At 43.3% G+C, this 72089-nt stretch overlaps 4 protein-coding genes across 4 annotated transcripts; all 4 read left to right on the plus strand.

Annotated features, from left to right (window-relative positions):
• The first annotated feature begins 22910 nt into the window (after positions 1 to 22910).
• Positions 22911 to 29592, plus strand: LOC135899994 (8.6 kDa transglutaminase substrate-like). Its single transcript, XM_065429424.2, has 4 exons — positions 22911 to 23010; positions 26428 to 26485; positions 28229 to 28355; positions 29285 to 29592. The coding sequence occupies exons 2-4, from the start codon at positions 26436 to 26438 to the stop codon at positions 29438 to 29440; spliced, it is 333 nt and encodes a 110-aa protein (XP_065285496.1). The 5' UTR covers positions 22911 to 23010; positions 26428 to 26435; the 3' UTR covers positions 29441 to 29592.
• A 5062-nt stretch (positions 29593 to 34654) lies between these two features.
• Positions 34655 to 39392, plus strand: LOC135899993 (uncharacterized). Its single transcript, XM_065429423.1, has 2 exons — positions 34655 to 34814; positions 37585 to 39392. The coding sequence occupies exons 1-2, from the start codon at positions 34691 to 34693 to the stop codon at positions 38823 to 38825; spliced, it is 1365 nt and encodes a 454-aa protein (XP_065285495.1). The 5' UTR covers positions 34655 to 34690; the 3' UTR covers positions 38826 to 39392.
• Positions 39393 to 43624: 4232 nt separating this feature from the next.
• On the plus strand, positions 43625 to 47356 carry LOC135900024 (PI-PLC X domain-containing protein 1-like). Its single transcript, XM_065429450.1, has 2 exons — positions 43625 to 43729; positions 45782 to 47356. The coding sequence occupies exons 1-2, from the start codon at positions 43630 to 43632 to the stop codon at positions 47173 to 47175; spliced, it is 1494 nt and encodes a 497-aa protein (XP_065285522.1). The 5' UTR covers positions 43625 to 43629; the 3' UTR covers positions 47176 to 47356.
• Positions 47357 to 48623: 1267 nt separating this feature from the next.
• On the plus strand, positions 48624 to 51563 carry LOC135900023 (uncharacterized). Its single transcript, XM_065429449.1, has 2 exons — positions 48624 to 48746; positions 50285 to 51563. Exons 1-2 carry the CDS (start codon positions 48683 to 48685, stop codon positions 51535 to 51537), a joined length of 1317 nt encoding a protein of 438 aa, XP_065285521.1. The 5' UTR covers positions 48624 to 48682; the 3' UTR covers positions 51538 to 51563.
• Positions 51564 to 72089: the final 20526 nt, after the last annotated feature.

The following is a 72089-nucleotide window of genomic DNA, read 5'->3' on the forward strand; positions in this document are numbered from 1 at the left end:
ATATATGGATTCATAAGGACAACGGCCGCAGGTCGGATACGAAATTGCGCCTTTTCATTACGCGTGCGATGCTCTTACTAATTGAGCTACCTCGGCGCCGCTTTCCCATCAACTTTCTGGGGTAATTTTGTTTTTATTACTAGAACTAACCCTGGAAGCGTTAGCGAGCGCCACCACTCTCACACACCTTGGCGGCTGATGCGGAACATGCCTTCCGCCGGAGGCACCACGAGTACGTGATATATCTGGGTGACGGCAACTTGTCAATAAACCCACACATGCTACTTGAAGGCATCAATGTTGCCGGATTAGGGACCCTCGTAATTTAATGAACGATAAGGAAGGGAACCGAGGGATACCATTTAAAAAAAATCATATCATAAGAAGCCAGTGAACGAAGACTCCAAGGACAACATAAGAGAAATGACTCGTGTTTACTAATTGACCTAAAGAAGTGACCAATTAATGAAAAAATTAATGACAAATAAGATATATATATATATATATATATATATATATATATATATATATATATATATATATATATATATATATATATATATATATATATATATATATATATATATAGGACAAAATAGGGGAAATTACGTGTGCTTAATGCATGAAGTAAAGTAACGATAAATGAATGGAAATTAAAGTGGATGAAAAAACAAATTGCCGCAGGTGGGAACCGAACCCCGATATATATATATTAGATATATAAACGAGAAGAACAGGGTTTAACTGAGGGGCCCGATTTTTATAAGTCATGTCATGAGAAGCCAACAAACATGCACTGACACCAAGAACAACATAGGGGAAATTACTTGCGCTTAATGAATGAAGTAAAGTAACGATAAATTAATGGAAATTAAAGTGGATGAAAAAACAGCTTGCCGCAGGTGGGAACCGAACCCGAATATATATATATATATATATATATATATATATATATTTATATATATATATATATATATATATATATATATATATATATATATATATATATATATATATATATATATATATATATATATATATATATATATATATATATATATATATATATATATATATATAGTCATTTAAAGACCAGATGAAACGGAGCAACCATCATTGGTTAACGGCGACAACTCCTCTGTCTATCTTCATATGAATAAAAAGAAAACAGACTCCTAAAACAAGAAACTGTAACAACGAAATAATTCACAGATATTAAGCGCATGCAGACAGCTGATGTGTCCTACACAGTGTGTCACAAGGTTTATGCTTCCGACTACAGTCCAGGAAAGGTTTGTCTACGACCACTTTTCAGGTCTATCTACGATGTTGAAGTCCAATCTCAGTTAACATAGAGACGTGCAAACGGGACCACTTGTAGGTTAAATGCAATAACGAATTGTAATTGCTACAAGAAGGCGAGAAAACCGCTATAGTTGAGTTAATGAGGCCTATAAGCCCCTGTCTGTGTAAAAAAGTGGGTGGTTTACATAAAAAGGACGTTTTAAATGGTGCTGAATGGGTCGTAGTTTGGCATACTCGATTCACCTTGTGCAAATGCGGTACTTCCTAGTGTCTGGCTGTATATTGCCTGGCTCAACAATACACTGACATTACTACATCGCCACTCCAAACTTCTCGATGTACTACTTACAGAATCATCTACAAGGTTTAGGCAAAATACATCTGAACCATTCAAAATGAACAGAAGCTGAGACACAAGAACATGCGGCCGAAACCAAGGCTATCACCTGCAAAGGCTCGATATCAGAACTCCAAGAACGCTTGGACGAAGCAGCAGCACTGAAAAATAGGGCTGTTACAAACTTCAAACAAAGGCACGCAGATTAAACGTAAGCCCTGATGTATCACAAACGCACTCATGCACGTCGAGTGGGGGACCTTTGTAGTAGGAATGGCTCTCCGTTCCAGCCCTTATTGCTGGTGAAACGACACGCTTTGCTTTGAGGTTGGGAAATTTTGCAGATGAGCTGGATGTTGTATAGGTCTGATTCCTCTGCGTGCAAGAAAGATTTCCATAAGTTCGCTGGCTGCACACACCTAAAAAAATGGAAGCAGAAATGAGAATGGATGTATGGAGACACGGGCCCACCGAAAGGAGAGAAAGCTGATTATCGGGCTCCAAATATATGTATGCCGTGGTAACAACTACACACATGGCACTGAGCGCGGAAGTTCTGGCTGTAGCGGCGAAAATCCTTTACTCACAATGTATCCAGTTCACGTCCTCAGAGCCGTCATCAATGGTTTTTCTGTGCCGCAGTGATTTTGCGGACGCGCTGGCCGTACTAATGGTCCTCGCTGTATTTGGCGTGTTCCGCAGGAACGAAGATGAGGACCTCGCTCCTTCCCACCCTGTTGGTCGTGCTGGCGCTGGCCGCGTGGTGAGTAGTAGCGACCAGCTGTTGTCACAATGGCAATCCAGCTCCACCCCTCGATGCACCGTCATAAGAGCGTAATGCAAGGAGTCTTCGTAGCTAGGGTATTATTTTTTGAGTTCCATTATTCTAATCATCCATACGTCTAGTACCCCACATAAGACCAGTGCAGGTCAAGGGGATCTCCAGTTATCACTGCAGGCTATTGCCGCATATTGCTTATCTCTTCCCGCTTTATCTATTCCTACGTTGCCGTCGACTGCGTTTGTCTTCCACTGATGTTTGAGGTGTTATTTTGATACAACCAATCAATTATCCGCTCTACAAGTTTCACGTGCTGCACAACTATTCGCCGCCATATTAATCCAAGGATTTACTACTGATATTTCTTAAGCGAAGAAAATCCGCTGCCTGTGGTTTCTCTGTAAAGGGTAATGTCGTTTTCCAAATTGTTAACAATACACCTATTATATTCTTTTTAACCGCTAGCGCTGTTTCTAGCTACATTTCAAGTTTCTTTGCATTATTCTAGTTTAGGCAATCTAGTGATTTCTCGCATTGTGTAAGGAAACAAGTTCAGTCCTAATCGAGCTTTTTCTTTGTTTGTTTACACTTCTTTGTTTTACAATACTGTGCGTCCCTCCTTGCTTAATGCTTCCTTCTGGAGCCTGTAAGGTATCGTAAGTAAACATTTACAAAAGAATTACTTTGCACAATGACGTATTGTAGCGGCCCACCATCCGTGTTATAAGGAAGATTGAAATTGCAGTGCTACAATTACTCAGAATGGAATGAAAAAGAAAATGCTTCTGCAGATTACCGGTGAGCCTATCAGCGTTGCCCAGGAGTTCCCAAGAATTCTTCCGGCGTCATCGAATCCCTCTAAGTTTTCCAAGGCTTCAAAAGAACCTGAGCCTCAGCTTGTCGGTACGGCTTCATGGGGAAAAGACAGGCCTAGAAAGACGGGACACTGTGCAAGGCTATTGTGCAGTTCTATTAAATATCATGTGTAAGCCTGTAAATGTATTGAGCACGAATGTACCGAGGCGTCCACATACACCTAGAACAAACTGCTATCATCTTAACACGTAATTTCACCTTCCAGCAGCACTTATTCTATATCAGTCCTGAAAGATAATTCTTTGTTATAACTTGTAATTATCCACGCATTCTTGATCAATCAGACATGATGGGTATTTGCCACGGGCTTCTTTGGCAACCACAACAATGAGTCCTCGAACTTTGTTCAAACTAAGTGGTGGTGCCGCATATTGGAGCGATTAAGCCCACAAAGCAACTCCTGCTGGGTAGGAGGAACAGCGCCTTGGCAGCTACGAAACGTCTCTTGCACGCCTGTGATTCTTAAGGCTGTTCTATTCTCCCTGCTAAGGCAAGTGGCATAGCACAAAAACTAACATAAACTAAAAGAAAGACGCTGGTAGTTTAATGGTTAGAATATTGGGCTTCTCTGCTAAACGCCCTTTGACCGTATACGACCATCGCACTATTTTATTCATGTTCATTCATGTACCGACAGCCCCACGACACAGGCCCAAAACAGTGATGATGAGTATGTACAGATGAGAAGCTGAAGCGCATGACTAATGCCTACGCTAACTGCCCCGCGCGCGAAAGCAGCCTGGCAGACCGCAACTTAGCCAGGAAGGAAACACGGAACGAAAAGTTTGAGACGTGGAACGTTAACGATTTCTGAACCCCGGTAAAGATCGTCCGAGGAAACCTCGACGGAAGTAACATGATAGTTAACTAGGAATGTTTGTTCACTAATAACGTAGGGTCCAAGGAAGCGTGATCCAAACTTCTCACACAATCCGGGTGTACGAATGGGCGTCCAAAGGAGCACTTCCTCTCGAGGACGAAAGGAGACGTCTCGACGAGAGATGTCGTAACATTGCTTGCAATCCAGCTGACTCAGTTCTGTGTGGAGGTGAGCACGTTGCCGAGATTCTTCAAGTCCCTAGACGAACTGTTCCAGTATACTGGGCGAGGTGTTAGCTGAAACATTTAAGAAAGCGCCGTTAATGTTGAATGTCGGCGAACGACCGTAAACATGTTCTTTCTTCTCGGCCTTCACACTATCTGGAGAAACCGCATGGCTGTAAGGAATTGTGATATAAATGTAAGAACAGTAAACTCCTATTTTGCTGAAGATATCAGTAAACTAGGGGAAGTGTTTCAGAAGTTAGCGTATGACGATGAACTGTTGTTATAGATGGATGCCCCTGCCAAAATGAAAGTTTTGTAATCTCAACCGCAAGCTCCAAGCACAGCGGTGGGAAAGCGAATATTGTCAGATGGTGGCAGCTGTGTGTATTGATGTATTTGTCGATTGTCTGGAAATAAAGAAAAAGGAATTGCCGCAAACGAGGTAGAAAGGTGAGTAGTTTATCACACACCCGTAGTTTATCACACACCGGTGTTGTGAGCAAATGTCACGAAAGGTAAAAGTTCGTCCAAGTTGTTGTGGTTCTGGCCGACATACATTGATATCACGTCTGTTAGTGCGCGGTGAAATTGCTCTGTTAAACCATTTGTTTCAGGGTGGTATGCGGATGTCCTCGTATGAACTGTGCCAAAAGCTCTGAGTACTGCTTCGATCGTTGTTGGCATGAAAGTTTTTCTTAGGTCACTCAACAGCACACGAGGTCCACCATGCCACAGCACGATGACATCCAAAAAGGAGGGGTCAACCTTTGAGATCGAAATAGAGCTAGAGGAGCGGTCTCTGCGTACCGTGTGAGATGGCCGACAGCTGTCAGGATCTATCGATGATCTGCTGGCATTATGGGCAGAGGTACGACCAGGTCTATCCCAACGATGGTAAACAGTGTCTCGGGAGAGGCAATGGGCTATAAAAGGCAGTAAGGCGGCGAAGTCTGTCATTTCCGCCGTTGAAAGTGGACGCAACAGGTGACTTGGTCACAAAGGTAGACATGCCTAACCAAAAGAAACGGCTCCTATGGCGGTCGGTATGTTTTGCACACACAACCCAAGTCACAACGCAAGTGGCCACCAGATGGGCTGTCGAGAAAGGCTTCAAGGACTTTTGTGCTCAGCGAACGTAGAAGAACAGGTACCCAACACCTCCATCACTTATGACACAACATTTAGGCCGTCAGACTCTTCTTTATTCTCCTGAGCGAGAGCCCCACGAAACAGGCCCAAAACGGTGATGATGAGTATGTACAGATGAGAAGATGAAGGGTGTGAATAATGCTCGCGCTAAATATATCCAGAACACCACAGTGACGGCAAACGCGGAAAATTCGCCTGGAGTGTCAATGTAGTTACTATCGCAATAGCATAAACAAAAACCACGCAGAATTTGTTAGAGGTCGTTGCAAAGTGCTTGGAGAAAGTTTGAAAAAGAGCGGGGACATCGAACAAGGTTTGTAGAACATTGCATAGCATTTGGCAAACTTTATTTGTACCTGTTGTAGCAGTATGTGAATCTTTAGGAACCAGAGGAAATAACTGAAATCTGGTTTTGTTGATCTTTCAGTATATCTGCCACTAGCCCTCCAAGATGCGAAAGTGTGAATTGCGCAGAAGCGAGATGCCCGCCCGCCGACTGCACATGCGGGTCTTACAAGGGCAGTTGCGGCTGCTGCGACATCTGCTATAAGGTATATCTACGACTATTCCTGTCACGCAGCTGTTAATTTATCAGCTACCACATGGTCCAGCAAGAAATGGAATCCTTTCAGACTGATTGACTAATAGGGGGCTTAACGCTTCGAGGCGCCACAAGATATATGAGTGAACGCAGTAGAATGGAGCTCCAGGTCAATTTCGACGGCCTTGTTGCTCTTTAACGTGCCGTCGAAGCAGAGTGCTCGAGCGAGTTTGCATTTCGCCCCAATCCTAGTGCGCAGTAGACCGTAACCACTAAGCCAGCGTGCTGAGTATGGAATGTTTGAGAAAAGCGAATTCCGTCTCTTTCTACCGCAAAGCTGCTAGCCTCTAGCTGGTCGAAATTTTTCGCGGCGCGTTCTCTCTCACACACACACACACAAGAATACCCTTCAGCGATTGAAGCAAAAGATACATACATTCTTTGGTATCTCGCATGCCCCGTATAACACAGCATTAGCTTCAACAAATAATAGCACAAAGCAAGCGTCCACACCATATAATTGATGATAAAACGCTGTTGGGCAAGCTGCCGTGGTGACGGCAACTTGTGACGTGGGGAGTGACGTCACTAGCCTTTCATATATAAAAAAACCAACCTGGTAACTGATTTAATTGTTGTTGCAGCACCACTATGGGTGGGCAACGCATGGTTAGGACTCCCAAGGAGTAGTATGAATACAAGGAGCGGCAAATGAAAAAAAAATACGGGAATACAACCAGCGGCGGCGTGCTGGCAAAATTAATTACAACTACACCCATTGCTAACGTTACTATAAATTACCGTTACTACCCTTACTCGAGAGCAATAACGCATTGCAGTCCCTCCTCAGCAGTTGTAGTGGTGCGTTTCAACAGCTTCGCTGGACAACCGCTCTCGCAGGGCCAGGGTGGCGAGTCAATTCTTTTTGTCTCCCTTTGTCACAACGTTTTATAAGAGAGTTGCAGGCCTTATTTTCACACGCAATTAATTTCATTATGTCATTCTGAAGTCACAAACACATCGCTATACTTGCAAAGCCTAGCCGATACTTTGACACTAGTGTTGGCAGTGGTCCGATTAATTTGGTACTCTAAACAAATATTTTTGGTTATGCTATGATAAAACCAGGCAGTGAAGAAAATTAGAGGTTGAACTCGATTAATAACTATGCCAGAATAAGATTTACAAATGAGTGTCAGGAAGCGTACTAAAAGAGACCAGAAGGGGAAATTAGAAGGTCACTCGAAGGCAGAATACCGAAGCCTAGCCAAATGAATACCCTCTTCATATACGTCTATTCGTCGGCATTGCGGAAAACTACAAAGTTTGGTCAGTCACGCATCCTGATTCTATTATTTGTGCCATGTTCCAGTGCCCCGGAGACGTATGCACTCCTCTGTTTCAAGAACGCTGCAGTGATGGTCACACTTGCGAGTTGGACGAGCCTGGCACCATCTCTTTTGGAGGAAAGGGCAAATGCAAGCCATCCTCGTCTTCCTAAGATGTAGCTGGGAAAATAAAGACAATCCCCGTTTCTTAAGGCGAAGCTTCCTTTGCCTCTTCCTTCACTTATTCGGGTGTTGGCTGCTGCTGTTTTGTCGCGTATACAACTACTTGGTCCACCGGGTATGCGCAACTGATCACGTGCCGTTGGGTATGTGAACATTCTTGGCCAATCGCCAAGATTGGATACGCGCCTGAATAGAGAAGCAGAATAAGAGGAAAGAAGTGAAGCCGCCGAAATAAAATGGAACAAGTCGGCAACAAAAACAGCCGAATGTGCAGTAAAATAATGTAAGTGAAGAAAACAGGCCCAGAGCATGTAATGAGCGAGGAGTGTTGACCCACATAGAAGTGAAAATTAAAAAATAATTAAATCGAAGCCATATCGGGAAACATCGAGGAAAGCATTGCTTGTAACCGATTGCAACATACGAGTGAGATGGACTGTATTTTTTAACGAAAGCAGCATGCGCTAAATTTGCATTGCCAAATCCCGTAATTTTAGCTCGCCCCTTTGTTCGGTGAGAACTTTGGTTTCTCCCTTGATTAGGCTTTTATAGAAAGTGCTTCAGGATAATAGCGAACATGTTAAAGTACCATAGAACTGTGTTAATTTGTGTTTAAAGGAGCAGATAACTGGGCAAGTTCGTTAGGAATTATGGGCGGGGGCAGCGCTAGAGACGAAGACGAAGAAAGCGAGACGATAAACACGCACCGTGTTTGTCATCTCGCTGTTTTTCGTCTTCACCCCTTGCTTTGCATTAATGAAAATAAAATGTGAATAATGATACTCCTAAAGAAACACATCCATAATACTAGAAAGTACACACAAATTAGACAGCAACACACTAAAACAATAAAAAAATGCTTGCACAAAAATTAAGCCATCGGAGAGGCACCGCATATACGGGTACGTAAGTTACCAGAGGTGATGCAGCGGATGCCATGAATATTGTGCCAGTTAGGTTCCATGTGGGAGAAATTTTTTGTCTATGCTATTTTTTACCCTTAAATAATAAGAACAAGCGTCCCGCTTAAAATGATTCTACATGTATTCGAAGCAAGCTGTGATGAACACCATAGAAAGGCATATTCCAGCGAGCCTAATGCTTAAGTGGAAATGCGTTTTTAACAAACTAGTTAATAATATGTGAAAAAGTATACAAGTGTCCCATTACCTAACTGCACCTGAAAGCATGCTGATGTGTGTCATAAATGTCCCCCGCCTTCAACATGCAACTGTGCACCTAGATATATTGAGAAATAGCTTAAATAAACGGTTAAACTACCATTTCACAGTACAGGACATACAGCCTGTGCTGCAAGCGAAAGTACATTTGTATTGAGCTAAGAGTTCTTCACATGCTTTGCTGTATTGTCACGGCTACAAATGTGTACCTTAGGCAGCTTAAGCAAATGTGCCGCTTACAAATGCGTTTTCAAGTAAAATAAAACAATTCAATCTGAAATGCTGCTCCAGATTTCATAAATTGTATTATTGCTTTTATGGAACGTACTACGCAACAGGTACTGCAGAAGAGACAAGTCGTTTAGGTGACACCCCTTTTGCTAACAGAACCCGAGTAAAAAAAGCAAGGAAGACTTCTCTAGCTTTATATACATAAGCTCCTTTTGCTAGCAGTGCGTCATGATGGTCATGCTACGAAAATTGTGAGACTGCATGGTTCTTCAAGAACTGTATAGACTGTCGGGCATAGACCCGGGGCTGAATTTAAAAAAAAATGTTTTATTAGTAAGTGACTTGTGTTTGATGTCTGGTTGCATTCGCTAATAATTCCAGTATCGGGATTGTCTGGGGTGTCCCGTTAAAAACAATTCCAGTGTAAGAGCTTTCTGTGATAACAGGGCCAGAATTTTCAAATGGAAGCAGTAGCGCTCAGCCTGATCTTACCAGTTGCTTTCAGGCAGTTTTTGTTTGCCATCAGCTGTCACGTCATTAAACGCGCCGACACAGCGTGGGCGGCGCCGACAGAAAGTGACTGGAGTATATAGAGGGGAAGCCCTGCAGAAGAAATGGGACGAGCAACCTAACACCCTCTTTGTGGACGCCGCAAGGCCAAAGAATGGAGTGATGACTATTGTGGTCTCAACGCCTTCAGGATCGATGGTGAATGGCGCCTCGATGAAAACTTCCAACTCCACTCACGCAGAGGAAGCAGCTATTGCATTAGCTATACCATCTAACCCCAACGCCGATGTGCTCACTGACTCCCAGAACGCCTGTAGCAACTTCAATAATGGATTAATTCACAGGTCAGGGTTGTCATTGCTGACTAAGCATCCACCCAGCCAAGCCTCAGTCATCTGGTTTCCCGGTCACCTGGAACTACCAGGAGGAAACGAAGCCGCTAACAGGCATGCCCAAGCTCTTCCATACCGGGCGTCTCCCCCTGATGATCGTGAAGAGTGCTGGGACCTAACTGCCTTAGCAGTATATGCTGACAATCTCGCACCATACAGAACAGCCAGGAAGGAGTACCCAACACCACATAAATCCCTCAATAAGTTGGAAGAAAACACTCTTAGGAGGCTATAAACTAATAAATACCCAACGCCAGCGAAGTTACACCAGTGGTACCCTACACTATACTCCCCGCAATGCCCACACTGTAGAGAGGTAGCTAACCTCTACCACATGGTGTGGGCCTGCCAATTTAATCCCATAGTTAACCCCATTCCAAATCCCTCAAAAGAGCAGTGGGAGGCTATTCTGCTCAGCGATGATCCTGACCGTCAGCACTGGCTGGTGGGGAGGGCCAGCGCAGCAGCAGTAACCAGTGGGCTACCGGAATAGGCGGCCCACCCATGAGTTCTACGAATGTTCTGCAAATAAAGATGTTTTCAGTCAATCAATCAATCTACGTACGCTAGCTCTAAAACAAGGTCCGATCTTTAAAAATTCTGGACCGGTATTCACAAAACGTTCTTTAAAAACTAAACTACAGGGTTCTACGAGCCTAAACCACGATATGATTATGACACATGGCGTAGTAGGGGACTCAATAAATTTGGACCAGCTGGTGTTCTTTAAAGTGCACCTAAATCTAAGTACATCGATGTTTTCGCATTGCGCCCTCATCGAAATGCGACCGTCGGGGCTGGGATTAGATTCCGCAATCTAGTGCTTTGCAACGCCACACAATAACCACTAAGCAACCAGTGCAAAACGTTCATAAAGTAGAATTGTTGTTATAATATTAGCGAAGGGGGCCTGTCAATGGCAAAGAGCATTAGTAACATCATTGATAGATAGATTATGGGGTTCTACGTGCCAAAACCACTTTCTAATTATGAGGCACGCCGTAGTGGAAAACTCCAGAAATTTCGACCCCCTGCGGTTCTTTAACGTGCACCTAAATCTAAGTACACGGGTGTTTTCGGATTTCGCCCCCATTGAAATGCGGCCGCCGTGGCCAGGATTCGATCCCGTGACCTTGTGCTCAGCAGCCTAACACCATAGCCACTGAGCAACTACGGCGGGTAGTAGCATCGTTGTGAGGGCTAACTAGTTCATCTTCAGAACTATACTAAAACACACGAAAACACTAATTCCGGCCAGTCAGGCGCTTGTTCTGTGGTATTCGTGTCCCCGTGTGTTCTTGTATCAGTCGTGCTGCTTGGGTAAAGTTCTATGGCAAAGAGCACTTAACGGACGTAAAGCTCCGCCAACATGGGCCTTGGGGTCGAATTAACAAAAAAAAAAGATATTTTCGTTCCTGAGCGATATTTGTCATTAGTCAGCCGCTTCGCTAATTACATGTATATCATCACGATTCTACGGACAATTCCAGCGTAAAAACGTGTATGAATACGGATCCTTTTCTTAAAAAGGCACTCAATAGCTGACCGAGTTGAGATAGTTTAACGGCGAATCCTTTTTATGTTTCTGACACATGCTACAAAAGATAATCGTACAAACATACATCCATACAAAATGATGCATTATTGTTTTCTCTTGCATATTATGTGGCGTGAATGACAATGAGTGAAGATATGAACCCACGAAAAAGTGAGACAGATGGCGGATTATAGGATTGACCGAATATGACGAGTTTCGCCGTTTTTTTTTTTATAGCGAGGGCTTTCACTGGTAAAATTGACGCCACTACTCAGGCGTTCAGTTATTGCGAAGCCTTAGGGCTCCATTTTGGCTAGCAGAATTTTGACATTTTTAAGCAAATTTGGGTTTGCTTCGCGGGGAAATAAGTGCTTTGTTGAGCAATGTAAAAATTCTCTTCATAGTATAACTGTCTTGCTCAAAGTATAAACCTAAACTATTCCGTTGCAGAAGGGGAGCTATGACATTAAATGGTGGTCTCCATCCTAAGGCCTGAACAAGCAGAATTCCGGTTAACTTCAGCACTCTGACAAAAAGCATTGTCTTCCAGGCGGCCTTGTTTAAACTTGTTTGCTCATTTTCAGGATATCGGGTTGCTTGACAAGCTGTCGGAAGTGCTATATCTGCACATTAGAACAGCCAACTTCACATTCACATCGACTCTATTTTTGATATAACACACTGGAAATTATATTACCCCAAAATACCAAGTGAATATTTAAGAAGGCGGTTAACCGAGAGGCCCAATTTTTATTAATCGTGTCATGAAAAGACAACAAACAAAGTATCGCACGCGTAATGCGTAGACGTGGGATCATTCCCCACCTGCGGCAAGTTGTTTTTTCATCCACTTTGATTGCCATTTATTTCACATTTCTTTAATTCAATTAGTAATTGTACAAGTGATTCCTCCTGTGCTTTCCTTGGCGTCTTTGTTTGTTGGCTTTTCTTGATACAAGTGAATTTTCGTCACGCTTTTCCCTTACGACTTCTGTCTTTTTTAGCGTCTTTTGATCTAACGTCTCCTCCCCATGCAGAGACGGCTATACAATAAAAGGCAGAAATTGCTGTGATGTAATACAAAAGAGTTACTGTCACTCTCTCCCTCAGTGAATATATAACACAGAAATTTTAAAGGGCTCTTATAATTTTATTAGAATGAGTACTCAAATTTTCCTATGAAGCATTGAATATATTATATTCTGAATCGTAGGTATCGACTCGCACATGAATTCTCTAAACCAAGCTCAAGAAACTTGACTAATAAAAACGGTAAACTCTGGCAGCCACAAGAGGCAAAATAAGACTATTTGTATTCGTTATAGCAGAAGAAGAAGATTTAGCATATATAGCTGCAGTTACAACACATGGCGATGGTTCGCTCAGGACAGTGGATTAGATTTTGAATCGTTCATTTAGGACACTTATAACACTCCGGAGTGCTTATAGACGTAAATTACAGTAAAGTCTTCAATCAAGCAACACACTTTGAACTTTGCTATACACATCGCCCATAGCCTACTCTCCCTTTTACGCGAAGTATAGCTGATGTGAATCCTTTATTTCACATAGGACGTGGCAGGCGCCTCGTATAACGCATGAACACATGGAAATGAGAACAAGGGTTGAGTAATAATTTGCAAAGTTTATAATCGAAGTGCTAAAGAAGCCTTAAAGGTTCGTCAACTACGGCACTTCAGAGGAAGCTTCAGCTCGGGACTACTCCTGTGCCAGGAATTCAAGCGCAGGTAAAGCACCGAGATGCTTTTATTATATATATAAAAAACAGCTGGAACAATTAGAATGAAATTTGTTTACATATGAAAGTAAAAATTAAATTCTAACTATGGACGCAAGCAGAATTTGTGTTTGTGTCTGGGAATTTTTTACAAATATTTCAGAACATTCGTAAGTTAAAAAAATTGATGTAGGAAGTTTACAAATTAGCAACTCTGCATCAAAACATATACCGCAGTTCTGCAAACTGCATCTGTTAAAGCATTCAAAACGAATACATTTTACATATAAATTTACAGCATACGTGACATATTTGCAGTGTCTACGTGGGTTTTCGTAAAAGCCCTACTCCCAAATTAAAAGTATATTTTAGAGCGGTGTACATCATATCGCGTTTGACCACCCTAGACGTATTATTAGGGGCAACTTAGAGAATTGTGATATAGCTTTTAGTTCTGTGTTAGAGTTGTAAATCTAGTGGTCGACTTTTCTTTGTATTTTGGAACTTTCAAGTATTTTCTTAAGGAAGAGCCCTTGACTGCCTAATTGAAAAATCTGCTTCGCACATCCTCCAGATTCCAACTTTTTCTTTTAAGTGCAACAAACCTCATCAAAATTTGCGGAATGGTTGCTGAGGAAAATGATTTCTCCATTTTCATGCATACAGATAGGAGCTTCCGAATAAAATATTCCTTTTAATACGACCTCAATTTTTACCAAATGTGAATTCGCTGTGACGTAGAGTTTCCTTGGTACTTCACGAAGCAATGGATAACGGGCGTGTAACGCTTTCGAGTACTTGCAGAATAATTTTTTTTACAGAACACTAATCCAACAACACACATTTAGTTTTATATGCACATTGACTATAATGCGGTCCAGTTTAAAGCACATTATATTTAGGCGGTAGTTGGAGTTCTCCCAGGACAGCGGGCAAAATTCTGCGTCGTGCGTATAACACTGATTCTATGCGTAATTTAGTGCAAATACCATAACTGACTCATACACTTTGAATATAGCCTACACATGCGCCATAAACTGCCCCTTATTTCGTCCAAATATATAACCCAGGTGCTTCGTTTAGCTCACCGCGGACATCAGGAAAACACAATATGGACATCGCACGAAATTAGGCGGAGGACGAGTATTTACCATTGCGTAAACATTTACAACAACCATAATCAAGCCGGGAGCATTAAACTTTTGCCCACCATCAACCCTGGAACCCCTTTCTTTCCTTTTTTATATCCACTAAATGCGAACTTCGTGACACGTTCACTTCGCCTGACACATTGGGAACTAGAGGATAACGACTGCCGAACACATTTGAGCAGCTGCATAAAGAATTTTCCACGCAGCCCGTAATTATCTGACGCTCTTGAAACTTTGCCCACGTATCAAGCATAGCATACCCATATTAAAAAAAATGTCAAGATTTAGGCACATTGACTTCTTTGAGAAAATTGAAAAAGACGTCCTACGTGGTTTGTAAAATATGGTTATAAACTTCTGAAACGCTATCGGTGGTGATTTTCTACAACACCTGTGATTAGCCTGCTTAGCTTGAAGTTTAACCTAAACCAGCCGCAGCAAGCTTCTTATTTAAAAGAAGTATAAAAGATATGCCTTGGTTTACTGCGTAACCACACATAACTGACCACGCACCTCGTATAACGCATGAATATAAGGAGAAAACTAGCATTCCGCCATGAACGTAAAATCACAGAATTAACCTTCAGACTTGGAACTTTCGGTACTTGTAAGCCACAACACGATCTCTGTTCTTTATATCTATGGTAATGCTGTCATCATTGATTTTCACAGGGCAGCGGGAAAACCTTGTAAGCATTCCATACAACGCCTGTAAACTGGCAAGAAACAAGGGTTTCGCAATTAACATGTTGTTCCTAATTCTCCGGCACTTCGTGAATGGCGTGAACATCACGTGATGTTCAGGTAAGTAGATACATTCTACAAAGAAATAAACAGAGGAAAAAATAAAAATCAGAAATATACCTGCTCTCTCTATACTTTATAGTGAATCAGCAAAGTTATCTGCATAAGTAAGTGAAGAAGCTTTGCTCTTTAATTGTGCGAAAGAAAGCATTCATAGCGCTGTCACTTTGCTAAAATTGCACCAAATTGAGCTTCATATTACAACCCAAATATGGAGCTAGAGCCAAGCAAAACTAGGTCATTTATTTGAGAAAAAAAAAACAGTGACGCTGATTAGCTTTCTACAGAGGCTTCGTCCTGCTGCTGTGAGAAGACGGAAACACGAATGTTTGCTACGAAGCAAGGCCAGGGTGTTGCGGTCGCTATCTGCTCAGCGAAACGTACAAGTCAGCCAGCGGAAGACAAGGTAGCCTCTTGGCAATGCAGCGAGAAGGGTATGCCACTGTCACCGGTGCCAATGCACATGCTAATGTGGCAGTACCGGAGGCTGCGAAAGCGACCAAGAAAGTGCGGCGTCTTGCGGTAGAAAAAGCTACGAAAGTCGCTGAGCTAAACGTTCATGATACAGGAGAATGATTGAAGAAGACGTGTGCTATGACAAAAGTCAGGAGGGGTGTCGTGTTGTTTATTCGTTGTTTGTCGTTTGTGTTTAGGAGGAGAATCGAATAGTGTCCTATTCGGGTCGGTCTTCGAATCGGATAGCCACTATTCATAAACCGGAATACTTTTTGAATACTTTTCACATATTTCAACACGTCAACTGCACCCAAATAAACACAGAATCGGAGAAAAAGTACGGTAGAGGTTTAAGCCCGCGGTCATAGCTATAGATGTAAATCATGAGAATGTAGTGGAGCAGACTACGTCATTTAGGTAGCCATACTTTAAAGGCAGTACGGACACAATTCGCACTCTCTGGAGAGCCTTGTCCATGCGCCGACACTACTTGTTTGCTCACAATGCTCATTTGTGCTTTTATTAAACAACGCTTCATGGCGGACTATCTATTGACAGAGACTTGCTAACTTTAAGACTACTGGGATGTGAACATCGTTTTCTATTAATTGTGATAACGGCTATTTATTATACGAAAACTAGTCGAAAAATATTCGATATTCAATTCGATTCGCTTCTGGCACTATTCGATTCGTGATCGCTTTGGTCTCAAAAATCGCAATTTGCGCAACGCTATAACTTAGTGTACGTGAATGCGAGAGTGATACGAACGTATGAGAATACCAGAAATAGTGATCCTAGATAGTTTATCCTATATAGTTTATGATCTTAGATAGACAGCTCCAGATGCGACATTTCCTGCTCACATTTGATGCCATGCATGGAACAGCTGGCAGATTTAATTTTTCTGGAGTTCAGCAATGCAAATTCATAGCTATTTAGAATTGCAGAGCAGCTGGGTATTACAAATTCAATGAGCATGAATAAAGATTTGTTCACATATAATGTAGCAGCGAACAGTCAACTTTGCTTTGTTTTTCGCTGGCTGTGCAGGAGTGGCAACGTGGCGATAAGGCTCAGTTGCGTGGAGTGCACGCAACTGAATCATGCACTATGCATGCAGATGGACATGCAAATAAAGAAAGTTCTTCATGGTTACGGACTTATCGCAATCGAGAAACAAAAGAGCAACGTCTTTGAAGAGGCTACCGGGATACCACAGAAGTGTTGCATAGAACTTGTTTTTGATAAAAAGAATGTACGAATCGAGGAGGCCTTACAGAAGGAAGGGATGGTATGGTAGCTTTGGCTTCTATATTGACTAGCTACAGTAGCATTGAAGTGTTCATATAAGCAGCGAGTACTTCCATACTTGAATAAAGAAGGCATAGAATGAAGAGCTGAAATACGAATAAGAAGCTACCATGCATCTTCTAGTAGCATTACCTCACACGATGTAAAGCAAATTGCACTTGATTACAGGTCACAGTATGGCAACCCTGGTAAGTAGGGGTGTGAAGACTGAGGCCGTACAACGTAAAACTATTCCAATGTGTTTTTATTCCAAACTCCTGACGTCAAATTCGCAAGCATCGGGGGGTCACCCACAGGGTTGTCTGAACAGATCAATCAAATGCTCCCTTCGTTCATAGGAGGTCACTTTTGTTTGCTTGAAAAGCGAATAACATTGCCTGCACTGAGCGGCTTGTCTTATCTAATTGGCTTACAAGAGGCGAGGCGCATGCTCAAGTAGAGAGAGATTCGACAGGGCCGAGCCATTTCACTGAATATCAATAACCTGATGAAGAGAGTGGTGCCGGCGCCTGCGATTGGTCCGCTTTCTCTTACTTAGCTTGCGGTGGCTCGTCGACAATCGCGGCGACATGCAACGGAAGCTTCAGAATGACGCTAAAACGGATCCTCAGCAAGAAAGAGTTGGCAGAACGCGGTTGTAAACGTGCCGAAAGTTCTCGAAAACGTTACACGGCCACACAAGGAGTTTTATTACACGCAAATGAGCACATGCTCTCCGGCAAGCGTGAGTAGCCAGTTCCGGAGCGATCGGCGGCAGGCATCTTTTATTCCTTTCGGAACGGCGCAGCCTGCGGCTGTTCCGAATAAAATTCAGTTTTGTTCGGCATATTAATGCATTTTTAACGCGTACGCGTCACGTTGACGCGCTAAGTTTTTGCGGTTTTGTGACGTCACGTGAGAGGCAGGTGAGGTGGGTGCAGCCCGAAAGCTTTTGACGAATAGCCGAGGGCTCATGGCAAAAAGGCGTTGAATCAGAAATAACTATCTTTGTTTTTTTCGGTAAAATTATGCATAATCAGTCTGTACACGTCATATCAGATGGGGAGCTATAGCGGTTTTCGTGACGTCGCGTGAGACAGGTGAAGGGATGGGGGTGGTCCAAAAAGTTTTTGACTAATCACAGTGGGCTGATTGCAGAATTGGAATAGAAAAGTTTGGAATAGTTTTACGTTATAGCGCCCCAGCTCTAAAATTGATTTGTTAAGTATTTCCGTGGCCAAGTAGATTTAATATCCCCGCATGACGTCCGAAATAAACAATTTCATGAATCCGTGCAAAAAATAGAAAAAGAAATGGTTAATGAGCCTATAATCGGTGCATGTTAAAACAACCGGTTAAAATGGAAGCTACCTTGCTGCGTTTTGTTGTCATAACTTTTTTTTATGGGATATACTTCTTTTGGGCTGGTTGTCATGTTGACTGATTTATTTGTACTTAATTCGAAATGTTAGCAACTATTGCATCGATGCCTTCTCTACAAACTATAAAATAATCGATGTTCAGAAGAGGAAAATATGAGGTGATATAAAAAACGTTCTAGCAATAAAGCACTTCTTATACACATGCTTATATATCAATAAGGAAAGAACTGCAACAAGACAGCATGTTCTGCAGTTTCTGTGGTTAGACGCAAGTCAATCAATCAAGTGAATTCGTTAGTGCGAAATAAAAAAAAAGAAGAGATACAAAACATTGTAAATGTTGACGCATAGATGCAATGTCACTGTGAATAGGGCAGAATATAGCGGCTTTTATTGAAATAGAACATGGGTACAGCAAGCTAACATTAAGACATTAGCCATAATCACCTATCAAAAATGACATCTAAATAAATGTGCTCGCTAAGTTAGCCGATTTACAGATCTGTGTAAGACGCAACGCCGTAAGAAATATGGTAAGAAACGAGTTTGAAATATGGGCGGATGCTCCTAACTGGTATTTCAGTCCAGGCTTGCTGAGGCACTCACAAGAAAAATAAATAAATAAAGAACGATAGTTACGCTCTGAAGAGGTTCGACAGATGAAATACAAGGCAGGGAGATCAAAGCAATAGCGACCAAGAACACGCCCACGGGGACAGCTTACATGACATGACTTCTTATATTATAAAGCGCATGGCCTAACTGTAGAAAAGGTTCATTTATTTGGCTTTCAAGTGGGTCAAGTTCTGGCAACGTCGTGACCAGCGGCATGCATAAACCTACGCAAAGAGAAAGAGAGGACTTGCGCTGTTGCACTAAATAAGCGGAAATAAAACTGATCGATTCGCATATAATTGCAGCCGGCAAAGCGATGTAGATGCAGCCTAACGCCATATCTGTAACGGCAGGGGATACCATTGACTTGTGTTGCATAAAGGGCACATTTATAGCGCAGTAATCAGCCACGTCACTTGTTTCGTGCTGCAGTCGTTAAATGAAGATATTCGTCGCGTGGTTGAGGCATACGCAGTTTTCCGGTTGTTTATCACAGGAATCTTTCTGTATGCGCTCTTTCATCGAGTAGCATTGCCTCACACGAAGTAAAGGAAATTGTACTTGATTATAGGCCACAGTATGATACCCTGCTATATAGTGTTATGTAGCAACCTGTTACGTCGTGTGTGTGTATATATATATATATATATATATATATATATATATATATATATATATATATATATATATATATATATATATATATATATATATATATATATATATGTAAGGGTGTGGTGTGGAGAACTTGTTAGCCATAGTATTCCGATATCTGTGTGAGGCTTGTGGCCTCTTCTGACTGCTCGCTTGGACCACTAAGACGCTATGTTGATATCAGTACGCTCAGTACTGAGTGGAAACATGGTTGTATCACCGTACAGCCTTCAACACATGCTGCCGCTAGAAAAGTTGAGATCGTAATTACCATGTCATGTCGTCACATGAGCAGGCCAACAATTAGCTTTGACCCTCCAAGGATCAGTGTCCCGACAAAGATGCATTTACGTTTCCAAATGCCGGCTTGAGGACAGATAGTTGAAGCTCCTTTCGAGAGTTTAGAGTTTCTTTTTCACAGTTTCTTTTTATCATAATTTTAGATCTAACATCTCGACATACTTTTGATTCCACTTTAACATGTACTACACACTTCTGCGCCACTCACTTCGCTCTGCGTTGTAAGCAGAGTCACGTGCTGAACTATACTTGTGAGCTGTACGTATATCGTCCATTGTGGTGAGCGAATGTCTCTTTAAGCCACGAATTACTTTCAGAAGTACAGCTCTGTGCTGTGCTACTCTTATTCTAGCTCAATAAAATGACGCGATGTTTAAGGCGAGCTTAAGTATAATGAACGGACGCTAAAATGTTCGCCGCTTGGGATTGAGACCAGCCAGACTACATTGCATATTATGAAAAGGTTGCTCCATACAGGAGGTTCCGGCTTCTGTCTGGCACGCTACACCAGTCTTAATTATTTTCGCATGCTAAATGCTACAATACTTTGTTATTCTACATGCGTATCACGTATAGGCGAGCCAACTTTGGCCTTTAGACTTGACTTGTTTCTTGGAAGAGAGAGAGAGAGACGCAGCAGGGACCGTGCGGGTTGCGGTTTAAAACGATGGCTTATGGGCAAGTGATTTGTTATAAAGGGACTCACAAGCTCTGCTCGACTTGATATCCAGCACCTGGCCCGGCCATCGGGCTGGGTCTGGGTAGCTCGGCTTTGTCCAGACTGGGGTTTGATACACTGTATTATCTTGTTGGGGGAGCCGAGTCGCACACAGAGCTCGACTCTGGCCAGGTGCATGAATAGTGTGACAGAATTATCAGCCTCAAGAGCGTAAACATTCGTACTAGTAGAACCATTATCTCGATCCACTTCCACTTCATTGCAGTTATCGATGAAAAAAAGTCCTACGGCAGAAAACTTGCTCTGCTTGGCAAGAGAATGTTCATAGTTTTGGCTATGAACAGCGAATAAAACAGCGATGTCTATAAGGCACTTCTATAGAATAGTCTTCGTCCAAACAAAAACAAAGATGTTTCGGCGCGTAGGAGACTTGAAGTGTTCAACAGTTGGCGGGAGAAAGGAAGTCCCATCCTGGAGTGGACGTTTCGAAAAAAAGCACTAGTCTTCGTCAAGGGCCCTGATGAAGAGAAGTAACCTTGCTGAAAGGTTGGCTCCAGGATGAAACCATTATATCGCGCACATAGCAGGCCTAACACTTTTATTTAACTTGCAACGGATCACGTTAAGTAAAGTGTTGCTTTGTCCAAGGAGGTACCCCTTTCCGTCCTTACCACAGCAACACCTTGATAGTGACAGGCCTGGCCGGGCTTGCTTTTCTTAAGCTCCGGGTTTGGCCAGGCTTTAAGTTGTAAGCGGAGGGCCAAATCTAGACAAGGGCTTGGATGAAGGCTGTGAACAGATGTAGGCGGTTTTCCACACGTACGCATTCGATATCGAATCAGCGTGGACAAGACGTATAACCTGTGAAAAGTAACAGCATGCTTTAAACACTGCAAAACTGACTTGAGCAGCGTATAGCGGAGATTTGTCTATATGGCGTTCATAATTGTGTGAAATGGCACATCAGTATTCATATCGAATTGAAACTCAGCCAAATGTATGATTGGAAAACACGTATCGTGCAGCTTGAATTATGAAGAAGAACAAACAAACTTAATTACCAGCAAACAGCACGAATATATATTTGACACGACGCCACGAGCACAAAGGAACTAGCGTCGCCAGAACACAGCGACCTGTGTGCACAGCGACCAGCATTCTATGAAACGAAGGTTCAAAACCCAACAATTAGATGAGAAGGTGGCATACATTTCGAAATGTCTTTTTTTTAGCGTGTCCCTATATGCAGCCTTTGCCGATAGCATGCAAATCAAGGCATGTTTTACGGTCGGCTTCTGTGCCTCTGTAGTACAATAACTTCAACACCACCGGGGGACAGAAGCTGACCTATGGATTCACAGCGGAACCCTGGAAACTGACTCTTTCTAGCCCAGCGGTGCCAGTGCAACTTCGATAAATACTGTGTCATACCAGAAGAGTGCATACAAAACATATACAAGGAAAGCGCACACCAAATACTTCGAAAATTCCAGATTAAACAAAAGTTGGGCTTGAGCACTCATCGTGTCAATAGTGGCATAACAGAGGAGTAAGCCGTAACGCTTAGGCGCTTTATTATTGAGCGCGTATTGCCGTGGTCACCTTGTTTACTGTATGCAGATGAGCGGGAATCGAAGCCATCACGCACAGGGGAATGAATAGTTGAAACTTACTTTGCACCCAAAAGACTAAACAATTTGCAGAAAAACTATTTTTGTTGAACCTCTTGTTTCTTTAATATACGTTTTACTGAAGGTAGCAAACTTTTGTTACGGTTGTTGGGGCGAATGTGAAGCGCGAACCGAAACTTGAATGTAAGCAAGAACATCGCTGACTCACTAAGGAATAAATGCATGCGAGGCGTTTGGTACGCATGTGGATTCGAGTGCGAGAAAATGGGAGGAACGTTTTAATGCTTGCCGGTTCGTTTTGTCTATCGGACGATGCTCGAAACAGCGATTCTGCGAATAACCTTCAGACGGATCGGTCAGTTTCCATAAGTTAACATAACGCGCAATAGCATTATCCAGAGTCCGATCACGGGCTCTTCGGCCACCGCGATTAACAAGCGCGCATATCCACGATTCCTTCCACGTAATACTGCACTCGCTCAATTTATTGCACGCGCGAGGCCTCTGCGTTGATCCCGCGGTTTTCTCTTCTTAACTTGGTGAAAGCAAGAAAGTGCATCCGTGCGCTCGACGTTGGAACATGCTGGATTTCGAAGCGGACTGCGACGATCATTTGAGATAGGGGCCACGTTGGGAGGGTGGGTTGAGCTCTTTCTTTAGTTAACATTGGCGCGTTCGAAACCAGTTCTCACCCATCGCATTAATGAGGCGGCAGTGCTTCCAGTGAATGGTGCCACCTCGAGCGAACGTTCAAGGTTTTGTGAAGAGGAGGACGCTTGAAGCTGGACTTTGTTGCTGATTCAGGCGAAGGAGAGGGCGACAGGATCTGCCGCGTATAAAACCCACCCACTTTTTCTGTAGATACGTCTTCGTTTCAACCAACTCTGCACTTGTGCCGCGACTGCGAAGGTGAGCCCCTGAGCACCGGGATGACCGCTTTGCTTCGCGAAGATTGCGGATACCGAATCACCCAGTTTTCGGAAGATGCCCGTTGTCGCGACGTCATGCCGTGAATCTCTGTGCCAGTAACATTGCCTTGTTGTCCTCGTTCAAGGCAGCCTGCATGTTTTAATGGCGTGGCTCACAGATTTGTGAGTTTTAGCACCCTGTTTCTCATACTACAGCTCACGGTTTTAGCCGGAGTGTCGGCTGCATACATTGGTGGACACTTACGTCTTGCTAAACCATTTAGAGTATCTGTAATGACAGGAAAAGAAAGCATAGTTTCCCACGCAGTGAGTTAGCACTAGGAAAATACTGGACACTGTTTGGCTGATTAGGTTACAGAAGTAAGAATAAATTGAACTCGATAAACCAAAGTCAAGTGGGTCTAATACTCTGTCATAAACTCATCAAGTGGGTCTAATACTCTGCCATGTAGGCATCGTTAACATCTCATGTGTAGCCGCGTAGGTGAGGTGGCACCTGACGCGATATTATTAATGAATGACCATGAAGTGAATGTTTTAGAAGATGGTGATGTCCTCGAACGTTTTTGTCGAAGCTGCCCTTAACTTGAACATAATCATTACCCCAACATCTCAAGTGGCTGAGTTATACACAAAAAGGCGTTTTTAGTATTCTTGCTTGGCAGGGCTTTCAGTATTCATTATTTGTCATGGCGTTCTTTGGTCATTTCTGACCCTTGCGCCATTGAACAACACACATCCCCATCAGCATTTATCATTAATTGCTAACTCAGCATGACTCAGAGTTCTACTAATGGCAATATGCCATTTCATTTAAAATCGTGCCTTTTCAGTGCACGCTATATGCTACAGTGTCTCCCGCAGCAGTTTGTTCGAACAGCTAGAACTCCCTTCGTTTAAGGAAAGCGGAAGCGTGACATTTTTGGATGTCTGGTTTTTTAGCGAGGCAAATGAGTAAGCTTAGTAAGAGCAACTAAATGAGAGACACCATAATAATAAATGAGGGTGATAAGTGAGAGCAACCAAGGAGTGGCACGGTCGCCAGACGCTCACTTTTTTTTTTCATTTCAGCTTGAGTAAGAAATATGAAAGTAAGATGCGCTTAGCTATGCGTGCAGTAGGGTTTACTCTTGAAAGGCAAGTGTGAAGCGCATGCTGAAGTTACACATTGAAATATTGTCGAGGCAAGAAAAATATTAATTCCTTAAGATGGAAGTTGTGCTTGCGCGACAGGTGGAAAATTAATATTTCGAGTAAGTTCGCCAGAATAATCTACTTGTGTGGCTCCAGGATTTTTCATTTCTCTGTTACTGTTATTTTTATTGGCTGAATTTTGATGCTTCTAATAAGCGAGGGTTTGGAAAATGACAAACCTTTATATTATTAGATGGAGATGTCGTTCGTAGAGGAAACGAAATTTTATTGTTTCACATCGTTAGCTCTATTCGTGCGGCGCTTCTGGGGCCCGAGTTCCTAATTTTGTTGTCCTTGTATGCAAGTGAGGAAATTGCAATTTCTGTCCTTCTCCGTTCATTGGGCCTTGTATGCACCCATTGTTTGACTGTTGATTCAACTTGTCATAAAGCCTTTAAATTATTAGGCAAAATGGGGTAAAAGAAACGGCAGGGACAAGAAGCAAAACCGTGGCTGCAAGACCGATTCTGTAGCACATGAAATCCAAGTATGACGTTCTTTCTAGCTTTATACGTGCCAAATATGCCTTATGTCTGTGCTCTAATAGCTCTGTTTATGTTCGCTAGCAGAGTTGGCACTCAGCATGAGCAAGAGGGAGCTAAAGAAAGAAGTAGGAAGAGGAGAGGGGGTAAAGAGAGAGAGAGAAAGACAAGGAGATTCGTAAGGAAAAGAAGGACGTATAGAAAGGCGCGAAGGTTACGCAGAAGTAGTTGTGGTTGGCTACGTTGCACAGAGGGGGGGATAGGATAGTAAGGTAAGGGGAGAGAAAGAGAGAAGAGGAGCATAAATGACGACGTAAAATACGTGCATAATCCATCACTAGCAGGTGGTGTATTCAAAACTTATTATGCGGTCCAGTAGAGCTCAGGAACTTGAGCAGCACATACATAGCCCTCCATGCGGAATTGGTCTGCAAGCACTGGCCTAGAACTTCCTGTTTTCATAAAACAGCCTGCTGTAATAGTGATAAGCACTTCTGTCATGACTCGCTCCTCGGCACGATAGCGTGGGCTGACACCAAATGAGTGTGAAGGTCTCGTCACAGCTTCATGCTCGAGAAACACCATGGGCGAAGTATGTGATAGTTAAGACACTGCAATAACTTAGTGCAAAAAACTGGTGGCTGCACGTACCTGCTCGCGCCGAGGAGACGCGAGTACTCGCGAGCATTTACTGTCTTAGGTGGCACGGCAAGTAGTAAGAGTAGCGTTAGAAAAAGTTGCTAGGCTCGAAAAGGTTGTAACTGCTGATGCGCTACATTTGCGGAGCAAAAGCAATAAATAGCTGAGCTAACTGTTGCCAACTTTGCTACAGCGAAGTCGCCATGGTGGTCAGCAAGTTAATTAGGTCTTGGCCGGCCGCACTCTTTTTTGAGCGATGGGGGACGTGCGATGTACTAGTGCTTTTCTCATAATGCTGTAGCTGCACCTCAGCACCCAAGCTATGCAAAGTTACTCGAACTCAGCCTGTATCGTACTGTGAGACGCCGATGATGGTTATGGTGTAAATGGTAATTCAGTAGCCACAAATGAAAACCCCTATTTTTTTGTAGCTGACTCAGGAAAATGAAAGACAAGGATACAGAAGAATCGACAATGATGTCTTTGGGATTACACTGCGTAATCACTAGGTTATGTTCAATGCAGGGTTAGGCTGTGACCAGTAAGCTGCGCAGGACACCAGGCAATAGAGATCAATGCAAGGAACAGCGCTTCAAATAACCTACTTCGCGACACAAAATATTTTATGAAGTAAGGCCCCGATGCTCTCATTGCGACAGATTAGGAAGCATGGAAGAGACCGTTTGAGATGATTCAATAAAATAGGTACGCATACTTAGTAAATTATCGCATTTGCCATTTGCGAAGCCCTTGCGGCACAAACAGAAATGATAGCCTAATAATAGAAGAGTTACAACATGAAAGTGGTGACTAACTATTAATCAACTAACTTGAGCAATGAAGATCGGGTGTGCGCACTAAAAAAGGTTATCGTAGCTGACAGTAAACTTTTATTGTATTTGTACCGGCAAACATTTGATTGCGCGTTACGAAAAAACGAAACCGCCAGTTTAATGCCCCTTTTCGAAATTTTAATAAAGAAATACCCCACACAGCTTACAGTAGATATAACTGCCAAGCCAATGAAGTGGCAGTATTGTATAACTTGTTCTCACGTTCTCAACCTCTGCGCTTTGTTCTAGAAACGAAGATGAAGGCTACTCTGCTGCTTCTGGTGGTCCTCACCGTCGCCGTCATTGGGTATGTTTCATCTCTAAGAAAACAAAACATGTCAGCGAACAAAAGTTTACCACATGACTTCCTAATTCAACATGAAACCACTTAGTACTTCATGAGGAAAAATAATTTCCATCGCGCATGCTTGACTATGTTTTCACGTGTTATAAAGGTTATCAACGCACTTAACTATTATGGTGCATTACGACACTAGTTGGACGGAGTTCAGATGATTCCTTGTGATTTATTTCAGTTTAGTTGTTTTCATCGCCTTTCTCTCCTCTGCAACCTTGCAGAGACGCCACCACGTTGAATAGCCGTTTCGTGCACAAAGGGATGTGCTTTTTTTCTTCTTAAGCCAGTTGATATTTGCAGCAAAGGCAAAAAACCCAAGGGCAATTTCAAGGAAGAAGATACGAACCAGGGTAATTCTGGTGAACATTAAACCGCACACGGTCTTTACGGAAAATACCCACGTATTCCGCACTGCTTATACATCTGGAAACTAATGCTCAACACTGGCGTCTGAGCTCGTTGCATTGTTTGATGGCTGCTACGCTTGCTAAAAGAGTAAGCACCGACGTAAGGTATTTCTTGCGTATTCTCATCGTGGCTTCACTGCATTTATTTCGAGTCGAACAGTTCACTTCGTATTCAAAGCTGAATTGCATTCTTTGCTGTTATGGCAACCGCATGAAAAACTTTTAAACTGTGATTATACCTGGAGCACCCAGTGGCGTGAAATAGACATGAGGCACGATGCTCAAAATGTGCCGAATATGGGCTACATGCGTGTCGCTTAGTGTGAAGGCGGACTTCAGCCCATTTTAGCTTTTCAGTGTCATGTGCCATTGAGATAGGGCGGAGTCATTGAGACGCTGGAGCAGCTCCAGAGGGCATGGCTCACTTAATGAACGTTGTTTGTAAGGAAACAGTATACGAGTAAGTTGTGCAATACTGAAAGAAATCGCTAATGCAACCATGGTCAGTACAGAACATACTGATGCAAGTCTTAGTCCTTGTACAAATCTAAGGTTTATTTGCTTCAGCGCTGTGATGCAACGTCCAGTGAATGTTCGCCGAGAAAGACGACCAAGCAACCAGTCGTGACGAATGCTGTGCCTCCACGCATTCGCAGACAAAGTACAGGAGAGCTTCATAGTGGACGACTTCGCAAGGTATATCGGTAGATGAAACAGTGCGGAAAGCAGTCATGAATTTGTCACACATGGAGCATGTAGAAAGCACGTTAAAAAATTGAGCCCTGCAAAGGTCTTTTATTTTCACTTTATATTTCACCCACACGCTTGGCGGATTTCAGCATGTTTTTGGCCGGTGGTTCTTAGCCGAGCTAGTTGGCACGTACTTTTTGAAAATCAGCAGACACTTGTTTTGACAACATGGAAAAAAGACAACAACGAATGTAAATACATGTATTGCCATCTTTTTCTGTTTGTGGTTTATATGCTCATATGCGCCCTCGAACGTCATTAAAGGCTCGGTTGGTAGCTGAATAATGCGTCGTCTTCCTTCCGCGTTGTCAACGCAAGCTTATGCAGTTTCCCGATAAGAGAAATGTTTTTAGTAATTCATCAACATCGGATTGAACAAGGTGTCTTTTTAAAGGACGGTCGCTCTATTAGTGCACTGTATTCTAGCGTCATGAATTAATTTATTCATGCAACCTCTGTATTTTCGTGTATGTGCGTGTTTGTGCGCGTCGTGGACGGAGTGATACTTGGTGTATTTTGTTAACGCTACGAGCAGCTCCCTGGCGACCTCTGCCCCGAACTGTGACGCTAGCGCCTGCGACCACAGCAAGTGCCCAAGCCCAGCCAGCTGCAAGTGCGGTACATACAAGGACGCTTGCAACTGCTGCGATGTCTGTTACAAGGTACGCATGTCGGCAGCCGAACATATCAGTTTCATCAGTTTCTTGCAGCAATGATTAGAACGTATAAAGAGGAAGTCAGGGCAGCCGGTCATATTTATTATGCACTGGTAATTACCGGCAGATATGTGATGTGATGATGGCTAATGTAATTGTGTTTCTCATTAGGCACATGCATTAATACAGACAAGAAAACAAGAAAACAGAAAAAGTTGTACGCTCTAATGCCCACACAAACAAAAAAAGCGAAGGAAATATGATCCTGATGTACCCCTTAGAGCCAGAATCTGAGCCGCAGCACAAAACTAGAGCACAACAACCAAAGCCTTTACGATAGTAAAAAAAAGAAAAAAAAGAAGAAAAAAAAACGAAAAAACAAGAAATTGCCATCCGTTAGAAATAATAACGCTAACGCTAATAAAGTAAAAAAGAAACAGAATAGAGGGAGCACTGGAATCTGCAGGCAGCCTTGGCACGCACTTCATATCGACCGCGTCTATTTAGATGTTCTTATTTTTTTCACTTCTCAAGCTACTTGACGCAGTGTTGACTGAAATTATACAAAGTTGCGCTGAATATCAGATACGGTGTATAACATAATATACGAAGGACGGAAATAATAGGAGTCGTAATTAAAACTAGCACTGAAAGGAAAAGTATACTGCTACTCTTCCGGCCCACCTGTTTATTTTACCCCTTGGCAAGCACTTACCATCTAGTCCACGTTCTGCTGCACCATTAAGCCTTTGCAGATTGAGAAACCCCCTCGTCCTTTTCCTTTGGAGCTTACAAGCATGACAAGTATCATAGGCGTGACATAATACAGCCAGGATTGGGTGGAACCCATACTTTGATATTTTGGCTAATGGGTAGCGCTCCTCTAACCGAGTCGTTAATTCCTGCCTTTTCCTTTCCGCCATACTGTGGTGCAGTGCCCCGGCGAGTCTTGCGTGCCAGTCTTCCAGGACAAGTGCTCCGGCAAGAACACCTGCCAGCTGGAGCCTGGCGCAGCCATCCTGACCGGCGCCACCGGCATCTGCGCCGAGAAGGGATACGTCTTCAACAGCGAGAAGGGCCACCATGGTTGAACGAGACAGGGCCTGTCTGCAGTTGTGATTGGGATCGGCATGTGAGCCCCGGCCAAGTGTGATATATAACTTTCGTTTACTCTTTACCTATTGAGTTACAAAGCACGTTACAGGCATTCGCTATGTAAAATAAAGTGCCTTACGTCTTTCAACTTCTGCTTTCTGCTTGAATTCATTTGAAAAGACCTTGGTGTCTTAAAGAAAGTGACTGGCTTTGTTTCTCCTCGATAAACCAGAAAACCAACCATAAAGTGTCCATGTCATTCAGAAAAATAGGGTTTCATGCGCACCAAGTGCACAGTCTCATGTATATAGGTCCTGACGGCGTCTCGAGCACGATGTGCTGTGAGGAACGACTTCAGAATTGACGTCGCTAAGGCATTGTAGAGCTTAGTACGGTCCGAAGTATCCGCGTAGAAGTTTCTCTGAGAGGCCTCGGCGGTGAACTGGAGTCCAAATACAGAATCTTTCGCCGGGCTGGTAGACGACGCAACGATGGTGTTGATTGTAACGTAGGGCATCATGTTGTTGCTGGCTAGTTATACGAACATGCGCGAGCTGTCTTGCTTATTTGGCGCGCTCTGTAAAATCTGTGGTGTCAGTCTCGGAATCGCTGGAATCATGAGGCAGCTTAGTATCCAGCATTGCATAGTCACCTCTCGACTGTGGAGGAGACTGAATGGCATCATCCTCGTTGTTTCTTGCCGACCTGTATTATAAGCAAACGCTACATAGGGTAATATTTTGTCCCAGTTGATGTGCTCCGCATCGACACACATGCACAGCATGTTTTCGAAAGTCTTGTTGGGGCCCTATCACCCACAAAGCAATGGGCTTACGGAACGTAAGCCCATTGTTTTGCGGGTGATAGGTTGTCGTCCGTCTGTGCGCCGTGCCACTGAACGTGAGTACAGTTCGCAGAAGCACAGCCGTGAGCGCGGGTCCCCTGTCGGTTACGATGACCGCTCGAGCACTGTGCCCCAGGAAGACGTTTTCCACGAAGAGTTGTGCGGCCTCAGTTGCTGTGCTGCTCTGACATGCCTTGGTTTCCACATATGGCGTGAGGTAATCTGTCGCAACTATGATCCCCTTATTTCCGGTAGCAGTTATTGGGAATGGGTCCGAGAGGTCTATTCCAATTTGTGCAAACTGCGTTACCGGCACTGCAGCGGGATGTAATAGTCCGGCAGGTTTCTCAAGTGGCACGTTACGTCACTGGCCGTCAAGGCACGTTCGAACGTAATACTTCACCTGTGCTGCGAGCCATGGCCAATAGCACTTCTCTTTGATCCGTGCTAATGTTCTTGTGTAGTCTAGGTGGCCTGAGGTGGCCTGAGATAACAAATGTAAACCATTTTTTGTCGCCATATGTATGTAAGCATGAGCGGACATGAGCGTGATTTTCAGTGAATATGACTGAGGGAAAGTGGACATTAGTGGACGCCTGAAAAATAAAAATAATTATGAACGTGAGCAAGCGCTCCCTAATTCTAACGTATCTGCCCACCATGTTTTTTTTCTTTCAAAAATTCCCTTTGATGAAAGCTAAATGCAAAAGGTTCCGTTAAAGCAACACCTTTGTTTGTGGTAGGTGCTATAATTCCACATTTTATTCTAAGTTGGCTGGAAAAAGAAACAACGAAGAATAGCACATGAAAAGACAGAAGCTACAGCGAAGTAAAGAAAATGTTATTCAGGTGGTTAAGAGTAGTACGTCTTTCTACAGTGCTTCGCTGAGCTCACAAAACACAGAGCTGATCAGCTTTTATTACAAAGGTTTAAGCGAGAACGATATGGCTGTCGGTCTACAACACGGGAGCAGCCTCACTCAACGATGTGCATGTACAGCAAATTTAGCGTAATCAGCTTCGCACCTTTATCCACGCTTACCCCATTTATATTTGCACTAAGGATCTCAAGAAACAATGCTGCCACCTAGAAGCGTTCTTCACGCTGTTAAATAACTTCAATATTCTACATTTGTGTTCTGTCTGTTTTGGCATCCTGCTTTGAATTACACAGGATTCGCCGAAGAGACAAATCTTAAGAACAGCGACCACGCGTAATATATATGTCCCCGTTTTCACGTAAAGAAATATTTTTCTTATAAATTACATACACACTGATAGTAATAAATTTGCCGCATTAAACAAACAATTTTGTGCATTTAAGTGCTGAGGGTGCGACGTGCGCGCGACTGATGAACATTATTTTATAAGCTGCACAGATGTAATCTTATTTTGGGATGTAGTTCAACGAACACCAAAGAAAGACTGACATTAGCCTGAAGAGTCCGTATTCTGCTTGAGCAGTGCATTTGTATGTTCTAAAGATGAACAGTGACCTTTGCCGCCGTCTCTTTTTAAATGTTTTGACCGTTGTACAGGTGCACAAGGCTGTCACTGGCGCACTTGGCTGTTTATGCTTCACGTAAGTGCCATTTCTTCAATGCGATAAATACCGCGAGAGAAGAACAAGAGGCGGTGATCAGAACGCTCTGCTTGAAAACGGAAGGTCTTTTTTTTAAACAAAACATAGGATTCTTTTTCCTAGAGGTATTTTTTTTTTCAAGTGAACTTTCAGCCTGAAACGACACTCTCAGCTGAGCTCCACTGAATGGTTAGTAGAATGGTTTTCATCGTTAAAAACAAACAGACTAATACATTGAATTTGCATATTTCGCGGAAATATGCTTCTGCAAATCTCGTCGTGCATACGGAAAAGCAAGTGAATACGAAGGACACATTCAACTATTTTGTGTTTTCCTTCGTTTATCTCTGTGCTTAGTGCATGCATACGCAGTAGCCCACAGGATGTTGGCTAAGGAATAAATATGACGGTAAGGTATAGAAAACTGGTAGAACAAAGAAGTATTTAAAGCATTTTAGAAAAGTGTACTTTACTCTTCTAAAGATTGGGTGAGGGAACAAACGCGAGTTAATGACAACTTAGTTGAAATAAAAAAAAAGAAATGGGCATGGGCAGGACATGCAATGAGGAGGGAAGATAACCGATGGTAATTAAGGGTTACGAACTGGATTCCAAGGAAAGGGAAGCGTAGCAGGGGACGGCAGAAAGTTAGGTGGGCGGATGAGATTAAGAAGTTTGCAGGGACAACATGGCCAAACTTAGTACATGACCAGGGTAGCTGGAGAAGTATGGGAGAGGCTCAGCTCAGACTTACAAATGAGTTTATTGAAAAACAAAACAAAGATCTCATATATGTCTGCTGACAGAGTGTCCTCTCATCATCATGGTTTACAAAGATGAAAACATATGAAGCAAACATTAGTATACACAGCGCGATTCGATCGAGGGTAATGCGTGGAGCGTAAATCAGCGTACTCCTTGTCTGACAGAGTAATTGAAGGGTAGCTACTGTAACCCACTTCCCTCCTTATGGCATGGGATGCTTTAATGATTCCACATCCCATGAATGCACCCTCTTTTGAAGGAACTGCTGCTTCCTGGATATCTGACAGTATATGAGGCGTCCGCCGTCTCGGCAATGCGCTGGCAAATTTAATCTTGACGTCCCGGAAAGAGATCGTTCATGCTTCCTTTATCACTGGTTAATGTATCGGTACCAACTAGCCCAACTATCAACAATCTTTTACCACCGTTTCACAAGACTGTTCGATTAAACCAATTTAGGCCTCCATGACTGACTGAATACTGCATTGATAACAGCTGTATGTAATAACAGGTGTACATTGTTATCACTGTATATATCATGATCACCACCCAGCACCTCGAGTAGCATGTCAGGCGAACAGCCAAGCCAGCATCTCCAGCATATCATTAAAGCTTGTTTCTCTTAGTCTGTATTTTTTACCGGTGACCATTTTCACCGGCTAGCCGTTACTGCTACGAAGTTATCGCTGGATGCAAGAAGCGTGTATACGTATTGGAATTTTCCCGAAATGGTGTCACCGATTTTACAAAAAAAGTACTTTTTCTAGCCAGATTGCACGCACGAAGTGAAATATGGTGTAAATTTTAGAAAGTGCTCATTGCTAAAGTTGCGTTTTAAACTTTACTCGTTTTCTTTTGGCACAAGTTCACCCAAAAACCTTCTTTGATCACGCCTTTGACAGGTTTTTATTCCCCTCCGACCCGAGAAGGCAACAATATGCTCGGATCAGATGCTGCGTGTTGATATCGACTAGTGCTTCCACAATAGCGGCCCTTAAGGAGTCTTTAGCTTAGGGTGGCTGTTTGACAGTATCCGTTACATTTACGCCTCCACGCACAACCGGGCAGCAGACTAAAGTATTGCGAACTGAGATGCCACATAGAGGGTGACGTGGGCGCAAGAAGTCGGTTAGCCACTTCTTGGTCGTGCAAGCCTCGTGAATGGAAGGGACTCCATTAGTTAGGAGTGGAACTTGATAAATTCATGCTCAGAAAGCCTGAATGTTGATTCTTCCGCCTGAAACTGCACGCTTCACAATGTCTACCACTGGATTTTCACGCCTTCTCCTTTACGATAGCCTTCTCCTGGACATGGGGAAAGTGAACCGCCCGATAACGTCTGACCCCAGGCCTATTTTTTGGTCACACATGACACTTGGCCACGAGCTCTTGCTTCACCCAGGAAAGAAAAAGAAAATGTCCCAGTAAAAAAAAAAGCAGTGATATTTGAGTCACTGTGGCCTGCGTGTAAAAAGACAAGGAGCGCATACGACTTCATTTCCTGCGTCATATTGGGAGCTGCTACCGAGAAATTATTGCGCTGTATTATTGACAGAGGGATCAGTGAAAGAACAGTAAAGCCACTAGGCATAAATAACGACACTATTAATGCTTGTGGTGTTTCCAATTTGTGTACTCGAATACCTCGCGTACACTGAAATTCTAGGCGCGTTTCTGGCATGCTTGCCATTACTAAATTCAGGTATAGGGAAAGCGCGAGAGATTTCCCTAGAAAAACCAGCTGTAGGCACATAAGTAAGGGTGAAGCAGACAAAGCAAGGTGAATTTCTTGTGTTCCATGCTTTGCAGTGGGCCTTTGTGCTTGTAATAAAACCGGTCTAGAACGTACGTCGCCGCAGTCTCGCAAAGTCAAAGCAACGCAACAGTATAGTCCTCCGATACAATAGACTGCAGAAACGGCAAATGAAAATGCCCTGTCTGAGTTTTACGAATGCCTGCATTGTGTTTCCCTTGGCATAATAAACCATTGTCTGCCCGTGTCTCCACAATTATTTCGTAGCTGAGTGAATACCGACCTTGAAAGACGGAACCAAGATGTTTTTTCGTGACCGTCGTACTCAGTGGGCGGCACTCAAAGTGCGTTCAGCAATAGTTGTGATGTCAACATTCGATATTATTTTATTAATATGCGGCGTATGCAACGTTCATGCCATTGGAGGTGACGTATTATCTTTGCATGTTTAAAAGAAAGATCACATTTAGGGAATGCTAGTGCCTTTAGGTGGCGCTGGATACTACTTGTCACATAGATGTTTATCGCCGTTGTTCCAGTTGCAGCAATCATTAAGCTTTCTTCAACAATGCCGAATGACGCAATGCAATATAAGGATCGCTGCTCTAGCTTCTTTTAAATTTTAAAACTGACGCATTGGGTTTAACTTTATAAATTAACACTGAGGCTGTGAAAGACGCCGCAAAATGAAGTGCTTTGGAATAATTTTGTCCATCTGGGTATCTTTAACGCGCATCGAAAGCACGGTATGCCTGGGCGTTTTTTCAGCATTTCGCTCTCATCAAATTGGCAGCCTCCGCGTCTATAATTAGAACCCGTTAACTTGTTCTTACAGATTAGTAAAAATGACACTAAGGTAAACCGTCGACACGCGCAGCAATACTTATGGGTACAGAAACTAAGCCAGATTATACTTCGAAGCTTTGCCTGAAAGGGACGCAGTCACTATAACACGAATTAATTGATTCAATAATTTTCTATTGTTTAGCTCTTGATTTAATACGAAGGTGGATAAAGGGAAGAACCTGTCTTCAGAGGAGAAGGCACGTTGGAAAGAGCACGATCTACAATCGGTCCAAAATTGCGGGTTTCTGGCAAAAGCCACGAGATCTATGGTGGTGCTACATTTTTCTAATACGCCCTACGGTCGGATACTTTCATCGTAAATCGGGAACTCATTTTGGCAGAGGTGTTTCTTCGCACAGTTTTGTGTGCCTGAGTACCACATGAGGTGTTTTGCCGCTGGTATAATAGGCTGCTTGCAGTTGAGGCAGGTGGATGGGGTTGTGCAAGGGACTTGTTTTTTCTAAGCTGGCCGCGGCTTATGTGTCACCATTGGCGTAGCCATCATACTAGCATATGTGCTCTGAGCAGACATCTGCGAAAACTAGGAATTATATTAACTTGACCTTCGGGTCTGCCGGATAAGGCTTTTCTGGTGTAGTGGTTTTTTTTTGTTTGGCACTCTGCATCGTAGTTGTGTTGTAGTAAACATTCCAGCACTGAGCATTCTTTGGTACAGCAAGTCCTTCGTCACTGAATTATCAACAGGCACGTGAATAGAAAAAAATTAAGATGTAAAATGCCAGACAGAAAATATTTAGCTTGCACACCTGGTGCACAGAAAGCTTTACAAAAACAAATGAAGTCCTAAATAGCAAAACTGAAGGCAATGCTGAATGCAGACTTCCTAGAAACTTCCATTCTTTACCACAGTCTGTGTGATTATCTTGTTGGAAATGAAGAAGCAACACAGTTAAGATGTTATTTAGTAACAGTGGCAGAGAAATTGCCGCACGACATCCGCATCAGAAATCGACATCCACGCCCGAAATTCTCGGTGCGAGGGAGGGGGAATGTGTTGCGGAGACATTACGGCGTCGGACTGCTGCTGTTTTTATAAAAGGAACTGTGAAGCCCTGCTGCTTCTATAAAAGGAAGAACGTACAGGTGCATTTAATCTAAGCTGAAGTACGATGCCCATGGTCGAAGAGCTTCAAGACTGCACGGCGGCACCAACATACGAAAATTTGGAGCACTAAACATCGCTCGAATTACTGGTAGTTAGTATAGCACTTTCCCGCCAAGCATTTTAATTCGAGAGGTATAGAGACTGTTATGCATATTGAGTTTTGTACCTGCACTGAACAATAAGATATCCAGTAATATATAAGTAATATATAACAACGTTGGTTATTTTTACACGAACAAAAGAAGACCAAATGTGACAAACGCGTTGCGTGGGTCAGTAGTGATACTTGATACCCTCCCTTTAGCCCTTTAGAGGCAAAAGACCCACAGAAAGGAATTGAAACATGGCGCTACTTTTGCAAGCAACGACTTCTATTATACTAATATGCAAAATATTAAAATCACCTTCCGTTTTTCGGCAGTAGCAGGCGGTAAAATATTCGTGCGCCAACATTGAGAATATCAAATTGTAGATACCGGTAGTGACGTCTGTATGTAGCTGTCATAAGAAAACAGCTGTCAAGAAAACAAGGAAGAAAAAAACACGCTTTGTAAGATATGGTTATAATAGCTACAGTGCTCTGTCGTATGACCTGTGATAAACTAATACTGCAAGCTTTATATTTGTATCTCGCACCGTGCTTTTTCTTCATTTTCTTTTGTCAACAGCTTCGCTAGCGTTAGTTTGGACGCACGGTGTGTGTCAAAGGGGCACGACACATGCCCTCTATTCCGCATTTAACAAGAAAAAAAAAGTGAAATGAGTATTGAACAAAAAAAAGTTTTTTGTCTCTGCTAAGCGGAAGTCATATCCACATAAATTTTTCTTTTTGCGCTCTTTATATGCTATGTTTGCTGTGTAAAGGGGCCACTGTGGGCGTTCGCAATGGTTAACGCGGGGGTCAGGTACGGCACATAAAAATGTAGGTCAAGCGGCAAGCTAGTGCTGATGATGATTCTTGGAAAGTGGTCATCTTTACTACAGCTTGATTCAGTCAGGATTCAAATGGACAATAACAGTTGACGTAGGAATTAGGCATCCGTTTCATGCCATAATAAAATTGAAAGGGAAATGGCGTGAACATCTTTCAGTGACTCACAGCCAATCAAGCCTGAAGTGAGAACCATAAAATTAAAATTTTTCTTTAAAACACACTGACAATTGCACCAAAAGTACGTAAACATTTTGTGGAATGGTATACTAACGCTGTTTAATTCATTACAGAAATGCGAGAAAGTGGCGTCTACTTGACACTATCGTCCTTCAGTGACCATGGAATTTTACCCTTTTTCGAGCTAAACTGGTTCGGAATACCACACAGATACATCGGACTTGTATCTGTCATGTTGTCAACAAGGAATCCGCCCCAAAGTCCTTCCGATATTCTCGCCCGCCAGCCTATCAAGAAACCCACCGAATCGTTCGTTACACGTATTAAAGCACCGAACTTCAACGTCACTACTTTGATGAAAGGAAAGTGCCTCGGGTACTGGGCCCTTGTAGTGGAAACATCGGGAGATGTGAAATCGTCGAGGCCAGATAAAGTGCTGTATTCATCGTGCTTGACTCCTCAGCCTCGATGGATGAGAGAGAACTGTGCTGCCCTGTCTACGATCAAGCTAACCGATATGCTAATCCCCGGAACGCACAATGCCGGAATGTACAAAGCAGGGTACACACACCCGCACGAACAGTTGATATTTAACCAAGATCAAACCACCTGGCAGCAGCTCGCGTACGGTATTCGCGGCCTGGATTTGAGGGTGCAGTATTGCAACGGCGACTATTATATTACCCATGACATCATGCGAGGGCAGCCGACTGTACGGCAAGTGCTCAGGGAAGTTCGTAAGTTCGTGGAAGAAACAGGGGAATTGGTGCTCTTGGATTTCCACAGGTTCCCCAAAGGTTTCGAGCAACAACGCAAGGTCGCCACCACACGACACGATAAACTTGTGCATCTCATTGTTACGGAACTGAAGGGTGTGCTTCTGAAGCGGTTCGACTACTTGAAGACAATGGGTGAAATATTAGGGGCGTGTAGGAATGAAGGGAGAACGCACGGCGGTGTCATAGTATTTTACAATTCCAGAGACTACCATGGACCTTACCAAGAGTTCTTGGCTCCCGGAGTATGTCAGAAGTGGCCTAACGCACAATCCAAGGAGGCGCTGATGGAGTACCTAAAAACAAAGGCATGTGCGCGCGGGGCGGGTTATATGGTCGCTATAATGGCGGAACTCACACCCAAATTTCCAAAATTCGTTGTTAGTACACGCAAGTTGGCAGAGTGGGTAAATCGCGACATAACGGAGCTTTTCAGGCGCCAGCCGCAGAAGTACTCTGGCATTATTGCGACAGATTTTTTTCTTGGGAATGGTATAATTGATGTTGCAATTGAGTCCAATCTGTTGAGGGGGCGCCAAATATTATCGAATGAAAAGTTTGGTCAACGCAAGAACTGAAGTATGAGTGACATGATGTAAACAAAAATACTTTGGAGCTATTTTGTATGTACGAATGCCAATGCTCTGCTACTTCCAAACATTCATCAGTAGCATTGGAATGCGAAGACGTCCATACAAGACGGAACTTATAATTTTTCCGCTTTCGCTTTTATATACGAAGCACATTGGTGTCTAGCTTACGTTCCAGTCGGGTAATACTTTTGTCGTGCTAACCCTCACAAACTATGACTTGTTGCCTAACGTGTGTCCTACAACAACCTTGTACCCTTGTAGTTTGTAAGTTGCCACGGTAAAGAAAAGCAAACTTCTGTTTTCCCTTGAGCCAGGACTTTAACAAGGAAAATCCGGTGTGCCTATATGACTTTCAAGCCTTTATGGACATATACAACGACGGGCTGTGATCGATCAGAACTTCACTTCAATATAAAATTGGTAACAAGTATGAATCTGTTTCGAAGCTACCAGTGCAATTTCGAAGAAAGAAATTGATTACATTAATACTATTCATCAACTCAAGTGAGCTGGCAGCGCACAAGTTTATATACAATAAAATACATTTTTCAGAAGGTATTGTGTCTTTTTGAGCATTTATTAATAGGTCGGTGAGTGGTAACTAATGAGTGAATTAAGTGTGCTGCTAAGTGTCTCATTTCTAATTAATAATTTTCACTGGACGTCATAGAATTTTCGAATGGGGGTGTGGAGACAGGGAGATTGGTCAGACCATCTCCATTTATTGAGGTGTTTCGAGGCAGGTCATGAGCTCTGAGACAAAACAAAGAGACAGTGAATGGGTTGTCGTCGCACCGTCCTGGAGCTCGCTTGGTTCTCTGCGTGAACCTCGCGTTCCATCTAGAGCTGGTGGCAGTAGAGATGCCACATATGTTCCCCACCGAACGCGAACTTCTGGAGAGCGCGAGGAAGAAGCATGCACTACACCATGGAGGAAGGAAAATGATAGGAGGGAGCATACCGGAATGCGATTGAAGCCAACCTGGTGGCCCCACACGTGATCGCACGTCAAAGTTTGCGGTTGGTTTTAGTGTTCCCGCTCTCCAGGCAGAGCCACGGCAGGGCAGCTGAACAATAAGTGCACCCTGAATAAAAACTACTGGCATAGCTACTGGGAGCCAAGCGTCTGAGCAAATCTCGGTTTTTCCTCCGCGATCTCAACGGAAGAGGTCACGTGTTGGGCCACCACCGTGGCTTCACGGAGCGTTCACTTGCCAAGGCTGGTTACGTGATGTAATGCTCCTTGCTATATATTTCCTTCCTCCATGTACTATACTCCGTCTCAGGTATCAGGTGCAGCGCTGTCGAAGCTACGCAAGAAGTTAGGTGTTGAAAGCGCATCACTCCGCGCGTTCCGTCCATGCTTCGCTGCGCGCCAACGACGTTTGCTCGCACGGGCGTGCACGTGAAGCTGCCGCGACGGGCTGACGATAAAAATGCCCGAAAAATAGCGCAGCCATAAACAAATTGACCTAAAGCAACATGATAGCCCTATACCATAGAGTGTTCGGTGTTTCTAAGGATTAATTTTTTTTCATACAATACTGAGCCTATATAACGGACAGGGCCCGTATTCACAAACAGTTCTTACGCTAGTAAACTTCGAAAGAACAAGAAGCGTCCAACAGAGACAGCGAAAATATTAAAGTTTGTTAACGAACACAGTGGTCGTGTTAACGAACACAGAAGTGTGGTCTCGAGAGTTCATAAGAACTGTTGCTAAGAAACAAAGTTAGTGAGATTTGTATGGTTAAGCAGCATGATTATTTACAGTCTACGTACATGGTCGGCAATTATGTGTGTCTGTCAGAAAGTTCAGCTGGAGTTTGCGTTGAAGTGATGGGGTCGACCATAGTACTCTGGTGGTCATGGCTCAGAGTGGCACTTCGGGCGAGTGTAGCACACGGCAACGTGTTGCGAAGTGCGTGGAGGCAGAAGCACTTGAGGTGATGTGGGATTATGTCGTCAGCGTTGGTGTTCTTACACTCTTGTGAGTAGCGTTGGCTCACGACCGTGTGCGCGTGTCTGAGTGCACACCATGAAGTTAAGTGTGGTCTCGGCAAGGCAATGATGCCCATACGTGGTGTCGCTGGAACCAGTGTTGAGTTGTTACTGTTGCGCAAACCTGGCGGCTTGCGCAGCAGTAATTTTTATTTCTAAACGTATGCGGAAAGCGCTACGTGCTTGTATTGCATGTACGCGCAGGAGCGTCTTATCATCAATGATGTGATGCCGATGGTTGTGTTGAGCTTGTTTTTTATCAAAAAGTATGCTGTTCTGTATGTTGTACGCATGACTCCAAAGAATCTATGCATTGTTCGCTTCACTTTGCTGAGTGCTGGTAGCCTGCACCTTACGGGAGCATGAGCCATTGCATTAAAGGGCATGAGCCACTGATAGTTCTCTGTCGATGTTACGCCACAAATAAATCCCGCGATCATAGCCATAGACAGCTTCGCTGTAAAAGGTGGTGATGGTTGAGCGTAGCAGTAGATCCTTCTGGCCAGTGAAAGTTGAGTCTGATTAGCGCGGTGTGCGCAGACTATCTGCAGGTATTGGTTATGTTCTGTTGGTCGTCCCCATCAGAATTGCGTCATCAAGGCCGAGGTCGGGGCTTGACAGGGAGTCGACCAAGTGAAAGGAAGGCCCGCCAGACCGCGGGTGGCCAACGCTGCCCTCTTGCTGGCGCCGGTGTGTAGATGCCTTAGTGTGGCCCACGAGTGAACATCAGCGGCACTGAGGCAACCTGTGGTAGAGACCGAAGCTTGAAAAGCGCTGGTGCCAACAAATCTTGAAGCGCACTGGAACACAAACAAACCTTTATAGATAACGAGACATCACATCGCTTCTGCGTTTTGGTGCGCTTCAAGACCTGCTCAACACGTACTTTAATCAACTAGCTTGAGTTGCTCCCTGGTTGCCTTCTGGCGATACAAATTCTTATGGGTGCTGCAGCCGAACATGTTTATAGTCGGTCGTTATGGTGGGTGGCTGCGTCAGAGGCGTGTTGCCTTGGTAAAGCGTGGCAGCTGTACAGGCGTTGCAATAACAAGACCGGGGCGCCGCCTTGGCCAACTGGAACTTTTGAATGTGTTGCCGGGTACATTCTGGAAGCAGTAGAAAATTCTGGTGGAGGACCACGGTAGGACGCGAAAGCCGGCTGAAGTTACAAACTGCGATGGGTAATGGCTGTGGGGGGAGGACTCGACGTGGCTGGTGCTGTGATGGTCGAAAGTGCGCAGATTGTGGTTTCACGTAACAAGAATGGGGTGTGGCACTGTCAGTTCAGATAGGGCCGGCATGAATGTCCTGAGTGCGTCATAAGCCTGTGGCGTTGGAGGTGGGACATCACGACGCACAGCAGGCGGATGCACATCTATCATGATGCGGTGCTGGTCCTACTGCGATGTGATTGCATGGAGGCAGAATACTGCCTCGGGCGTGAGGAGCCAGATGATGGGCTTCTGGGCGAGAACTGCGAGAATGGTGGTAGCTCGAGGATGAAGCTCCCCGTTGCGGCAACCGGCGAAAGCAACATGCTGCTGACGTGCGGGCCACCAATGTGGAATCGGCGAGGCTGGTTAGCCCGCCTTTATTTACGTGCTTAGGGGGTTCCGATGCAGGGCATGGGCTCTGAGAAGAAATAAAAGAGACGGTGCAAAGTTGCGGCCACACCACTATGGAGCTCACATGGTTTGCCTGCGAGTGCCTCGCGTTCCACTTCGAGCTGGGGGTAGTGGGGTTGCCGCATGAGCATTAAGGGTATACAGAATCGTCTACCAGCTGTGGCGGCTGAGTGGACATGGTGTTCTGTTGTTGAGCAAGAAGCCGTGGTTTCAGGTGTCAGCCGAGGGCTGAGGCATCTCTATGAGGGCTAAATGTAAGAACGGTTGTTCCTAGATTCAGACGCACGTTATGAAATCGCAGGAGATCAAGATTTACCCGCAGTTTTACACTAGCGCATTTCTCATAAATGCATTGATGTTTGGAACTTCTAATCCAATGAATGAATGAATGAATGAATGAATGAATGAATGAATGAATGAATGAATGAATGAATGAATGAATGAATGAATGAATGAATTGTTGTTTGAATTATTAGTGATTGTAATCAGTCGATTATTCGATCAATACATCATTCAGTTTTCAAAGCATATTGGTATTGCATGCGCCACGCAGCAGGTGCACCTAGAAATATGAGAAACATGCCCTTTTGAAACTACATTATGCTTTGTCACTGCATCGCAACTTTACTTATAGTACGATATTTTGTGTTCATATTTTCACATTATTACACAATTTGCAACAAACAAAACACAACACTCTAGTGTATATGTTGCTGAATTCTGAGTGTGACATAGTGACAGTAGCACTCACGATTTTAAAATCATTGTTCGGGCCATAGTGACCTGATAGATGTCGGTTGGTAATAATTATTGCTTGAACTAAATTGTAGCTAAACATATTGGCCATGAGAAGTGAGTGTTAAAAGACATGCAGCAAGAAATCCACAAAGACGTTCAATGCCAAGAAAGAAGACGTTTAGAAAAATCCGCAAGTTACCCATTACTGCAACGCTGCATGTGCATGGCGCTCCTACGGTGCTCCAGTACAATAGAATGTTGAAAATCTAAAGGACATGTCCAGTCGTTACAGATGAATGCATTGTGCTACATATGTGACAATAAAATGGCGTGGAACCCCCGCGACCATGCCATTGTTTTACGAGAAAAGCAAACTTCGTGCCTATGCCGCTAGGTTTTAAGCAAATGGTCGACATCAGGCGTGTATGGTCACTCACGGAGCTGTGCGCTGGGTGCGAGCGATGAATACTGCGCTGTTGATTATTTTTTTGACATACGCTTTTGGCAATGAAAATCTTTCTCCAGGTGAAGTCTACTACATATGATTTTGCTATAATTGAGGTATTCGCTGTTGTTTCCTTAATGCACAGTAATGCACTTATAACGTTCTTTCCAGTTTATTGGACTATCTGTACTTTTAATATTCAGTCACTGCAACTGAAACTTTTTGTGTCTGTTGGTTATACTGAGAGAATGCACTTGTAACGTATTTGTCCGCACGGACCTTTCTAAACATTTCTAAACATTTCTAAACATTTCCATTTTTATGTTGACTCAGATTTTCTTGACTGTTCATCTTGTTAATATGCTCTTGAGTCAGATGATTAAATCTACCGGTTTAGGAAGCTTGTTGTAGGCAAAGAAGAAAGGCGCTTAGCCGAGGGGCCCGATATTTATTATTCATATTATGAGAAGCCAACAAACAAAGACACTAAGGAAAACAGGGGAAATTACTTCTATTTACTAGCCGAAATAAAGAAATGATAAATCAATGGCACCCTATTGAGAGAGCATCGCACGTGTAATGCGAAGACGTGGATCATTGCCCACCTGCGGCAAGTTGTTTTTTTATCCACTTTCATTGCATTTACATTATCATTTCTTTGTTCAATAAGCAAGTACAAATATTTTCCACTATGTTATCCTTGGTGTCTTTGGTTGTTCTCGACCAGGCATTGTCCCTTTTCATATGCGGTGTTATGACTCTTACCACGTGCAATACTATGTAAATTTGTAAGTTTCTAGTAAGGCTTGAGTTGGCGTCCCCGTCTCCTTAATGCGTTTTCCTTGCTTCTGAACAATATTTGCGCAATAACGTGGTAACTTGAACTGGTTGGTACATTTCTGAAGAAAACAAGTAACAGTGCTGGACAACGCTGGGCAGCGCTATTGCAGTCACGTCCCGTTGTCCAGCGATGTCACTCGTTTCCTTCAGACATGCACAACCAGCTCAATTTAGCACGTTATTGCAGCTCACGTCCAGCACATCAGGCGCCGTTATACCCTACCCTCTTCTTCGCTCTTCACTTATGTCAGCGCTTCGCTTGTCTCAATCGCGTCCCGTTGTCCAGCGCTGTAACTCGTTTTCTTCAAATATTAACGCACTGACTCGAAAATACGAGCGTATTTTTTAAAGAACAGTACATCTCAAACATATCGCTCATAATGCGCGATAGCAGACATCCTGAGCATGTGTTTGGTAAAGTGACAGAACGTATATTTGAGATGTGGATGAAATGCTTCCAGCCGAAAGTGTTACATTGTTTCAGTCTTTTGCCCACAATGATGAAAAAGAGTTTGGTTTATTTGCTACAATTACCCAGTGCTCGCACATTATTCTATTAGTTTAGTCATAGATTGAAGCAAGCGTGCGTAACTTGCCATATTCTTTTTTTTTTGCAATTGCAGGGGGTCTAGAATGCTAAGACGTTTATAAAAATACTTGGTTTAGGTTCGCAACGAATGCATTTTACGCTTCTTGGCTCTGTTCACGTAGACCATCCTAATTGCTTTTAAGATATTGAGAAATAATTCAAAGTACCGACTCAAACAGCCGAGAAACTAACTGATGCTTTATCTTCGACAGGACTATCTGAGCAATTTTGAAGATTCTGGCTTTGGGAAATTCCCCAAGAGATTTAGGGCTCTGCTTACGTTTTTAGAAGTCCTTATTTGCCTAAGGTTACCACAGTAAAATGGCACCGAACTAAGCAAAAAAAAAACATTTGGTCGAAAAACATGCGTCATTTTTTCCAGAAATGAAAGAATGTGATTATTTATAATTTTATTTATGAAACAAATGGTAGGGTTTCATTTGCCAACTTTTAGTTGTGCTTGCACTATTGATATAGTATGTTACTATTATAAATATGTAGCTCGTGTGTATTGACTTATACAGACGTAAAAAGGTTGCATAGTGCTACGACAATCTTCAACATACATAACGGTGAGCATTTATGTGACATGAATGCAGTGAGAAATATGGCGAGATAAAGTTTTTCCGCATCAAATACATGAATGATAAAAATATCAAGTAATTTATGCAGGTAAAGCACAATGCAATGTGTTTTGTTTCAGAGATGAGAAAATCGGGGATCTACTTGACAATATCCTCCTTCAATGGACTCGGCAGCTATGGTTACTTCGAGATGAACTGGTTTGGCATAGGAGAAGAATACATCGGAGAAACGTTCACCGCGCTAACGACGCAAAATCCACCAAGAAGCCTGTCTGACATTCTCTCTCTATGGGCTGTCCGACGTCCGAGTGGGAGATTCACAACGGGCGTTCTAGCACCAAACTTTAACATCAGCACTTTGATGAAGGGACAGTGTCTCGGTTACTGGGGCATCATAATGCGACCAAGGAATGCATCGGCAAATGACAGCTCATGGGATTTCGAAAAGCTAAAGAGCACACAGGGCTTGAGTGAGAAAAAGAAGAAACGCCTTGCCCTTGTGTCCAGTCTCTTGCGCTGCTTTCCGAAAGATGTCCAGTCACTAGCCAGCCCTACTTCAGACTGTGTTGAAGTACTTTACTCTTCGTGTTTTACTCCCAAGCCTCGGTGGATGCGAGATAATTGTGACGTGCTCTCTACCCTCACACTGATGGACGTGCTCATCCCAGGAACGCACAATTCCGGAATGTACAACTTGGGGCTCACCCTACCTTACGAACATCACGCTTATAACCAGGACAAAACTGTAAAGCAGCAGCTAGCATACGGCATCCGTGCCTTAGATCTGAGAGTGCAACACACCAATGGAAAATTCTATGCTACGCACGACAGAGTTCGGGGATGGCCTACCATACGGCAAGTACTCCAGGAAGTTCGAGAATTTGTGGATGAGACCGGTGAACTGGTGCTTCTGGATTTTCACAGGTTTACGAAGGGTTTCGACGAACGATACGACAACGTGACTGCACGCCACACTGAGCTCGTACAACTCATCGTTACAGAGTTAAACGGTGTGCTTCTGAAGAAGTACGACTATTTAGCAAGATTGCACGAAATCTTTGGTGAATGCAAAAAGGAAACAAAGCCGCAGGGCCATGTTATAGTGTTTTACAATTCGAAATACAAGAGAGGACCTCATGAGGAATACCTGGCGCCATTAGTAGTGCACCGGTGGCCTAACGCGCAAAGCAAACAGGCCCTCATGGAATACTTGGAAATTGAAGCATGCATTTCGGCAAGTTGCAATCTTATTTCTATAATGGCCGAGCTCACGGCGTCATTTCCTAAACTTATCGCCGGGAACCGTCAAGCGGCACAATGGATTAATTACGACGTGACGGAATATTTCAGGAATCATCAGCAGAAGTGCTTTGGATTTATTTCTACAGATTTTTTTCTTGGTAACGGAATTATTGATGTAACAATCGAAGCAAATATTCTGAGAGGAGGCAACGCAAGAATTCTCAACCCATCTCGGAGACATTATGACTGTAACATCACTGGTAACATTTGAAAAAAAAATGTCAGAGGCCATTTCAGACTATTTCTTCACTTCACGAAAACACATTTCGTAGAATATATGTAAGTGTCTATTTCGCAGCTAATCGCAGATACCTTTATACGTGGCAAAGCTTACGTGGTTCTTGCCATGTTATTTTATTAGTAATGAATACAAACTCTTTTCTTATTTCGCATTGAACAATCGTACTGATATCACGACTATATGGTTGTCAACACTTCTCAATGTAAGTGATGCATTCTCTCCGAGTAATTGTACCTTTACACACAGAACGGCACCTCAGTGCAACTTTCACTTTGTACACAATATCGCAACTTATTGTATAGTTTCGTCAGAGGCGTGTGTTATGTCAAGCAGAATTGTGCAGAGTAACGTACGCTTTCATAAAGAAAAACAGTGAATAAGCAAATATAATATTTTCCTCGAATTCCAGAGCTTGTACCCAAGCTGCTAGCACACAGACATAAAATTACCTGCTAACATCATCCCCACGTGTTATATATTCTTATAGGCTGCATAACTGATGGGAAAGAACAGCTCACAGACGCAGCGGCTTCATTTAGAAGCCTTGATTTGCATGCATTATCTGGAACAAACCAATTGAATGCCATTGTTGCCAACATTATGTAACGCGGCAATCTCCAAAGAAAACTTCGCTGGGCTCTGTAGATCACTGGGCGTCTGGAATGCTGGTAAATCTTTCAAGCTAAGCTCTTCTAACGGCGCTCTATATTGTTGAATTTATAATTTGGCGCTTCAGCCGTTTATATTCTGGTGCTTCGCGAAAAAACTGAAAGTGCTAATAACACATTAACATCGTGTGATGGGCCACTTGGTTCATATTGGTGGGTGGAATGGATAAGCGAATAAACACAAGCACAAAGAAGAATACCTGTACAGGACGGCGCTCACTCTGTTCAATTTCTTGCGTTCGCGTTTGTTGATTGGTCTCTTCCACCTACAAATAACACATATTCCAATACAATGCAAGAAAACGCACGCAGAAAGAGACGTACACGCAGGACTCTGAATGCTTATTTGTTTAGCAATCCACCGACAATATTCAGGCTGCATGTTCGTTGTATGTTATAAAGTTACCCAAAGCATGACACTTTATTTAATTTTCGAGCGCAACTCGGTGCTTGCAACTAAACACGAACTGTACGAAAGAGAATACCTTTCATGTTACACGTAAGTATGCTTATGGTTTGAGATAAAAGTACCGCAAACCACGGAGCGTTTATAGACGTAACCCCAGAAGAGTTCTTTAGCAGAAAAGATTGAAAAACTCGCAATGGACAAACTGTTGTCGGAGCATTCTAGGTGAATGCATTGTATTACGTGGAACATAAAGCTGCCCGTCTCCCGTGATGACCGCGTTGTTCTAGAGATAAAAAAAAAGAAATGAGTCAGAACGGTCCCTGAAATACGGCATGCCTGCAGGGATTCATGCATGTAACGCATAGTGAATAGTCAGGAAGGCATAGCTTAAGCGCTAGCCATGTCTGCAGCGCTGTTACTTATTTTACTTACATCGGGCACTGGCAACTGTATTAGTTCTTCAGGTGAGTACTAGTATTTCTTTTTGCTGGCTGCAGCATTTCGCATTCTTTCGTAAACAGGATCAGAAAACGTGCTTCTATTATCCTCAAAATCTAGGATCGGTAAATGCTCGCACACGATGCACAGAATATACACTGATATATTCGACTTCCAATTACTATATACAGAAAGCGTGCTCACATTGGATTTATACGGTTGATTATTTGTGCTGCCTAGTCCCCTGAACTTAGCAACGCTTCCTAGTCTTCCATAAGGGGAAACAATCCTTAATTCGCAGATTGTACTAGCTTGCATCAACATCAAGCAGTTAAAATATATTTAACGTAAAAATAATAACACTTTAGGTTTCACTGTTAATAGTTTTAAATGTTATTCCGGGTTTCGATTCTTATTACTATGCATAAAGTACATCATAGTGATTCCTTACTGAGAAACCCATTCAATGCTCATCTTCGATAGCGAACATGTTTGACATACAAATATATGAATATAAAGACAGTATATCGGGAAAATACAATGCTGCTTGCTAACTTAAGGGCCACATAGCTGTAAAATCAACAAACAACGTCTTCAACAATATGCGGTCAACCGTATGTTTTCAGAAGTTATACGAACCATAGTACATTGTGCTAATGTAAACCAACACTTTGCCTAACAAGTATTTATTTATGCTCAATATTTCAGTTTCGAAGTGCAATAGTTTTAAGGTGACCTTCGCATACCAAGTTACCTCAAATTCTTGCAATATTCTTTCTTTCATGTCTTCTTATCGCGCTTTCAAGAACACCCAGCGACATGTAGAGAAAAGTGAGTGCGAATGGCAGCTTGTGCGCGTGAACAGGGCAAGCACACGTGGAGAATTCCTCGAGTTTTATATTTTTAGAAAGACACGACTTAGGTTTTTTGTGTCTACTACTTTAAATAACACTCTGGCCCAACTTCTGATAATCATGTGTGAAATCTTATTCGTACACAAGTACGGAGCGAAGTAACTCCGAAAGGTATCCTAAATAAGGAACATGAGCGGTAAGAGTAGGTCTCTTAATTTTTTCACACTGATTTCACGAGAGCCACACTTATCAAAACTTATCGTTTATCAAGCATAGTGAAAATATTCTGAGGCTTACGATAGGTAAGACGATCGGAGCATTTTGTTATAACGACCAAAAGGAAATAAAGCTTTTTCATCACTTGTGCAACACTCTATTTCATTTTTTTTTGCACTCCTTGTATGCTTGCGCCGCCAAGTATTAAGTTCATTTTATAAAATTTCAAAATATCAATATCATGTTTCACCAACTTGCCCATCAGTATCTTTTAAGCAAGAACTTCGATGGTTCACTGTTTGAGCTATGTATAAAAAACACTGCTCCAATCCTGGACTAACCTTGAGAAGTTAATAGTGGGCTTTGTGAGTGTGATGACAACTAAGTTTGGCAAGGGTAACAAAAAATTATTGGCCTCTTTGTGGAACATGCAGGCGCCTTTAGAATATAAATAAGATAACTTATGAAAGTCGGTACACTGTATTTTGTTTCAGAAATTCGAAAATCTGGGACCTACTTGACCATATCTTCCTTCAATGGACTCTGGGGTCACGGCTTCTTCGAGCTGAATTGGTTTGGTATGCCGCACAAATACATAGGAAAAACGTTCGCTGCACTAGCTGCAGGAACGCAACCAAGAAGGCACTACGAACTTCTTTATCTCGTGCCTGTTACGAAACCTACCGACAGTTTTACTACAAAAATTCTTGCACCAAATTTCGACGTGGACACTCTGATGAGAGGAGAATGCCTCGGCTACTGGGCCCTGATATTAGAAGACGGGAATTCGTCCACACCAACGAACGTATTGTATTCGTCATGCTTTACTTCTAAACCTCGTTGGATGCGAGAAAAGTGTTGCGAGTTGTCCATGCTAAGCCTAATGGACATGCTTATACCCGGAACGCACAACTCCGGAATGTGCAAGCCAAGGTTCAAGTTTCCGCATGGACAGTTAGTATATAACCAATACGAAAGCATCATGCAACAGCTCGCATATGGCATTCGCGCATTGGATATTAGGGTGCAGTGTTACAGAGGAGAATTTTACGTTACCCACGACGTAGTGCGAGGACGGTTGACCATACGACAAGTGCTCAGAGAAGTTCGCAAGTTCGTTGAAGCGACGGGAGAACTGGTGCTTCTTGATTTCCACCGGTTCCCGAAGGGATTCGAAGGGAGTTCGCAATTCGTTGAACAGCGACATAAAAAACTTGTGGACCTCATTGTCAGGGAGTTAAATGGTGTGCTTCTTAAGCGATTGGACTATTTGAAAGAGCTGAATGACATTTTTAGTGGATGCAGAAGAGAAAGAAAATTGCAAGGTCACGTTGTGGTATTCTATAACTCAAAATACTACAGTGGACCTTACGAAGGTTTGTTGGCACCCGCAGTAGTGCATAAGTGGCCGAATGCGCAGAGCAAAGAGGTACTCATTGAATACATAGAAACAAAGGCTTGCGTTCGAGAAACCAATAATATGGTTTCCATAATGGCGGAGCTCACGCCGAAATTTCCAACGTTCGTGGTCAGCACTCGTAGGATTGCGCAGTGGGTAAATCACGACATGACCGAATATTTCAGGCAGAAACAAGGGACATGCACTGGTATTATTTCTACAGATTACTTTCTTGGGAATGGGATAATTGACATAGCGATCGAGGCGAACCTTGTGAAAGGGCGAAGTCGATTATCTCTGAACTCGTCCGGGCGCCACAACTACTGCAACGTGTCTGATTTTCTATAGAATAAACTTACAAATAAAATTTAAAAAACTTATCTAAGTCTAAAGGCCTATTTTTTGTATTCATCACTGTCACGCTTTTTTCTATCTATCGGTGTCTCCAGGTGAATTTCCGCAGTTTAAGCGGTACGTCGTTTGTACTGTAATATTTCTTACCATAATGGCTCTATTGCATTATTGCAATCTACAGCCCGCATACTGTCATTTTCAAGGAATTTCGCCGTTACTTTGTGCTTATACATCGGTTAAACGGGCGGATGTGTTCAGGTGCAGTGTGCATGCGCGCGAGTGTTTGTGTCACACAAAAACACACTGGAGGTCCTCATTACTATAAGCCCAAGATAGCTTAAAGTTTACTACAGATATTTGCCCCGACTGCTACTGAAAAAATTATGTCAAATGAATTATAAATAGACATGAATATAGGAAGGATTACGTGGCAAACACATGGATTGCTTTACAACACACGAGAACTTTCCGATAGTTTCTTCTAGTGAGAAAAAAAAAGAAAGAATTCAGGTAGCTGCTTAACTTGAGGCCGAAATCATTCTGATGGCCTTTCGCTGACAGAAACGTCCCTATTCTAAGTGAGTAGGAGATTTCAGGCAGCAGGACACTACAGTGGTGAGGCCGCTGCAATAGTAGCCTGCTTTCCATACAGCTCACAGAAGATTGTGGATTTTGCCACCATTAAGGTACGGACGGAAACTCCATGTGTAATTTTCATGTTGTGAATTTTCATATCCATTCTGAAGCAGTCCTTTTAAAGAAGCGTACACAAAGATCAGCGAGCGAAACGCTTGGGAGAATGCAGAGAGCGCAGTAAACGGTCGCTGAGGTTCGACTAATAAACTATGTGCTGATACAAATTTTAGCTATTTTAGGTAACAGCGAGACTAACATTAAAATAAAGGGCTGACCATACGTGTCCTGATATACAAAAGCAGACGCACAAATTTTCGTATAAATACAGTCTGTTCAGTTTCCTTTTTTTATTGATTCGTTTGCCACGTGGCAGACAAAAATATGAAATAAAATGTTGCAGGTACACCTCAAGGAAGACCTGACGAAGTCACTTATGAAGTTCAAGGCCAGGGTTATGACGCGTATAATTTGCTTAGTTTGTAGATCGGCTGTTCTTAGTGCCTCCCGAACCCTGCGCATGTCTTTCAGCAACCGAAATACGTGGCTGACTGCACGTGTGTTGCTTTAGCAGCACTAGTTGAAAGGTCTAAAACAACCATTAACTTCTTTCAACGAATGACAAACTGTTTAACAAGCTAATTTAGGCGGTGGAGTGCGGCTGTTTACGGCCCCGTACACTACTCGCGACTTGTGCGTGAAGGTCACGTCCTGAACACCGTGCATACTCTCTCGCTGGTACTTCAAAACATTCGATGAGAGCGCACTGATAATGCACATGTAGGAAGGAACAAGTGGAATGCCGAGCTTTTCTTGGTGGTCAGAGTTGAAAATATTTAATGAATTTTGAAAAAAGGCTTTAAAGCGCCGGCTGAAGTAAAGAAAATATCATGACACATCTATATTTATACAGCCAGCACCGCTGTTCCTATAGACTAAAGCTGTTTTGTAGTGAATGTGTAAAGGTGGAAGAAGCGAAACGCAGCAGGGAGGATGAGGTGCCGTGGGTCCCCTCGCAGGTGCCAGCTGTAAGGCATTGTTTCAAATCTCCCTGCCTTTCCGCTTCTCTTTCTCTCTCTCTCTCAAAATTTGAACCAGTGCGTGGAATTGTTTTTATGGCAGTAGATATCATTTTTTTTGTCGCCGTAATTAAAATGCGTCTGTGTAAAATAAAACATACTAGAGCGAACTAAAGCAGAATCCCAACCCATTTCTCACGAAACTATGTCCTTCGAGCAGTTGCAATAGATGCTTCTGTTGGCCGTAATTTAACCCCCAACTTCAAAACTGTACCCGCCCAAGAGTCACCCATGGGCAACGTTTCCCGCATATAACGCTTTCGAGCTCTTCCAGGTATTTCCGCAAAAACTGTGCTTCACTCACTCGCTTTCCGCGCGCACACCATAAGTGTAACGTTCCTCCATAGCAACACTGCGAGTCGGCCTAGTTGGAAAAAATTCATCTTAAAACTTATTGTGCGCAACAAACAGGGACGAAGAATAGAAGAAACACAAGGACGAGCGCTTCCTTGTGTTTCTTCTATTCTTCGTCCCTGTTTGTTGCGCACAAATAAGTTTTAAGATGAGTTCCTCCATATACCCCGAATTCAATCTCGGTGGCTGCTAAAGTCATTCCACTACAACTTGCTAAGCTCTTGCTGTTCAAAGAGCACCTGTGAACCTCGTGAATGTTTGTATAATTTATTTACTACAAGGCTACAATTAACCGATACAATTCGAGCTTTGCAGATGACCCATTGCGTTACCCCAATTTCCACGAAATGTAAGCAACGTGACATGCTTAGTTCACCTAGCACACTGGGAAAACCTACTATGAACATCGTATACCGCATGAAAATAAAAACAAAAATGTGAGTTCACAATTATTTACAAACCTCCTAATTGTGCCAAAACTTCTAGATTTCGCCTCATATGAAATTAGATATGCCCCCAATTATCTTCCAATATGAACTCGTCTCACATACAGTTTTTCTGGACACTGGGAAATGTGGATAACACCACTACAATGCTTCCGACGCATTGTTAAAGGATTATTGCACAAAAGCACATTCCTGCTTTTGTGCAGTGAATGTGTGCACATTCATCTGCACACATTTAACTACTCATGCACATAGGCCAAGTTATTCATCCAGCTTTCGCGATGTTTTATCATAGCGGCATAGTCCTCCCGGGACAGATGGGTCGAATTACACGCCTTTCCTAAAGCACACTCAAACTGCTCCGGAGCACTTCAACACGCAACGTTCTGCAAAGAACGTAATTAACGAACTCAATTTCGACTTCATCTACACATCGTTACATGCCGGCTATTTTAGCAAATTTAAACAAGGTTCCTCGTTTCATTGATCGAGGACACCGAGGAAGTCTACTACGAACGTCGTATTACAGATTAAAATGGAGTTAAAGCAATGGCTCAGAAATTGTTTACAAAGCTCACACATAAGACACAAGAGTTAAATTTCTGCCATAAATTACACTTAACAAGCCCCTCACACCCCGCTTCCTCCCTTCTCACGCGTTTCGTTTTCACCAAATGTAACCAGGTTTGCAGTACAGTTCTCGTAGGACTAAGACAAAAATTGCAGTGAACAGCCGTGTAGCTCTTTGCAGTACTTGTTCAAGGAATTTCTCCCAGAACTTTGCCCACACATAGCAATCGCTTGTGAATCCTTGTCTCGCATTCGGTCAACTGAAATGACATTTGATGTTAAGTGGCGAGCCATGTGCTGTGGCCCTGGCACGTTGTATTTCGACAGACAGCACTCACATGTCCAATTCTTTGACACCTTCTGAACTGAAGTGGAGTGGGTACGAAAGGTCGTACCACATGGCAAAAGTGGCCGACCTTTACATGTGATGGTAGGCAGATGCCTCTAAACACGAGCCTTACACAGGTCGACTTGCCAAGGCACCGAGCTTGTAGTAAGGCAACACCATCTGTCAGAGGTTTGATTAAAATTGGCAGGTCGCTGTCGCTAATCGATGTGTCAATATCATAAACAACCCCAGCCGTGGTTTCGTTGTCCTGCAGAATGAGGTAGGGGACATTGATGGCAGTAAAACTCTTGGGTAACACCAAAGCATTGATTGCGCTTTGGTTGTGGACACCAATAGCCAGGACGTTCTTTCGAGCATTAATTCTGATATCCTTGACTTATCCTGGGACAAGAGTCTCCAGAGAACGGGGAATCGCTTGTCGATTATGGCGGTTGAGGTTGTCAGCAGGTGTGTCCGGCACAAAAAGAATTGGGTGCACCGATGGCTTTCACTGTGGCATGATGGTGGACTTGACGAAGACCGTCCGCTGATGTTTGTTCTCTTGGCCTTCCGGTGTACCATCCTTTCGAAGCATTCGTCATTTGAGGCGTCATCGCTTGAGCAGCAGCACAACACAGTGTCCTCGGTGTCAGCTTGACTAGGCGGGCAATTTCTCTTCCTCAGGCCGGTACCGGCCGAAGTAGTCACGTCGTGTCGGCATTGTGCCGACTCCACTTCCATTGCCGTGGCCATGGGAGCGGCTTCTCTCAGTAAAACATGGGAAAAAGCCGAAAATAATGCAGCGCGAAGGAACAGTGGTCTCTACAAAAATCACTTCGTCTTCGTCTACATCGAGAAATGAACTATGATACATATAAGGCCTTCGTCTTAATAAGCGTGGTAGAAAGGTTGCAGGCAGTAGAAAGAACGGTACCAGTTTCTCCTTTTCACATCTTGCCGCTGTGCCGGCTACGCTGCGCGACATGCTGATGACAAGGCTTTCCGCCATGCACTCATGCGTTCCCTTTCATAAAAAACTATGATTGCATATAGACTATCCCTTAAGATACAGGTGTAGACAAAAGCACTTATAACGTGGAGACTTTGGCCGAGCAGCATCCCAATGCTCTTTAGTAGTCGCCAGCGGAAAGAAGAAATTGGATTAGGCATGCGGTGCAGGCGGCGATCATAGAAGTTTCATACAGAAATTCTCCCAATAGATGGGACTTCATCCTAATGTTCTCTATCTGCCTTGAGGCTGCTACACAACATTGGGATACAGCTTGACCACAGCTTCCATGTTCCAATACCTTGTGTCCGCACCTGTACGCCTACACACAGAACTATTTGTGCGGTCGTTCGTTAGAAGAGCAGGCTGTTCACTTCAGATGCGCAGATAAATGAAACGTAGCAGAAGCTTCAAGCTTTTATGAAGACGATGTAGTCCTGCGCCAATGTGTCGTAGTTTAGTGAAGCCTGCTGTATTCAAGAGCTTAAAGGGAAATCAACGTGGACTTGTTAAAATATTATTCCAGAAACGAAGCATCGCTTGTTTTGTGCCAAAAGGAAGAAGGATTAGTTTACGAGAAAATTGCGTCTGAAAGGCTTGAATACTTTTAGCACAGTTCAGATCGCCCGCCTCAAAGCGGGGAGTGCTGACGTTGCATACGCCATCACCGCTCCTTACTTCTGTAGGTGAGTAAAACGGCAGCTGAGAGATGGCGCTACCACCATGTCAAAACCGAGCGAAGAGAGTTGGATTCGCCGCTACAGCTGCTCTCGGTCAAAGGGCGTGGAATGTTCGGGGATCCCGCGACATCACATGCACGTGACATTCGCTGTTACTTGCAATTTGTGTGAACTTTGTGAGCTAGCTAAGCCAGTGCAGAACTATACGTTAACGAAATTACTGAAACGTGAAAGGGCAGGCGACGCAGAGTGGAGAAAACGAAGCCCTTCGACACCCGTGTCATTGTCAAGGCTAACGTCAGTGAGGTATTTTTGCAAATATCAAATAGAACTGTACAAGTATCATTTATTTTCGTCTTATAACAAAATATAATCATATCTTTATTGCGCGTGGTTCAATAACAGTGAAATAAAAATGTAATGAGCAGTGCCTTCGTTATTGGGCTCGTACTTGAATTTCCAGGGGGAGTCTCTAACCGTGACCTGCATGCATTTACTTCAATTTCTCGATAACTAAGGCTCTGTTCGCGATAATATTGCCGCCTTAGACGCTCTCGAGTTCTAATACGTCACTTTAGCTTGACCTAATATTTGCTTTTAGTGTCCCTTCAATGCGGCCACTCGAAAAAAACAAGTGTAGGCCAGTCAGCCGGTTCCGGCAACGGCCATCTGCACCTTACTTCTAATAATGCCTGCGCTTGTACGTGCAGCAGCATTTTATTCATATGCTTATTTTATTTGGCATTTAGCCATAGCTCTACACGCCTTATTGCTGGAAATTGAAGGTTCGTTTTACTTAGCCTGCATTGACGAACTTGTTCAGTTGACTACGAGGTCCTCGTTTGTGAAATACCAGGTAAATATATTCCGCCCTATGCCAGCCGCAAACTTGATCTGCATGCTATCCTTCGCTCGTATGAAAGAAATGTCGGCGTAGAGACATCGCGTACAGCCGCCAGAGCATGGAAGCTGCGTGTGTGCATGCACAGGCGCGCTGGCAAAACTGTTTCGAGGCTGCTTTATTTCTGTGAATGTGCCAGCAATCGACAACGATGAGCAAAGGTGACGGTCGCACAGAGCGTGAACTGCGATAAGGCATTGCCTTCCTGTCGCTGCCTAGTTGTTGCTTGCGCTGCTTTCACACAGCGTATATAGGTTAACTGATAAAGTCGAGCTACGCGAAGCTATGAAAAACAAACTGCGCGACTAGTGGAGAACCGATTCGCACATATTCTCGGGAGCAACGGAACAAGCGAGTATGTCGCTAGCGGCACAGCGACGGTGGTCCCTCCTTTGGAATGCTCTGATGAACTGCTGAACGCACCATTGCTGCTGTCCAGTCAAGTGGGCAGAGGCCGTACTCGTAAAATAAAACACAAAGCGCGGCGCCATCTGAACTGACCACAAAGTGCTAGTCGATAAATTTTTGACTGCACAGGTTTTTCGAAAAGCCCGTATGCGTTTTCTTTGTAGCTTTGTGCTGCAGTATGGTGGATCGCGATTCTTCTCTTTTACGAGCGCATGGTTTTCGATGTCTTATAATATTTTATTATATTTGAATCTCCAGATTTTTAGGCGACTGGGTATGTTCTGCTCTGAGACAAGATGCGAGATAAGCAGAGGGATCCGCGGGACTTGAATTTGCTTGCCGCAGGACCCCATCTGCGCCTAACGTCCACCTCATCATCCACCTTCATGTTGTTTTATTTGATAATTTCTGTGTTTCAATCAAACAAGTAATTTTCTGCATAATTTTTCTGACTTCACTGTCTGTAAATTCATACGGTTATGACAAAGGGTGAATAAAAGCCTTAAATTTACTAGGATACGTTTAGCACTTCTCTCTGATTACGCCTTCCCTCACTAATCTTCTCTCGGCTAATACCAGGGATCAGGATATTTCTGCGTCGATGTCTCACGTTAATGTGGGGGACACCAGATTACGTTCGACCAGTTTTTAACGTCCATCTAAGTCTAAACACTCCAGCATTTTCGCTTTTCGGCCAAGGCTGAAATGTGGCTGACATGGCAGGGTCGATCCCGTGACCTCATGGTCAGTAGGGAGGGCAACGCCATAGGCACTACGCTGCCGCGGCGGGTAGACGTCTCACATTCTGCATCTGCATGAGCTGCTGCTTGTATCGCGGCGCCGCTTATGAATGGCATAGTGCATGAGCTTACATAATTCCTGAGATTGCACATTCTATCAGGTCAAATCAGGAGAACAAAGTAGGGCAAATTGCATGCATCGAGTTGAGTTATATGGCACGTAATTAACCGCTTCATGAAGGTTTTACTTCACGTGAATTCCAACACATCATATCTATACGCATAGTCTGCGTGCATAACATCGGAATAAAATTTAAATGGTACATTTGAAAAAAATATTGGTTCAAATCTTATTCCAAAAAGTGCATTGTACCTGTCATACCGTTTTTGTTTCTCAAGGCAAGTTCTTCTTTGGAGACTTCAGATAAATATTGGGTTCGAGGGATCTGCGTATCTGGCTGCCATTTTGTGACGACTCAACGTCTAAGTATTGCAACTTAGGGCCTTCGAGTGGAGGGCAGGAGAACAAAAAGGCGTCAAAATGAAGCTCGGAAAAAAAAAGACGTACAAAGCTAGCGTAGAGCTATGTCAGTAGCGATAATAATACAAAATTAGCACCATAAGGTTGCAGTTAGACAAAGATGCGCGCGTACAAACTGCACGCTCCTAAAACAGTAACCGGAAGTGTGACCTTACTCAACAAAATATACCGGCCGACCCAGGAGATAAGGTAGTCAGAAGATGCGGGCTGATCTCAAAGGAAATGCCGTTTAAACAATAAATCACATGGTACGCTAATCCACCAGAAAATACTTTGCCTTTCTTCAGTGTCAACGATTGTTCACTCACCTTTCTTATTTGAATAAACGACATATTATAGGTATTATTTTCATTGATTTATTCAGCCATGGCCGCGACTTGTTCTACAATAACAAATGATCTCCGCGCTCACTCACCTTTATTTGAATAAACGACATATTATAGGTAATATTTTCGTTGATTTATTCAGCCATGGCCGCGACTTGTTCTACAATAAGAAATGATCGCGTTCGCGATAGTGCCTTTACGCGACGGCCTTCCGCAAGGACCAACGATGGAACTAACTGTCAGGAGATCACAGACTGGAGGCAGGATTTCGAAATGCCACTGCTTGCGTACTTGACATTCATCGTTCTGGGCAAACATATCATGTGTCTACAAATTTCAGTGTTGCTAGAAGCGGTGCAAATGGGCACTCGCCAGCTTGTCACTCAGTAGGCGTTTTATAAACGCGCTCTAAGCGGTAACGATGACACCTGCCGTGCTACTTATTTGTCTTGGCTGCTTTATCCGTAATGGTCATGCTGCTTCAGGTGAAGTATAACGTGGATTTTTACTTTTGCTTTTTACTCTTTTAAACATACATTCGCAACGCTTTTACACAAGAGCATTGGAAATGCAAGCGCTTTGTATTGTGCGTATTCGGTCTAGGTTTTCTTTACCATCATTGCTCGAGATGGATCGACAGTGCATGTGCAATTAAGGCTGAAGCCGCACTGCTATATCATATGTGCAGCACGTTATAGAGAAATTGGAGTCGAGGTTACTTTTCCCCAATCTGTAATTGCAGCTATAGATTAGGCAATGAGCTTTGGCGTTTCCTTCAGGAAAACGTTTTTTTACAGTTAATAACTACTTTATCTGAACTGGCGTTACGTTACCGAAGATTGGATAGAATAGACGCAAATATTGAATCAATCTCGATTTTTCTTTAGTTATGTATTCTCTGGGAAAGCGAGCGATGTTTAGTTTATACGAATAGATGATGATGATTGGAATTTATTGACGCAAGGGCTATATAAAGGGATGATTTAATTGCCGAGAAAAATGGCAACTGAAGAGGCCTCAGGATTCTTCGCAGTTCAAATAGCTTGTGAAAGACTGGTTGACGCTTATAGTAAGGCTGAACTGCCGGAGGTCATGCTCTTTCAGCCACGCTAATACCTTACTTGACAGAAAGGGGGAAGAAAATTGAAAAAAGAAATACAGGCAGGACCATTACTATACTCATCCGCGTACGGAGACATTCAGCTCCAAAGGTTTTTGTTCGCGTGGTTAAAGAGATGAAAAAAAACCCCGAAAATTTAGGAAACAACATGGTCTCATGCGAGAGCTTTACGAAGTCACCTTCTTACGTTGCCCTTGACTACCTGCACCTAAACAACCGCACCTTAAGAGGGAGCGTTTGGTGTCTAATCACTTTTATTGACACACATGATTTTCAAGAGCTGTTATGTATGCCACGATATGTGTTCTCTAGTGCCCACTTCTATCCTCAACGGGATAGGTAGCTATAAAATGCCGCTTGCCTATCACAAGATGAGGCAACAAAAAACTGAAAGACTAGGATTTTACACGAAGGTACCTCTTTTTCACAGGAACAAAGTTCACGTTGACAGCCGAAAGAGCTTATTCATTTGAAGTCCCTGACCCACCACGGTGGCATAGTGGCTTTGGCGTTGCGCTGCTAGCCCCGAGGGCGTGGGATCAAATCCGGCCGTGGCAGTCGCTTATCGATGGGTTCATGCAGAAACTCCTCCGGAAGTTGTCTAAGTATGCTTAGAGGGCCCCTCACCAGGTCTGGCCATTTTGAGCTGACAAGCGCAGAGCACACAATGCGCGCCAACGATCGTGTTTGCAAAGAATTACATCACTACGCGTCGTGGAAAGGCCTGAAATTTCAATCCCTCTTCACTCGCGGCGAATCCACCCGGAGAGGGACGGCGACGTCGTCGGGCTCCTGCGCCTACGTAATCGTGCCCGTAGTGTGACGTCGCTTGTGGTGACACGTGACTTCGTGAATTTGTCAAGGCAACATATGTTATCTGTGCGATGTGTTAATTGAATTGATGAATTGAAGTTTAGAGAAACAATAAAACATACAAACGTAATGTCTGCCTGCTTTCTTGCTTTACTTCGCACAGAAGCAAAAGAGATGTACTTGCTTCGTCTCCTTGTGCCCATGGTCGTGCGGTCACGTGTGCAGGTACTGAAACTATGCGATTTTCTAACCTGTTCCAGCGCGTGATCTCGCTCTGCGATCCTCTTGTTCTGCCTCAGTATTCGTGTAGCACTGAATTATACCACTAGTCCTGTTTCTTTGTGCACAGCGCGCAAAATTGTGCGCTGCGCGAACGAGACAACAGCTCGCACGCGGAGCAGTCAGCGGAATGCGTAGCGCAGGAAAAAAAAAGCGAGGAGAAAAAAAAATGAAGGCGGGGCCTGTGACGTGACATGATGTGACATTGGTGTATAATCCTGAAGTCGGCAGCAAAGAATAAAGGCGTTTAGCCTAGTGGGTAAGCCACACGGCATCTGAGTGTCGCGTCGTAGGTTCGAAACTCACAACTGCCACGTTTTTCCTTGCGAATTTATTTTGTTTTATAGGTTATATTTTTCATAGCGATCCGTCCTACGTGGCGAATGGACAGGTCACCTCGTTGGTTAGGTATAGAAACGCTTACGGATTTAAAATGCCCGGCTACCGTGCATCGAGTGCTCATAAAGAACCCCAGGTGTTAAAAAATATTCCAGGGCCCCCCACTGTGGCATGGCTCATAATTACATCGTGGGTACGCGCCCGTAATCAGTCTTTTGTAAGGTTCTTTGGGGCATGCCTAAGAATGCAACCTCCTTGTTGGCCTGTACTAGCTTCAAATCATAGTCATTGAAGAGACACCAAATAGTAGGAATTATAATTTTAAAGTGGCAAACAAAGTCTCGAAAACCAGTACGTGGCGCGACCTGGCGGTGAAATATTGGTACGTCGGACGTAGTATATGAGATAACTGTACGTTAGTAAGCTATTGTAAGTACAGCGTACTCACTGCTTAAAATTGCAGTTCGTATATTATCAGACGTATACGCTTTTTTCTATGCGTATTACGAAGCAAAGGAAGTTCACGCTAACGATCGCCACACGCGTCCCACAATGCATGGTGGTGCACATGCTGTTTGTACGCGCGCGAGTTTGCGAGTGAGTACCAGCATTCATGTGGTCTCCCTGTGAGATAAAAAATGCCGTAGACTATAGTTGTGCCGTAAGTGGGTGCCAGCACTACAATATTAGCACTTGCGTGGCTGCGGAAACACGGTTAATTGTGTATCACGTTTAAAAGCGTCGTTTCTCTTACGAGAACTTGGGTTGGCTAAAAAACACCTTTGAGTGGCTAATGACCAAAGCAGTTGGACAGAAAAGCATGAAAATACGTAACTATTATTGCAGAAATATTTTAATGCTTCGTAAAACGTGGATCAAAGGAATATCGGTTTCATAAACAAGATGATACCTTCCCACAGCTACGGCCGCACTTGCCGTCTGACTCCCACCAATGCCAGCGTATAATCGCTATCGCGCTCACCTATCACCGTTTTCAGCATGCTTCCAGTGAAGGACTACATCCTCATTGCGGATCGAGAAATTCTGGCAAAAAATGTACCACTTCATGAATAGACACTCTGACAGGTAAACATTACATGTGCATTAAAAAAATGGGTGCCATAGAACTTGGTTGTCAGCCTCCTTAAGGCCAACCCGCTCGTGGGCTGGCAATGAGGAATGAACCTCATACTTCGGTGCCTTTTGCTTATGAAGTAGGCGCCCTATACCTTTCGGGACATTTGTGCCGTCGAACATAGCAACGTGGTTACGTTCATCATTCAGTTACGTTCAATGTTTTCTGAGTAGCAAATTTAGCAATTTCCGGGACAGATGTTTCTTTTTCTTCCAGAAAACCATCAAAACTTCGAGAATTTATTTATGATTGATTCATCGCGAACAACTTGAATTATTAGATTATCAGCAGTTCAGTTATTATTTTCGGCTGTATTTTACTGTCAATTATCTTTTACTGTCAATTATTGCTTTTTGAGAGGCAGATAAGCAAAGCCGCAGAAATCATTTACAGGAAGAGTTGTAATTCTTGAAACAGAAGCCACGCATGCCCTTGGGGCGTGTTATTGCTGGTGGATTGCGGAAAGGAAAAGGCGGAGGCGGCGTTGGGAAAACATCGAGTTGGTCTAACTCGACATTTATGTCGAGTTAGCCGTGTCAATGCAAGAGAGTTCTTCAGAGGCTCTAAATATTCCTCGCAATCGTTAGCAGTATGTTGAAGCTCCAAACGCGACCAGCCTTCCAGATCTACTTGTTTACTTGAGGTGAAGAAGCGTCCAAAAAATTCATGACTCCTGCATTGAAAGGGTGGCCGTGGTAGCGGCAGCCGCCCCACTCTACGCCGCCATATTTAAATCCCAACGGAGCCAGACTGTCGCTTCGTTTTTTACCCCAAACTGCACACTCAAAAAACTTCTTAAAATTTAAAAAATAATTTTTTTTAAAGGAAGCTGCTGCAATCTCATTTGCGCAGCTTTCACACTAAAACGATCAAATGACGGCCTCTCATTCATGGCAATATGTAGGCGAACGGAAACCCCTGTACGAGTGAGACTCAGCATTGGAACATTTTGAAGAAAACGCCCGGGACAAGTGGGACTCGCCCTCGACACAAATAGGGTTAACGTACTCGTCCAGCTGGCTTCTATGAGCTGGGCGACACATTGATTCACATCGAAGGCAATTTGGGCCTCTAACCATTTAGGGTGAAATATGTTGCACAAGGCAACTGGCACAAATCGCGTTTCATTCGAAATGTTTTCTTTTTAGTTTTGCGTAATACATAGAACTCGCCAAATAACAGGCGTGTGAGCGCACCTTTATGATTCTACGTGTCAAACAAGGCGTAACGTGTTGATATATATTACTTTTCCGAAGATTCTACCAGATATCAGATTGCCCTATTCGTAGAGCCCTGCTGTCCAATTCTCCGACAGGCCCGGTGTATGCGTGTGTGGGACCTAGGTGCTACTACAAAGCTGCATAGAGCTAGTTCACGACAGAACACTATCGCAAAATCAAGGCATCGACGAAGGAGGTGAGATACAGAATCGATAATTTTCAGCAAACGTTTATTGGAAACAAGAATGAAAATATGCATGGATTCGTAGGAAGCGCGCATGCCACTCAGCCATGTCTTTAAATATTGTGGGAGCAAAGCCCGAAGGAACGCAAGTTCTTTTTCAGATAGTCCTACAGATGGCGAGCTGTAGCATTCTGGGGCCTAGGCTTTTAACCATTTCAACCTCAATCATCTCTCTTACTAGCGTTTTATTATTCTTGTATTATACGCCAGTATCTTGAAACTGTGGCAAACTTCTGCGCATGGTATAATGAGTAGGAAGACGGTTGTCCTTCGATTTGTGCGCGTTACTGTTGTTTCCTGAAGCCATCATTTAAGCATCTACCAATCGTCCGTGCCTTGGTTTTGCGCTATTTCTCTGTCGCTATGTACCATCATGCCCAAGCTGCTCCCGCCAAAGCTAGGTTGTTTGTGTGAGGCAGCGTTAATTATGTACATTTTTCATGACATGTCCCAAATGTCTGCAATATTAGCGTTCTATCGAAAAATGTCAAATTATTTTATCGCGAAGTAAGCGTTCACAAAATTTAACATAAGAGACGTGCAATTTCGTTCCAGAAATACTACATCCTGGCATTTACATAACAATATCGTCATACAGTGGATTCTGGAGTTATGGACACTTCGAGATGAACTGGTTTGGAATTCCGGAACAATACTTGGGAGTGACGTACGCCGTGCTGTCAACGAAGAATCCACCAAGGGCGTATTCTGACGTTCTCTCCAGCTCCCCTATTCAGAGACCTACCGACAGATTTACGACAAGTGTTCCAGCGCCTAGCTTTAATGTCAGCACTTTGATGAGGGGAGAATGCCTCGGCTATTGGGCTGTCGTACTCGAAGAATCGTATCTGCCTTGGGAGCCAGTGGTGTTGTATTCTTCGTGCTTAACTCCTCAGCCTCGGTGGATGCGGCAGAATTGTTGTAACCTTTCAACTCTCAGTCTTTTGGACATGCTCATTCCTGGTACGCACAATTCTGGCATGTACAACCAAATGTACACGCATCCGCACCAAGAGTACCTGTATAACCAGGACCAAACCATTGCGCAGCAGCTCGCATACGGCATTCGTAGCCTGGATCTGAGGGTGCAGTACTCGGGCGGTGACTTTTACGTGACCCACAGCAGAACAGCAGGATGGCCCACCATACGACAAGTTCTGAAGGAAGTTCGCGAATTCGTGGAAGAGACCGGAGAACTTGTGCTTCTAGATTTCCACAGGTTCACGACGGGTTTTGACGAAGGTCACGATAACGTAACTGCGCGGCATTTGGAACTTGTGAACCTAATTGTTACACAGTTGCATGATGTTCTTCTCGATAATCTAGCCTACATAATGCATTTGAATGAAATCTTTGACCAATGCAAGAATGAAACAAAGCCGCGCGGCCACGTGGCAGTATTTTATAATTATGAACAATATAAGGGACCATATAAAAGTTATTTGGGACGCGCTGTCCAGCACAGATGGCCGAATGCGCAAAGCGAAGATACGCTTATGAAATATTTGAGAGATAAAGCATGCGTACGTGGAAGTGGCAGTAATCTGATTTCCATAATGGCAGAACTCACACCCAAATTTCCATATCTTGTTATTGGAAACCGCCGTGCGGCAGAGTGGGTAAACCACGACGTTACAGAATATTTTAGGCGAGAAGGACCAAACTGTTCTGGCATTATTGCCACGGACTACTCTTTAGGTAATGGGATAATTGAGGTAGCCATTAAGGCTAACCTAGAGAAAGGACGTGAAAGCGTATTCTTGCATAAATATAATCGTCATAAGTACTGTAACGTAGGTGACACCGCATAGATGTTTCGTGGAGGAAGCTCCGTGCTACTGGTATTGTAAAGATGAAAGCTAACCCTCTTTGGCTGCTATCCCGCGCACTCGGGTTCAGAGTCACATCCAAATAGAAAAAAAAGAACGAGAAATAAACATTTCGTCTGAATACCTCAATGGAATGGTAGCCTTTTGAAGTTCTTTACGATTTTCTGGAATCTCTTATAGATAACTTCACGATTGGAGCAGCCATTTATATCGTAGCCAAATACATTTAATTACCCATTACATGCCAGACACAAAATACTGGTTGCTGCTCAACAAGACTCTAAACAACATAAATTAGTTCGTATTTATGTAGAATGAATATCTCTGTTTTAAGGCGTTGTGCAAGACGATGGAATCAACACGAAAAAACACGCATTTTAAGTGAAGGCGATGTACAATAATACACAGGAAATGAACTTTGATGAAGTGTTCTGAAATTGGGGTTATGAAGTTGACCTGAGCGCTGCGTGAATAGTGAACCTGTTTTTGTGAAATATGTGCATTTTGTCTGAGTATACTTACGATAAAAGCGTAACGGAAGACGAAAACACACGTGGTGGTGTGTATGCTCGTGCCCTCGTCTTTCTGTATGGTTTTCTGCCACGGGCTTCTTGTAATCACACAGAACCAAGTCGCCCCAACCTACGCGTTCGTGTGACTGTTGTTCCAATTCATGCAGAGCCCTGGCCGAAGGTTTCGTTGAGACAGAACGAATGGGTGCATGGAAAGGTCTAGATATTATAGCTTTTATCTTAGCATTCTTAAGGATTTCTCGACAATAAATAGCTCAACTTGGAAACTTGAATAAAAAGATTAGGGCAGCTTTGTCGTGTTTGCATTGCACGTCTCCTAGCTCTAACAGACTGAATGCTGCCTGCTCTCTCGCGATACTTCGAGAGCAGGCAGCAGCTTCAGCTGTGCGAAGAGCGAGAGCTATGGTAACATCAGGGCATTTTGATGGCAAGAAATTACCAGCCGCTCTAGACGCCGAAAGTCCCGAGTGTGAAGAAGCCTTTAGGCGGCGCTTTCGCGTTGCTGCATGTGGCTAGCTTTCTGGTAAGACATCAATGAACAGAAGGTGTGGTGAGCCTTATCCTGCCGCGGCACGTGGTGTCTCTGTATGGTCAACGAGGGTCAGGCTGGGCAATGCTTGCGAAGTCCATTCCTGAAGCACGCGATCCTTCTAAACCACTTGGCGTGCCGTTCAGAAACTTCCCGAGCATTATGCTACGTTCCCGCGTCGCCGTTGACGACGCAATTGATGACGCAGCAGATGACGGAAAAAATATGCAGAAATTATTGAATACTATTTTTTATGTATGCAGATAGCCTAATGCACCTAAAAAGCTATCCTTCATAATAGAACGCTGCTGCGCTGTGACTTCAAACATTATTATGCATTCTTCACATTTTTCTTAAACAATTCTCATCAATAAAACAACGTTGACGATTTCGCAAGCCAAATTTGTTTTGCATAAGAAGTAAGGTCGCCAGTGCAAAGCCGTAAATATTTGTTTATGAGAAATACTTTTTGGGCCCGTATTTAGCAATGTACGAGCCATCGTCTGCAATTCAAAGCACAACTTTTTGATTCGGTAGAAAGAATGCGCCGCCGTAGACGCAAGCACAGGTAGAGGCAGTATGAGCGGTATGGAGTATAGTAAACAGCCCTGAGGGTGTGATCAGTATATTTTACGATGAGCCCCACTTAACGTGTTGAGAAGCGGCTACCAGAACACCATGCAGAAGAGCACCGACTCAGCCAAATAATTTTTGTGTTCAGCTTTCAGGAACTTTCACACTTCTTTCGTTGTATGAGTTTCAGTTGCAATATCAGGCCAGGAGCCAAAAATAGCGTCCTCCGAGAGTTTACCCGCCGGTGCTGCCTAGTAAACTGTCCAACATGTGTAGATAAGGCGTATTTGCTGAGCATTCACGTAATCTGTGTTCCAGCGCTTACCACGTCTCAGACTGTTCATTGTCAGAGCCATACGACCGGCCGATGAGACGTGTGGTGCGGCGGTTGAAAGAAATGCCCAGCCCAGTCATGCGCAGCAGAGACGCCTGGATCCACGCAACCTCGGCAAACACACGGAAGGTCCCATATGTGTCGATCACATGCAGGCGTCTGTGGCCGTTGTCAGCTTTAGCCTAGCATTTCTTTGTAAGGTCCTTCAGGAGTGCCTTGATCAGTGAGTTAGGATCCGGTCGTGAATAGGCACTCCGCGCTCCCTCAGACGTAGATAAAGTCGATCAAAAGATGAAGAATCAATGGTGAACTGGTTAACATAAAATGGTTAACAGAGCAGTGACAAAAAAACATGTAGAGGTACCACTCACGATGATTGTGAATGTTAGCGAAAAGCTGAATGCTTCTAGAAAGCAATTCACTTACGTGTTATCATTCAACCACGGAATAGTTCAGGTATAAACACGCTACCTGCTCTGGCATTCTTTCTAAAGATTACTTTCTTGGGAATGAGATAAATAATGCAATGATAAAAGCGAAGGCTGTGAAAGGTAGCAGTGTATTATCTCTCAATTCTTTCATGCCACACTTCTGCAATGCATCCACTTTCCTGCAGGATAAAGTTGCTTTGATGCAGTTTCATCCGTAGAATGGCTCATGTTTTCATATTCGTTAGTGTCCTGTTTGGGCTTAACTGTGAAAGCATTTATGAAAGGCATGTCTCACACCGTTCGTAGAGTGATATCTCCATGCTAACCGCCCTGTGAGAATAGTGGCTTTGGCGTGGCGCTGCTAAGTCCAAGGGCATGGGACCGAATCCGGGCCGCAGCGGCCGCATCTAGATTGCGACGAAATGTGAAAATGCCTGTGTACCGTGCATTGGGCCATTGTTAAGGAACCCCAGATGGTAAAAATCAATGCGCAGTCGTTCCCTCCTCACGGCAGGCCTCATAGTCTTATGGTGGTTTTGGCTCTTAAAACCCCGGGATTTATTTTTTGAATTTACTTCGATGTTACTTGCGTTGTTGTGGAACTTCACCCAGTTTGCAGTATGTCTCTATGTCCACGCCTAACCTCTTTCCCGCCAACCAGAATCATTAGGTAGTCGATGCATGATGAAATGGGTATAGAGCTCCGAGCTGCTGCGCTGGGGGAACCGGGTTCAAAACCAACCTGTGCCATTAAAGGCGGCATATCCCAAGCATCATGCAGCAGCAGCAATAATAATAATAATAATAATAATAATAATAATAATAATAATAATAATAATAATAATAATAATAATAATAATAATAATAATAATAATAATAATAATAATAATAATAATAATAATAATAATAATAATAATAATAATAATAATAATAATAATATTTATTGTTGCCATCTTACAATAATCGTACATCAGAAGGCAGGCCCGTCAAAGCCAACGAAGTGGCTTGCGTGATTTGGCCCGGCATGTCGGCAAACAAAGTCAAAATGGCAACATGTACAGAAATGACAAGCTCGTGAAGTTCATCACACAAAATGAAACAGAAAATCAGCTGAAATCAGTGACAAAAGAAATACAAGAAAAGAGAAATGCAGTATTATACATATCTTACAGTGCCTTCAACATTTTTTTCAAGTTTCGTTTCGAAGTTGCAGTAAATATATGATCAGGAAGATCATTGAATATTCTTGGGACATAAGCATACCTACTAGCCTTACCAAATCTTGTGTTGCAGTGCGGTACTACAAAACGCAATGTTTTCCGCAGTGCACGGGGAGCAACATATTCTTGTTTGAAATCAGGGTTCCAAAAATGTCTCACCACAACCGTTTGAGTGAACAAAGTTTGAAATGACGGAAGACCCAGATGTATAAATAAGTTCACATTGTCGGCCGAGGAAGAGTTATAAACAATGGACTTCAACATATTTTTTAGAATACTGTCAATTCGACAAAGGCACAAAGGCAATAATAATAATAATAATAATAATAATAATAATAATAATAATAATAATAATAATAATAATAATAATAATAATAATAATAATAATAATAATAATAATAATAATAATAATAATAATATAATAATAATATCAGCAATATTAAACAGTCCGACCAACTTGTGTCACTGGGCGCGTAACTATGTGTATGTGCGGTCTTTTATGATAATTATACAGGTTGCCCCAACTATCACGCACCAAGATTTAAAAATATGCAAATGCCGTGTAGCTCGACAGAACAAGGTGACGTTGTTTGCCGTCGCTTGGAGATACTCATACCGCTGATTTCCTTACATTCCGCCTAATTGCATAATTAGTCATACTTAAATAATCTACTTCTAAATATTATAATTAGATTAAAAATGCCAATGAGGAAATTGCAGAGCAACATGAAAAACTCTCAGTACAGCTTTCTGTTATTCAATACAGGCTGTATAAAACTGTTTTCCCGAGCGTTAAAGAAGCCCGCGAATACACGCAAAGTGCTTCGAGCGGCCCTTCGCGTTTTTTATGTATAGCCCGTGTTGAGCAACGGAAAGCTGTATCGGGAGTTTTTCATGTTGCTTTACAATTATTTCATTGGCGCTTTTTATCCAATTATAATATTTGAGAATTTGATTATTTAACTAAGACTAATTACGTATTAAGGTGGCATGCAAAACAATTAATATGTATATCTCCAAGCGATGTCAAACAACATTAGCTTGGTTCTGTCCAGCTACATGGCATTTGTATATTTTTAAATATTGGTGCATTATAGTTGGGACACCCTGTATAACAAATATATGAGAAGTTACCCACAAACCACAAGAGAGATTGCTAATAGAATAAAAGTCGCCAATCATCTCTAGTGAATGGATGTACCACCACTTTTGTTCTTTAATGACTCTATTACATTACTGTGATATGTAACGCTTACGCTGTCATTTTTGAGACATCCTAGCACTACCGTGTGTTTCTACATATGCGTCAAACAGGAACACGTCTGTTAGTGGTACGAGCATCAAGTGGCACTCTTGTTTCTTTCGTAGCAGCCCCGGTTCACCTCCTGAGACGACCGGGGACGAAATTCAAAATAAATGAGAAAAACACAGAAAAATATAGTACACTACAAAGTTCGTGGATTTCATTATAGACACTATACCAGAGCATAAGCTACAAGTTGAGTTACCGATGTGTCTGTAATAGTTTGAATTAATTAGCAGTCGCTGTTTAACGCACAACAAAGCACAGAATCGTAGACTTTAGAGACCCGCCACGTGAGCACGATTTGGCGAAATTCCTCGAAACTTGGAAGTAGAAAGCGAAAGTAATACCATCACTAATGACGTCACACACATGAGGGTGGCATGATATTTAACATGCTAGTTAATGGAAAACAGTTGCCTGGCTTACACTGAACATCTGCCTAGTAGAGTGGATGGGACGTCACTCCCTCCTCTCACCTTCTCAATCCCGGCGCTCACTTTCTCACTCGCTCGCTCGGTTGCTCTCAACAGCTGAGCGCTCGCGCACGTTGCATGCTCTGACGTCATCACCGGAGAGGGAGCGTAAGGTCCACTTCGTGTAGAGTCACTGGAAAAAAGTGACTCCAG

This window comes from Dermacentor albipictus, chromosome 4 (genome assembly GCF_038994185.2).
Source record: "Dermacentor albipictus isolate Rhodes 1998 colony chromosome 4, USDA_Dalb.pri_finalv2, whole genome shotgun sequence".
Classification (NCBI taxonomy): Eukaryota; Metazoa; Arthropoda; class Arachnida; order Ixodida; family Ixodidae; genus Dermacentor; species Dermacentor albipictus.

Coding starts and splice junctions, on each gene's coding strand:
- LOC135899994 (XM_065429424.2), top strand. CDS start 26,436: ATGAAGGCTACTCTGCTGCTTCTGGTGGTCCTCACCGTCGCCGTCATT. Junction 26,486..28,228: donor CTCACCGTCGCCGTCATTGG/GTATGTTTCATC, acceptor CGCTACGAGCAG/CTCCCTGGCGACCTCTGCCC. Junction 28,356..29,284: donor GCTGCGATGTCTGTTACAAG/GTACGCATGTCG, acceptor ACTGTGGTGCAG/TGCCCCGGCGAGTCTTGCGT.
- LOC135899993 (XM_065429423.1), top strand. CDS start 34,691: ATGTTTTTTCGTGACCGTCGTACTCAGTGGGCGGCACTCAAAGTGCGT. Junction 34,815..37,584: donor CAACGTTCATGCCATTGGAG/GTGACGTATTAT, acceptor AATTCATTACAG/AAATGCGAGAAAGTGGCGTC.
- LOC135900024 (XM_065429450.1), top strand. CDS start 43,630: ATGGTCACTCACGGAGCTGTGCGCTGGGTGCGAGCGATGAATACTGCG. Junction 43,730..45,781: donor CAATGAAAATCTTTCTCCAG/GTGAAGTCTACT, acceptor GTTTTGTTTCAG/AGATGAGAAAATCGGGGATC.
- LOC135900023 (XM_065429449.1), top strand. CDS start 48,683: ATGTCTGCAGCGCTGTTACTTATTTTACTTACATCGGGCACTGGCAAC. Junction 48,747..50,284: donor CAACTGTATTAGTTCTTCAG/GTGAGTACTAGT, acceptor ATTTTGTTTCAG/AAATTCGAAAATCTGGGACC.